Here is a 72,089-nt window from a genome sequence, read left to right on the forward strand (position 1 = left end):
TGCAATCAGGCTGGCAACAAACCTTGTTAGCACCACCTTCAAAAAATATATGTTGTGATATCCAGGCCTCTCCGTTCTCTTCAGGATAGCGGTCCAGCTGCTCGGTGTATCAGAGTTGTCTCTGAATCATGGGAGTACTGGTGATTTTAACTTTTCCTTTTCACTTGTTGCTATTTTCTTTTCTTTTTTTTTTTAAAGATTTTATTTATTTATGTGACAGAGAGACAGCCAGCGAGAGAGGGATACACAGCAGGGGGAGTGGGAGAGGAAGAAGCAGGCTCATAGCGGAGGAGCCTGATGTGGGACTCGATCCCAGTACGCCGGGATCACGCCCTGAGCCGAAGGCAGACGCTTTAACGACTGCGCTACCCAGGCGCCCCCACTTGTTGCTATTTTCTAAGATTTCCTCCACAAATATCTCCCAGCTGTCTCTCTAAATCCTCACTATTCAAAGTGCTGTCCCCATATCAGCAGCAACAGCAGCAGCACCTGGGAAATTCCAGCCTGACCCCAGGCCTACTGAATTGGCTTTTTTAAGCAGATTTCCATGTGATTGTCATGAACACTTAGTTTGAGAAGCACTGGTCTAGTTTTCTGACACTCCTGTCTCCCTCATTGTTCTCATCTACCTCCTATAATTTCCCCACGTGTCCCATGATGCTCCTCTGCCTGCCATCTCATGGCCTCTCCCCACCATCCAATCTTGCCTTGTGCCTTTGTATCTCAATTCAGGAAAATGAACGCTGAGGGGAAATATTAGGTTTATGACAGGCAAACAATTAATATCCTTAATATAGATCTTAAAATAAATAGAAAAAAACCCAACAACCTAAACATACGATTCAAAGAACATTAATTAGAGAAGGAAAATAAAATGGTCAAAAGGATTTCAAAAAAACAAACCCATAAACCTCACTAAAAAATCAAGGGAATTTAAAAAATACAGCAAAAGCGATAATATACTGCATTAGCTATCTATTGCTGCGTAACAAATTACTCCCAAACTCACCAGTTTACAGAAACAATAATTATTGATTGTCTCATAGTTTTTGTGGGTCAGGAATTTGGGAGTGGCTCACCTGGGTGTTTCTGGCTCAAGGTTTCTTTGTCAAGATGTCTGCAGGGACTACAGTCATCTTAAGGGTTATGAGACTGGAGGACCTGCTTCCAAGGTGATTCACTCACATGGCTGGCAAGTTGGTGCTGGTGGTTGGCAGGAGGCCTCAGTTCTATGCCATATGGGCCCCCATAGTTCTGCTTGTGTGGCTTCATGACACAGTGTAGGCTTTCCCCAGAACAAGTAACCCAAAAGGGCAGAGTGGCAATGTTGTTTATGACCTAGTCTCAGGAGTACACACCTTATATATACAGTGGAATATCATGCAGCCTTCAAGAGGAAGGAAATCCTGCCATTTGTAACAACATGGATGAACCTGGAGGACATTATACCAAGTGAAATAATACAGACACAGAAAGACAAGTAATGCATGATCTCGTTTACATGTAGAATCTAAAATAGTTAAATTTATAGAAGCAGACAGTAAAATGGTGGTTGCCAGGGGCTGGGGGTTGGGAGAAAGTGGAGGTGATAGTCAAAGGATACAAAATTTCAGTTTATGTAAGATGAACAGTTCTGGAGAGCTAATACACAGCAGTGTGACTAGAGTTAACAATACTTCATTGTATATTTGGAATTTGCTAACAGGGTAGATCTTAAATGACTCACCACACACACACACACACACACACACACACACAGGTGCATGCATGCACGCACACATACCCACATAGATGCACACACTATGTAAAGTGATGGAAGTGTTAATCAGCTTGATTTTGGTGATCACACAATGATACACACAATGTATACATATATCAAAGCATCCAATTGTACACCTTAAATATACAGTTTTTATTTGTTAATTATGTCTCAATACAGCTACAAGAAAGGAAAAAGATATTAAAATTTTATTTAACTTTTTAAAAAGAAGTACATACCTGTCACTTCTGCAATACCCCATTGGTCTTACAAGACGGCCCTATTTCTTATGAGAGGGGACCACACAAAGGTGTGAATGAGTATCAGGCAGCAAGGACCATTGGGGCTGTCTTGGACACTGGTTGGTATTTAGCTTCAAATGTGCATAACCTCTGACCCAGCGATTTTCATTCTAGGGATCTGTCCTAAGGAAATAATTACAGATGTGTAAAAAGATTTAAGTGTAAGGATTTCATCAGTTAATAATAGTGAAAATTTTGCAACAACTTAAATTTCCATAATAAAGAATTAAGTAAATTAGGGTACCCCATGCAATGCAATATTATGGAAAAGAATATTTAGTGACATGAAAAAATATTCATTGTGTATTGTTAGGCTTTTTTTAAAAAGGAAGTAACAAATCAGCTGCTCACTATTTGAGAACATTTTTAAAGCATTTGTGTATAAACAAAGATGATAGACTGTAAGGATATACTTGAAATATAAGCAGTGCTTATCTCTGGTGGTGCTATTACAGTGATTTTTATTGTTGTTTATGGAAGTGGTAATTGTTTCCTACAACAAATACATATCCACTGATCATAGGGAAAAAATGATATGTTTTCATTTTTATAAAAGACAGCTCAAGCATGTCCTCCCGGAAGCTTCCCCTAGTCCCTGATGGTGCTGTTCTCACTGTCCAGCCTGAGTTAGTTGCTTCCTTTTCACGGACTGAAAGCACCCTGTCCAAACCTCCTTTGGTGCACTTTCTAAATGGTATTGACCTGCCTGTCTATGCCTCCGTCGTCTCACCCCCAATTATGCTCAGGGGACATCATGTCTTACGTGTCTCCGCATTCCTGTTGTCACATACAGGGCCTGCTGAACCACACACACTCAGTGTGGTTTGCTGAATGAAAGTGAATACACTGCTCACCCACAGCCAAGTAAGCTGGTGTGTATGGGTTGGGCCCCATTAGGACTCTGTGAGGCTGTCCTGGGAGGAGCGAGGGCACTGTGGATCGTGTGGGGTGAGTCCACTGTGCTTCTGGCCCAGACCCGGGCACTTTGCTCTGGAATAAATCCAGACTTGAGGCGAGGCCATTGCACATTACCTATTCAGTGGCTCTTAGCAAGAGAACTGAACTGGAGGGATGTTATTAATCCTGACTGACCCACAAATTTAACCTGAACATCAGTTCTGTCCCAGGTTTCACCAATTAAATGACGGCAGGCCAAGCACTTGAGTTGAAGCAGAGATCAACTAAATTTGATTAATAATGTCTCAGAAATGCACTACGAATAGCACATGATCCAGTATCCAAGCCAACTCCTTTACCACTACTCATGCAAATAGATCAGATCAGGCTCTGAAATATGGCTGCCAAACTCCGCCAAAGTTTCAACATTGCAGACAGTTATGAGCAATTTAATCGAGATGACAAGCACTTGGGACAAGAACATATGACAAGGTTGAGTTATAAATGCTCTTTCCTTACTGACAAAAAGTTGGGACATTTTAATCAGTTCTTGAAATATGTTTATATTACCAAAAGGAAAAGTATATTATTAACGAGAAAGGATGTTTCAAGTCTCTAAGCTTCCTTTCTAGAATGTCGCTAAATTAATCAAGGGCAAAAGGAGCACAGATTTTTCATGCCTAGAACTCAGTTCTGACTGGATCCACATTAACATCAGAGCTAGGAAGTTTCTTAACAACTGAAATGTGGAGCTGGCTAATGATAGCAATACTCTTTAGTAGCCAGGTAAATTTTCCTCAGGCAAAGGGGCCAAGAAAAAAGGTTAGTGTTAGGAGATTTCCACAACTCAGCTCAGGCTCCCCACATGGGGTGCATAGGCCTGGCTTGTAGGACTCAGCTCTCCAATGGTTCTGGTTTGCCTGGGTGACCTCAGACCTGCCTCAGGTCCAGTTCTGAGACTCTGAGCCCTTTATCACCAGAGGAGTGTAGGATGGACTGGTCTTGTTTCCAAACTCCTCAAGGCCATGAGTTTCCTGGAAAGGTGTTTAGGGGCCACACATGGGTGCAGTGGATGTGAGAGAACATCCCTCAGCCCCCCGTCCATGTGCACGCACATACATGTGCACATGCACACATGCATGCACTTCAACCAGGACTGCTGTGCTCACAGACATTTCCCTTGATGGCCTTCCACGTTAAATTTTAGTAGGAAAAGATGTTCTGTTTTTTAAAAAGAAAAAAAACATTAAGAAACTTCTAGACTCATTGAGTTCTAAGATTCTATGATCTCTTCTGCAGCTTTGTTGGTTCCATACTCAGATAAGAAATCAATGAAAATATGGATAGCTACTAAAAATTTGGGTGGCAACTCTTCTTGGTTTTTGATTTTTGGTCTTGTTTGTCTTTGTGTTTCTTTTTGCAATTGCCAATTGCCTCCAAGGCTCCCTTGTACAGAACCAAAGCAAACTGCTCAGGTAAATGACAGCCTGACACTTTCATATTTCTGATTCAGTTGATATTAGTCACAGTTTTCCCTGTTGGGAAGATCCATATTTTTATGACAAGAGCTTCATATTAATTTTAAAAGTAGATTCAGTGATGACATAATTTCTCATTTTGTTCAGTCCTGAAGCAAATAGTCATTCCCTGTAGAGAAGGGGGATGCATTCCACCAGATAATTACTGTTGTTTGTTATAGAGACAGAAAGAGCAATAATATCTTCTTTTTTAGCATATTCCCCAATTCATAATAAGGGAGATAAATAAAAGATTAAGGAATAATGAGGGGATAGTTATTATATTATGGATAATTTTTTTATTTACAGTTTGTAGGTATGTTGGAAAGAAAGCATATTGGACTTTGAAAGATAAGGTCTTTCTGGAACTTTTGTTGCTAATCCCCAATATTTGGTAGCAGTTATATATCCTGACTTGGCCTGCAGTGGCAGTGAGTTTCACTGCTCGAGCTCTCTAGGTGAAGACCAATGCAGAGCCCCTTGGACTCAGCAGCTGTGTAGAAGGAAATATGTGCATGGCAAACAGGGAGGCGTCAGCCGGAAAACACTGATGGGGGAGGAAAGATCTGAACACTCTCTTGGGAAGAAATGTCTTCTGGAGGTATAAAAACATTGGGTTTCTTTCAGAGTCTGCTTGAGCAGTGACCAATGGAAATTATAAGAGAAAACTTTCTGCTCATCATGTGAGTACTGGGCCTGGTGAAGTGCTCTGACTTGGATTTGTCTGTCTCCAGGCTGCGGTTAATAAATGTTGTTAGCAAACAGCTCGGGAGGTCATTGTGTTGTGGTTGGAAGAGGGATGAAATGGGTGCAGACTGGAAGGTGGTTCCATTAGAGGCTCATATGTTTAAATTGCAGTTATTTTCTGTGGAATGTAGCCTTTGAGTAGAATCTGTGATTTCACAAAGCAGACCATGCTAACAATGGGAGTGGACTGTTATTTTGTTTGGGTGCTTCCTCCAGAATCAGTTTTAAAATAAGCACCATTAATCAGCAAATAGGAGTAATAATCGAAATAAGGGCACCTTGAATTCAACCGTGCAGCACACAAAACAACAGGTCTCATCTGCCTGGCCTTTGCACAAAGCCATACAATGGGCGGGTGTTGTCTCCACTCACTTATGAGAACATAAAGGTACGGACTGATTATGGGAATTAGCAAAAGCGTCCCTCAAAACTCATAATATACTTTCCCTAATGTTATTGCTTTTCCATGAGACTCATCTCTTGAGAATGGAAAACATTAAAATGGACCCAAATCATCTTCATCTAGCTTCAGTCCCTGGGCACTATCCACCCCTGTACTTATGAAAATCAAGGAGAAATACATCTCTAAGTAGTAGTTTGTTATTGCCTGTTGTTTTATAAAACAAATTGAACAACCTGTACCACCTCTATAAGCCACCTGTCCACATTCTCTGCAGGTCCTCCTTCCCTTTCTATCAGCAAAATTGCTAGCAAATTCAGTGGAGTAAGGAACAAAGTATGTCTCAACAAAAAGCAAGAAAATCAACTGGCTGCATTTCAGCTATTGGCATTAAAATCCAATCTGTGTGTTGGTGGGGGGGCCTTGAGGGTGGTGGGATAGCTAGGAGGGGAATAGCAATATATTTCAATGGACCAACTTGGCTGGCTTTCTGGAAAAACAAACAAAAAAACCCAAAAAGGCTGTTTGGACAATCTCCCACCAGAAGAACCACCAGGTGAAATGCTCATTTGGCCCATAACTCATAGAACACAGGTTTGTGGCTAAGCCACAATGTTCACACAGAATGCAGGCTCCAAGTTCCCTTTAGTTCAAAGCCAATCTTTGAAGTCCACATAAAGGCATCTCAAATCCTTCCTATTGCAGTTCCTTCCTCCATACTTGGTCATGCATGAGCCCATTCATTCAACCATTCCTACTCTTCTCAATCCCTGTAGGTGAGCATTCAGCAAATGTCCATCATATGCCTGTCATGTGCTAAGTGCTATGTTTCCAACTGCTGAAAATTTCTAATGATAAAATAAAAAGGGACTGCCAAAATAAGCATTTACTTCAAGATATGTTCCATCATCATGCCACAACACACCACTCAAATCTACCTTGCCCCAGTCTCCCATGGTTCAGATTGGCTGTTAAATAAAAACTCCTCTACCCCCACACCTCCCACCAAGCAGCCTTCTCTTCTCATATCCATGAATCAAGAAGCTCACTGCCACCCAACCCAGAAGGTACCAATGCTGGGCATCTCAGTGGATCAGAAAATGTTCCCTTATATTGGGCTAAACTCTACCTTCCCTACCCCAATTACACAACCCAGGACACGTAGCTGTCAGTTATCAATGCTGCTGTTGATAGGAATGTCTGGTACCAACAAAGTGTGGCAGCTTTTACCTATGTAACTCCACATCCAGGATAACTGATAACTTGTCAAAGAGGTAAGCAAGGGATAGTTCTGTTTGTGTTTGTTTTCCTTGTTTTTTCTTCCTCTTCCTTTCTATATAACTCACATGTAAATTACTTGCTGAAGGAGGAATATAAATGAGACTCAATCAGACCTCATGAGTCATCATTTCAGTGGGAAACAAAGCAGCCCCGCTTCAAAAGGCAATTTAATTAATTTCGTTATGTGCTGTGGAAATAAGCTTTTAGAGATGATTCAAAACACTTACATGTGATCATCTAAAAATAAGCAAACAACACAAATTACTGTCTGGTTTTTTTGTTATGAAAATGTTAAAATAATAGGAAGATATTTTAAAATACAAAATGATGTTTGTGTGTAATATTAAAGAAGGAAAGAACAGAGGGGAGTCTTAGCCAGTTGTACGTCAAAGGTAAACAAAAGCAAATATGTCACCCAGGAAAGATAAGGTCAGTTTTAACAGCTCCCTTCTGACCTAGGAAAGGACACATCTTCTATTCCAGCCTTTGGACTTCCCGTCTCTGCATCCCAGTTTTGTCTTGTGTAAAATGAGGAAGATTCCTGTCATTCGGATTTTTGGAGTTGAGGGTCAAATGAAAAAGTGGGTATAAAGGCACTTTGTAAACTTGCAACTCTCTTTATTCAGAGTAGAAAAATAACACTTTTGAGTTTTGGTCTTTTAAGCAAAAACACTGCTCTTGCTTTATTTTCTCACCTCTTACAACTTGGAAAAATGGCAAAACAGCAAGGACATTGAGACTTGACCCTCACCTATACACCAAAACCGTCTGCCCCCATCTCCTGGAATGACCGACACCCAGTTGTCCAAGCTAGAAACCTTGGAGTCCTGCTTGATTCAACTCTTTCCTCCAACAACCAGTCCATTGGCCCGTCTTTCAAAATATACCCAGAATCCAACCACCTCCACTCCATGCAATGCCCCTGATCCAAGTTCCTGTTACTTCATGTCTTTCCAAAACAGTGGTCTTCCCTCTTGTCCCTTCCAATCCAATTTTTCCGTTTTCAAGTTTATACTATCTGGGAAAGGATAGCCATTCTGTTAAAAAGTGATACACATGTGCGCACACACACACACACACACACACACAGAAAGAAAAAAAAAGGGAGAGACATGAGGCAAGTCCTCCTATCCCACAACAACCTTTGAACTTTGTCATATGATACATAATGTTTGGAGCAATGGCAGCCATAGATGTGGCAGGGATATGGCAGCCATGCACATAGAGAACGACTTGGAGTCCCAACATCATCATGCTACTGAATTAACCAATCCTGGAACCACTTAGCCTTGGGCTCTTTTGTTAAATGGCAGGAAACAGCAAACTCTTTCTTGAAAGGCCAGACAGTAGATGGTTTAAGCTTTGTGGTCCATCTTTGTCTCAACTCACCTCTCCCCTTGTGGTGCAAGAATAGCCATAGCCAATACTTAGATGAAAGGGCGTGGCTGTCTGCCAATAAAACTTTATTTACAGACACTGAAGTTGGAAATTCATATAATTTTCAAATATCCCAGAATATTCTTCTTTCTTAAAGATTTTTGATTTATTCATTTGAGACAGAGAGAGCAAGTGAGAACATGAGCAAGGGGGGAGGGCAAGGGGAGAGGGAGAAGCACTCCCTGCTGAGCAGGGAGCCTAACACAGAGTTTGATCCCAGGACCCTCAGACCAGACCCTAGCCGAAGGCAGATGCTTAACCGACTGAGCCACCCAGGCGCCCCTGGAATATTCTTGTTTTGATATTTTTCAACCACTTAAAAATGTAAAAAACACATAGTATATGTTGGCTAACTGAACATAATAATAATAATAATAATAATAATAATAATAATAATAGTAATAATAAATATTTAGTATTACATTTACAAAAAATAAAATAAAATAAATTAAATAAAAAATAAAAATGTAAAAAACATTCTCAGCTTGTGAGCTGTAACAGGCCAGATATGGCCCACAACAGACTCGAGTTTACCAACCCTTGATGGGAGAATAAAAAACCTACTTTAGGCCTCTTTTTTTTTTTTTAAAGTGATGCACAGATTAGTTTATTTTTTAAAATTTAATTCTATTCTCTTACTTGCTGCCAAGAGTACACAAATTGATACAATATCTTTTTTTTACTTAAAATTTTTTTTGAAATATTTGAAAAATACTAAAAAGTGCACAAAAGGTATAATATGCACATATGTCCCCACTACCCAGATTTAACTGGTATTAACATTTTACCATACTTGCTTCAGATAATGTTTTTTAAATAAATAAAGCCTTACAAACAGCTGGAGGTGAGCCCTTGCTCCTCCTATGGAGGCATCAAATACCCTGAGGTATGTGTGTGCTCTTCCATGCACTCTGAGTATTTTCATGTACTTGTGAATCCATAAACAATATGCCTTATTGTTTTCTGTTATTATCTACGTGTTGATACACGTAGAGCTGGTTCATTAACTTTTGCCACTGTGTAAGTCATAATCCAACCAGCTACTCCCCAGCTGGGAGGGGGAAGTTTTTTTTTTTTATGGTTTCCCTTGTACCCAAAGAGACTTGCACAAGGGTGTATCCTGTCACTTCTTCCCACTGTTGACAAGGGAACTTTCTTTTTTTTTTTTTAAGATTTTATTTATTTATTCGACAGAGATAGAGACAGCCAGCAAGAGAGGGAACACAAGCAGGGGGAGTGGGAGAGGAAGAAGCAGGCTCCTAGCAGAGGAGCCGGAGCCTGATGTGGGGCTCAATCCCATAACGCCGGGATCACACCCTGAGCCAAAGGCAGACGCTTAACCGCTGTGCCACCCAGGCGACCCGACAAGGGAACTTTCTAACAGCACGGGTTTGATCGTATCCTTCTCCTACCGAAAACCTTTTGCTAGCCCTCTGTTGCCCAATCTTCTGACCTTTAGCCCTGTGCTTCTCCTTCTACTCTCTGCCTTTGAAGCTCTACAGCTCTGCTCGGGCCCTACTGAACTCCCTTCCACCTCTGGGCCTTGACACATGCTTTTCTTTTGGCCAAGCATAGTGCTCACAAGGCCCTCTTTGTCCTGAGCCTGCCGCCTCCCCACCCCCAGATCCTCTTATCCTCTCGCACCCTGATATCACATGTGCTGCTCTGCCCAGAACCTGGCATCCCTACTCCCAACCCCAGGCCTACCCCACTGCCCCGTCAAAACCTTTGCTTTCCACACACAGTTAGGCGTCATCTCACCTGAGAAGCTTTTAGTGACCTTCTCTGACCCGGGGGTCAGGGGGGAGGTGGCTCCTGTGCACCTCCAGCATAACGCTAGCTGACATCTACTGGAGCACCTCCAAAAAGGGGGTGTCCCTACTTACTTGCTATTTCCCCTCTCCAGTCTGGGATCTATCTGTATGCAGGCACCATGCCCTTCATGCCTCTCTGTCCCCCTTGGATTTGGCACATAGAAAGGGGATCCCTCTTACACTGTTGGTGGGAATGCAAGTTGCTACAGCCACTTTGGAAAACAGTGTGGAGGTCCCTTAAAAAGCTAAAAATAGAGCTACCCTATGACCCAGCCATTGCACTACTGGGTATTTACCCCAAAGATACAGATGTAGTGAAGAGAAGGGCCATATGCACCCCAATGTTCATAGCAGCTTTGTCCACAATAGCTAAATCGTGGAAGGAGCCGAGATGCCCTTCAACAGATGACTGGATTAAGAAGTTGTGGTCCATATATACAATGGACTATTAGCCATCAGAAAGAACGATTTCTCAACATTTGCTGCAACATGGACGGCACTGGAGGAGATAATGCTAAGTGAAACAAGTCAAGCAGAGAAAGACAATTATCATATGATTTCTCTCATCTATGGAACATAAGAACTAGGAAGATCAGTAGGGGAAGAAAGGGATAAAGAAAGGGGGTAATCAGAAGGGGGAATGACGCATGAGAGACTATGGACTCTGAGAAACAAACTGAGGGATTCAGAGGGGAGAGGGGCGGGGGAATGGGATAGACCAGTGATGGGTAGTAAGGAGGGCACGTATTGCATGGTGCACTGGGTGTTATACACAACTAATGAATCATCGAACTTTGCATCAGAAACCAGGGATGTACTGTACGGTGACTAACATAACAAAATAAAAAATTATAAAAAAAAGAAAGAAAATATTCACTAAATATTTAATGGGGTAATAGCTGGATAAATGAACAAGAAGATGCTCCACATGATCCCTATAGCATTAGCCTTCAGAAAAATGAACACAAGAATTACACAGACTGGGATGTGACTGACAGAACCCAATCTTACTGGCTCTTCCCCACGGATATTTGAAACCAGTAAATATTGCTATTTATAGCCTCTGAAGCTCAACTTGAGCTTGATGATTCAGCCAATTATTGAATTGCCCTAAGTTTTCTTAAAATTCATTTAAAACTATTCCGAAACATAAACTCAGTTATTTACTTTTGGTTCAGGCAGGCTTCTTGTGAAAGTATGTAAACTTGCAGAGAGAAGAAAATCCATATCTACTAGAGAAATGAATTTATAAAAACGATGACTAAACACTAACTAGTAACCTAACCCAGAAATTAAAAAAAGCTAATATTACCTCCAGAACCTGATAATTGGCTTCTTATTCACCAGAAGGATCCAATCCAATAATTACACATTAGTAGTGCTTTTATTTCTGCTACTCTTAGTACTTTATGCCAAAACAGAAGTCCATACATGAAGATGCTAAATTTCTCCTGTCTCTTGTGGAAATCAATCTTGCTGACTTGTAAGCACAACATGAATCTAAAAGCATCTTGTCCTCTGAAGACCAAGAGGGCCCACAGAAGGAAATTTAAAAAAATATCTTAATTTACCTCCCTTTAAATCCTAGAGCTTACATACTGGTACCATTTGGGAAAGCAATGTTTCTAAATATACTGTATAGTTCTTAAGCAATTGGCACAGAATATCTTTTAACACTCTTGAACACTCAACACTATCCCCAGGAACTCTGATGATGAGGGGCTACTGAGATACCAAGGGGACCAGCCTAGAAACTGGAGAACTGAGGGTGTGTCTCAGCTTTTCCAAGACTTGCTGTGTGACCTTCAGCAAGCTACTTCCCCTTTCTGGGCCTCAAACAAACAATGACTAGTTAAACTAGACAACTGTGAGATGGTTGCTTCCAGCTTCAGGAGGTATTTATCAAGTTTTCAAGTACATGTAATTTTATGTTAGTATTTTACAGAAGGAATACAAGCAGGTACACCCAGCGTCTTCCAGAATTTGGTAGGCTAGAGAAGTGTGGATTAAACATAAGTGACATATAATTTAATAAGACCAGGATATGTTGAATTAATAAGCAAGCTGTGTCTAATTACTAGGCCTTATTCTTAATACCAAAAACTCCTGGATTTTTCTTCGCCCTGATGTGCTCATTTGGCAACTGGGAAACAATAATTTCAACACCCCTGTCACTCCAAGAATCCGCTTCTACAAGACAGTGCAGTTATACAATTAATATATATCAACAGGGGGATTTGGGTCCACAAACAATGTATGAAAACTATTCCAGACTGCAAAACAGGCCTCCTAAGCCCTTTCAAATTATAGAGGCAATGGTGATTAACAACTGATTCAGTGGAAAATTTATTTTGTGCATTCAAAGCCTGAAGTACTGCTAGAAGGGAAAAGAATCAACAAAATAACATGGTCGGGCTAGATTGAATCCACAGAGCATATTATAGAAGAGGCCCTTAACTGGCTGGGCAAAAAAATGGGCTTGCTCACCAGGTGAAGTTAATAAAAGACCCTTTGACCAAGATTTCCATGACAAAGCTCTGCTAATTTTCTCAAGAAGAATCTGCTCCAGCGGTGAGTCACTGCCCTTTTACTGGCATTATTCTAATGATATGAGTTAGAAGAAAAGGTCACAATTTAGATCAATGCCATCTTCAGATGACAGAGTGGGTGAGTCACCAAATGAAATTAATGCTGAAGCGTGGTTACCATTTTTGCTGTATACGCTCTCCTCTGATACACCCTGCGTACAACACATTCAACAAGATATTTCAGGAGAGCTGGTTGCTAGGTTTCAGCCTCGCTCAAAGCCCTTCATTTCATTACAGAAAGAAATATGGAAAATTTTCAAGATGATAATATGAAATTTACCACGAGGCAATCAAAGGGCTCAGATGTCTGTATACTGGCATGGGCCATTCTAGTGACCAACATAAAATACAAAAATAAAAGAAAGCCAGAGCTGCTAGAACTTTAGAAATCATCTTAGCCATTCCCCTTACTTTATAGAAGACACTGAGATTCAGAAAGGGAATTGACTTGCCTAAGATGACATGTTTAGTGGCAAGAAAAAACCAGAAACCAGACCTTCTGTCTCCTTGACCAATGTGCTTCCCCCAAAATGGGCATTCTTGATTTATATGATTATATGTTCTATATTTATATATAGACTTTAGATTCTATGAAACGTTTCTTATTTCTGGTAATGGGAAGCAGCAGCCAAGTGAACAAATGACTTTTAAAAACATTTGAAAAGTTTGTCAGGTTTTTTATCTTTATTAAAATATTTATTACAAATATGTGCTTTAACACGTCACCAAATAAGATATACAAATGGAAATAAATACATAAAAAGCTCAAAATCACATATCATTAGGGAACTGCAAATAAAAACAGTGAGACACACCCTACACACCTAATAGAATGGCCCAAATCCCAAACACTAACAACACCAAATGCTGGCAAGGATGTGGAGCAACAGGAACCACTGGTGGGAATGCTGATGGGAAGGCAAAATGGTGCAGCCACTTCGGAAGACAGTTTGGCAGTTTCTTACAAAGCTCAACATACTCTTACCATACCATACAGCAATCATACTCCTTGGTATTTACCCAAACGAGCTGAAAACTTATGTCAACATAAAACCTGCATTTACTCATAATTGCTAAAACTTGCAAGCAATATGTAAATGGACAAACTGGCACATCCAGACAAGGGAATGTTATTTAGCATTTTTAAAAATGAGCTATCCCTCTAAACCTACTTTGTTGAGAGTTTTTATCATGAATGGATCTTGTACTTCGTCAACATAATAAAGGCCACATATGAAAAACCCACAGCTAACATCATACCCAATGGGGAAAAACTGAGAGCTTTTCCTCTAAGATCAGGAACAAGACAGGGATGTCCACTCTCACCACTTTTATTCAACATAGTACTGGAAGTCCTAGCCTCAGCAATCAAACAACAAAAAGAATAAAAGGCATCCAAAATGGTAAGGAAGTAGTAAAATTTTCACTATTTGCAGGTAACGTGATACCGTATATAGAAAACCAAAACCTACGAGAACTGAAGAAAGAATTCACTAAAGTCGCAGGACATAAAATTAATATACAGAAATCTGTTGCACTTCTATACACTAATAATAAAGTATCAGAAAGAGAAATTAAGAAAACAATCCCATTTGTAATTATACCAAAAACAATAAAATACCTAGGAATAAATTTAAGCAAGGAGGTGAAAGACCTATACTTCAAAAACTATAAAAATACTGATGAAAGAAATTGAAGATGACACAAAGAAATGGAAAGATACTCCATGCTCATGGACTGGAAGAACCAATATTGTTAAAATGTCCATACTACCCAAAGCAATCTACAGATTCAATGCAATCCTATCAAAATACCAACAGCATTTTTCACTCAACTGAACCAAATAATACTAAAATGTGTATGTAGCCACAAAAGATCCCAATGAGCCAAAGCAATCTTGAGAAACAAGAACAATGCTGGAGGCATCACAATCTCAGATTTCAAGATATACCACAAAGCTGTAGTAATCAAAGCAATACGGTATTGGCACAAAAAGAGACACAAAGATCGATGAGAAAGAATAGATCCATGGAACAGAAATCTATCCATGGCCAATTAATCCATTACAAAGGAGGCAAGAATATACAATGGGAAAAGACAGTCTCTTCAACAAATGGTGTTGGGAAAACTGGACAGCTACATGTGAAAGAATGAAACTGGACCACTTTATTATACCATACACAAAAATAAACTCAAAATGGATTAAAGACCTAAATTTGAGACCTGAAACCATAAAAATCCTAGAAGATATCAGCTGTAGCAACATTTTCTAGATAGGTCTCCTCAGGCAAGGGAAACAAAAACAAAACGAAACTATTGGGACTTCACCAAAATACAAAGCTTTTGCACAGTGAAGGAAACCATCAACAAAACAAAAAGGCAACCTAAGGAATGGGAGAAAATATCTGCAAATGACTTATCTCATTAAGGGTTAGTGTCCAAAATATATAAAGAACTTAAACAACTCAACACCAAAAAAAAAAAAATAATAAAAGAAATAATCCAATTAAAAAATAGGCAGAGGACCTGAATAGACATTTTTTCCTAAGAGGATATACAGATGGCCAACGGACATATGAAAAGATGCTCAACATTACTAATCATCAAGGAAATGCAAATCAAAACCACAAAGAGATATCAACTCACACCTGTCAGAATGGCTAGAATCATAAACACAAGAAATAACAAGTGTTGGCAAGGCTGTAGAGAAAAAGGAACCCTCATGCACTGTGGGAATGCAAATTGGTGCAGCCACTGTGGAAAACAGTATAGGGGTTCCTTAAAATATGAAAAATAGAATTACCATATAATCCAGTAATTCCACCACTGGGTATTGACCCAAAGAAAACAAAAACATATATGCACCTTTATGTTTATTATAGCATTATTTACAATTACTTGGGAAGCAGCCCAGTGTTCACCCATAGATGAATGAATAAAGAAGATGTGGTATACACACACACACACACACACACACACACACACAATGGAATATTACTCAGTTACAAAAAAGAATGAGATCTTGCCATTTCCAACATGGATGGACCTAGAGGGTATAATGCTAAATGAAAGAAGTCAGATAGAGAAATACAAATATCATATGATTTCACTCATGTGCGCAATTTAAGAAACAAATGAACAAAGAAAAAAGAAACAAACGAAACAATACACTTAAATACAGAGAACAAACAGGTGGTTGCCAGAGGGGAGGTAGGTGGGGGATGGGTAAAATAGATGAATGGGATTAGGAGTACACTTATCGTGATGAGCACTGAGAAATGTATAGAATTGTTGAGTCACACTATATTGTACACCTGAAACTAACATAACACTGTATGTTAATTATACTTCAATAAAAATTAAATAAATAAATAACAAACACGAGGAAAAAATACAAATAAAAATTTGAAAATGAGCTATCAAGCCATGAAAGGACATGGAGGAAACTTCAATGCATATTATTAAATGAAATAAGTCAATCTGAAAATACTGTATGATTCCAACTCTGTGTCATCCTGTAAAAGGCAAAACTATGGAGACAGTAAAAAGATCAGTGGTTGCCAGGGGTTGGGGTGGAAGAAGGATGACTATGTAGAGTACAGAGGTGGTTTTAAGATAGTGAAACTATTCTGTATGATACACGTCATTACATTTTTGTCCAAACCCATAGAATGCATTCTACCAAGAGTGAAGCCTAATGTGAACTATGGACTTTGGGTGATGATGATGTGTCAGTGTTGGTTCATTGCTTATAAATGAATGTACCACTATGGTTTGAGATACTGATGGCAGGGGAGGCTGTGGGAAGAGGGAATTAAGAGGATACATGGGAACTCTCTATACTTTCCACTCAGTTTTGCTGTTTACTTAAAATTTCTCTAAAAAAATAAAGTCTATTAAAAAAATTTTAACATGCTACAGTTTTCATTTAAGAACTTTTACAACTCACAGATTTTGGAACAAGAAGTTCAACACACACATTGAGCTAGTTTACAAGGTACATACAGTCTGACAGATTCTCAGAAAACCCAGAAAAATTTTTTAAAATATGAAAAATAATGACTTTACACCAAAGAAGTTGAAGCTTGATGCAGAGAAGATCTCTTTAAGCACCAAAACCCACATTGCATATTCATAATGAAAATAATTAAATATTCAACATACTGATGCTTATTTTGTTAAAGGAATTATGTGCATTTTAACATGTGATCACAGTTCAGGAAGCTTGCTCCTTGAGTTCAATGTGACAATTAAATCATTTATTGTTTCCGGTTAGTGGTCTGTGCTAAACTTCCTGGACTGGAGATAATCATGAAGTTATCTGAAAGTTATTATAAGTAAGAAATGGATTATTTGTAGTAAAATCAAAGCTAAATGAAACAGATAACAACAACATAAAAATCATAACTTGTTATTATGGAACTGCTACAAATTAAATTTTTAAAACCCACCGTATTAACAGAAAGAACGCGTACCTTCTAGAAAGAAAACTACATCTATTTCTGATAAAGAACCATGTGTTCGAATGATATAAAGTATGAATAATGTGCATTCTGTAGAAAACATTGTGTTAAAGGCAGATATGGGGTCGAAGTCTGAAGGTTTCCCTGCCACTAGTGTGGGGTGAGCAGGGCTGCCCCTATCCCCCCAGTGGACTCCCTCTCCATTGCGGCCCAGCTGCCTCAGGGACTCAAGGAAACAGAAAGCATATGTTACTATCAAACTCAGTAGAAAGAATTCTAAAAAGGGACATAATATGGCATGACATTCATTCACTCAAAACATGCACCGGATACCTATTCTGTGGCAGGCACAGGGCAGGACCAGGTATACAGAGTGTCAGCAAAATTGGTTGACGTGATGCTTACCTGCATTGAAATGCATAGACCACTAGCGCTCACCCGGGCAGAAATCAGGGGTGGGGGTCAGGCCAGTTGAGAACCAAATCATAAAGCTTCCCCTGGAACTCTCTTAAGCACACTGTTGGGTTCTTGGTGTTTAGAGAAGCCAGTGACCTATCCAAGGAACTGCAATCATGGGGTTCCAACTGGAAGTTAGAAATCCAAAATCAAGGTGTGGGCACAGCCACACTCCCTCCATAGGCTCTCGGGGAGGATTTTCTCCTGTTTCTTCCAGTTTCTGCTGGCCCCGGGCTTCCTTGGCTTGTGGCCACATGACTCCAGTCTCTGCATCTGTTTTCACACGGCCTTCTCCTCTGTGTGGATCTGTTTCAAACTCCCTCTGCCTCCGACTTATAAGGATATATATGTGATTGCATTTAGATTATGAGGGATTATCAAAGATGACCTACCAAGACAATCCAGGTAAACTCCCCTCTCAAGATCCTTAATTTAATCACATCTTTCTCCATATAAGGTGATATCCACTCTTGACATACAAAGTAATATTCACAGGATCTAGAAATTGGTGAGTACATCTTTGGAGTGCTATTTTTTTACTCCACCCCAAAACCCCTGTGATAATATTGAGCCCATCTGGATAATACAGGATACTCTCCCCCTCTTAAAGTCAGCTAAATAGCAAACTTCAGCCTATCTGTACCTTTAATTCCTTTTTCACAGGTTCCCAGGATTAAGACGTGATCATCTTTGGGGAGTCATTATTCTGCTTAGCAGACTACATAATGTAATATTATGGGACTGAATTGTGTCACTTTCCCCTCAATCCCTATGTTGAAGTCCTAACCCCCAGTACTTCAGAACGTGAACATATTTAGAGATACAGTCTTTAAAGAGGTAATTAGTTAAAATGAGGTTATTGGGGTGAACTCCAATCCATTATGACTCATGTCCTTACAAGAAAAGATTAGGACACAGGCACACAGAGGGAAGAGCATGTGATGATACAGGGAGAAGACGGCCATCTATAAGCCAAGGTTCTTTGGTTTTGCCAAAGATCTTAGACTTAGACTTTTGCCGGATCTTAGACTTCCAGCCTCCAGAAGAGCTGTGCAACATGTTTTTGTTGTTTAAGCCACACAGTCTTGTGGTACTTGGTTATGGTGGCCTGAGCAAATTCATGGAGTAATCTAATCCAAAGAGCTACTATCCCATCACATTCACAGGTTCCATCCATAGTCAAGAGGCAGACAGGATACAAGGCATGTATACGAGGCAGTGGGACTCTTGGGGGCACCTTAGAGTTCTGCCTACCACACATGGCAATTTCCACCAGACCCTCTGCCGCATCAGTTGGAAAAACTGGTTTAACTTCTCTTGCTTATTTCATTTTACTGAGCTTTCTATTCATTTCCCATTCAACTTTCAATCCCAATTCTAGTTGGTCCAAAATGGGTCAGGAGGGAGGACTGAGCAAAGAGTGGAGGCAGAGGACTACATTTCCAAGTAGAAGTAGCAGAAATACTACTGGAGGGGCACCCGGGTGGCTCAGTTGGTTAAGTGTTGGACTCTGTATCTCAGCTCAGGTCTTGATCTCAGGGCTATGAGTTCAAGCACCACACTGGGCTCCATGCTACTACTGAGGAGAGGAGAGGAGAGGAGAGGGGAGGGGATGGGGGGGGAGGGGAGGGGAGGGGAGAGGAGAGGAGAGGAGAGGAGAGGAGAGGAGAGGAGAGGAGAGGAGAGGAGAAGGGGAGGGGGGAGGGGAAGGGAGGGGAAGGGAGGGGGGAGGGGAGGGGAGGAGAGGGCTCATTTCTCACAGGCCTCAAATATTTTCATTTTCTATTGTGAATATTTTTATTTTTTTTTAAAGATTTTATTTATTTATTCAACAGAGATAGAGACAGCCAGCGAGAGAGGGAACACAAGCAGGGGGAGTGGGAGAGGAAGAAGCAGGCTCATAGCGGAGGAGCCCGATGTGGGGCTCGATCCCATAATGCCGGGATCACGCCCTGAGCCGAAGGCAGATGCTTAACCGCTGTGCCACCCAGGTGCCCCAATTGTGAATATTTTTAAAGCAATAACATCAGGCTATGCAATATACACATTTCTTTAAAACAAGTATTTCCATAGTTACATATAGCTGAGAAAAATCAGATTATTTCTACTCTACTTTTGTTCTGTTTTCACGCACATTAACAGGCCAGAGGTAAACCCGACAACATCGCTGATAATGGCAGAAATCACACAGCTGAGCACTGGCCAGTGTTCCCAGACCCAGGTGCCAGGCTGCCTCGTGCCACTGTTGTCTGTGCGACATGTGTTAAGTGGGATCCTAGCTGAATGACTGCAATTGCTACGTTCTGTGAAACCTGGTTAAGCAGGAAAACCCCAGGTGCCATACCCCCAAAGAGCACATCCAGCTGCACTGCTGCTTTGGTTGTATGCAGTCATAAAGCATGCTGTCCCCGGGTACCTGTGTTTATAAAGAACCACAGATGCAGTGGGGAGTGGTAGGGTGGGGAGGGGTGGAGAGAAGGGATTTTTAGGGCTTCAGAGCAGACTGCGAGTCCTGGAAACAGAAAGCCACAGATACAGATGGGAGAAAGATTTTGATGACTCTCCAACTATTTCAGCTTTCTTCCTGAGGCAGAATTGACAAAATCTGGTACAGAGGGACTCTTCTGGTATCTTGCCACTTACTAGGGGGCCCAGTCTTCATGCAACCGTAAGGTCCTCCGGAGGATGGCCCCACACCAGGTCCTGCCTGTCCTGACACTGACATTGGTTCCACGCTCCAAAGTGCATGACTCCCATCCCTGTATTCATATGTCTCTATCCCTATCTACATTCATATCCATATCTACACGTGTGTATACACTGCATATTGCCATTTTCACTTAACAAATCTGTTGAGCCCTGCAGTGAACATGCTGGGAGCCTCACCAGCATCTAACCCCTTCCTCAGGGTTGGTCACTGAGTGGCCTAAGTTAACCAAGTGGTTGGTTTGGGACTGGGCACTTGTCCAGGCATAAACCCACCAATGCTTGGCACTGCCTGGCCAAAGTGATTGTTTCATGGGTGGGTATGTAACGGGGGTTTGTTGAGCGGTTGGATGACTATCTGGTGTACACATGAAGCTCCAGAATGGCTGTGGCCATTTTGTTATCAGGAGACAGGGAAGCCAGAGGTTGTCACCAACACACTGAGAAGTGCATGCAGAGAGAATCACAGACATAGAGCAGGAACTCTAAACTGTGCAAACGGATTGGCCCCATCTCTGACTTCTTCCATTGTTTAAGCCAGTTTGAACTGTGGTTTCTGTTAGTTCCAGTTGGCCAAGAACATCCTTACTAAAATAAGTGCAAGGCACTGGGGGTTCAGTGGCATACTGAAGCATACGGTATAGTGGAGGCAGGCCAACAAACAGGATAATTTCACCCAATATTATGTATTGTGAGAGGGATGGGGGAGGCCTTTCAGAAGAGGCAACATGAGAGTTGAGACCTAAATGGTGAGAAAGAGCCAGCCCTGGGAGAATCTGGGGGAGAGGGTACTGGGCAGAGTGAACAGCCAATATAAAGCTGTGAGGTGGGAGTGAGCATGAGCAAAACAGCAGGGTGTACGGAAATGAAGTGGGAAGACGTAAGCAGTGACAGGAAAAGTATTTGGGGGCAAGGGAGTCATACTATTCATAGAACAGATATGCCTAGATATGCCAGCCTTCTCCATTAGCTCCTTCACTTTTGAAACCAGATTCTCTTAAATGCCTGTGCTAGGTTTTCCCCTCTCTTCAAAGACAATGGTAAGAATTCCAAATAAGAGGAAGGCATCAGAGGAGCAGCAGTGGCCATTTCTTAATATGCCGAAGCTGTTTCTAAGAGGGCTGTCCCTGTACCAGTTTTCATAGAATTCCTTAACAGTGAAGCAAAGTCAACGTGATGGTCAGATATCCAAGAAAGCTCTCCCGATTTTAAGCTGAGCCTTCAATATATAGCATTATGCAGGACTCTACCTTTGCTTAATAAAGTACCTATTTCAAGCCTGCTTTATATAAACATCTTCAAGTCCAGCATTAAAAACACACATTAACAATTCCCAATCTCTAACAGCAGTTCTCAAACTGGCTTCCTCAGTTATAGCCTGTTACAGACATGTATTTCCAGGCCCCACCCCCAGAGGTTCTGACTCAGTAGGACTGGGCAGTAAATCCTATAAGGTGATTCCAGTGGTTTCTGCAATGCGCTTACATGTGTCCTGAGTTCCCTCGACATCTTATAACCTATACTTTTGTATATAAATATGACTCTATATAATCTGTATATTTTGATACTAAGATGTCTCAAATCGTTTTTAGAGGTGGACAGCATTTATTAAGAACTAGCCAGAGCCCTTAGAAGCACAGAAAGGAGGTGGAGTACAATCAAAAGGTGGCTAGAGGGCCATTGACAAAGGTAACTGGCACAGGGCAAGGAATTGACTTCCCCCATATTTAATTACTTAGCCACAGGTATTACTCCTTTAGCAGTATATGAAGACCATTCACTCCCAAATGAATTTTCTTTAAAAAGCCACAGGGCAAGATGCTGCTTTCTTTTCCTAGTGCCACACCACTTCTGATGGGTCCCACAGATGGGGTATACTCAGCCCTTCCTGTCTCAGTACCCCTTAGGGCCCCCCACCAGTTTGAGCATCTCTGGTCTACAATTATTGCATAAAAGCTTACCCTTGACAACTCTATATATTTTACATGGTATAAACAGAGGCAAACAAGTGTTTAAAAAAAAAGACGTAATAAACTTACTATTCACTGAATCAGGACACACCAAAGTCACATTATGAACACTTTTTTAATGACAATAGATGGTAAATCTATACAAATTACAGGTTAGAATATAATGGATACAAAATCCATCCAGGTAACAGTTAGAAAAGTGTCACTTACAAAAGTAAATCTGATTCAAGTGGCTAAAGAACTCAAGCCCCCCATTTCGATAATTACACACAGCTTTCAAAATAGTGCATCTAATCCCCACCCCTAGTCAGGGCACTATTCAGAGACTACAGCATACTCAATGACTCTACTGAGTTAAAGATTCTAACGTCTTCAGCAAGGATGTTAAGAGACATCTCGTAACAGGTTCACTATGCAAAACTCAAACAAGAATATGTGAACGTTCTTTGCAAACTGTAAGGTGCTGTGCAGATGTTGTTAGCTATTGCTATTATTACTGTTCAGTGAGATTTCACTGGAGAAAAAGGAAGACTAGTCCGTGTAACTGACAAATATGACTGTAGAACATCTTAAAAGGAATGCAGATACTACTCTTAAGAACATGTTGCAATGAAAGAAAGGAAAGGAAAGTGTGGCCAGGAGTGATGTTAAGTTGGAGAATTCCAGACTATTTTAATGAATATATAAAGGATTTGACTATTCATAAATTACATGTAATAGTTGTTGTTAGATTCCCAAAGTCCCTGAAAATAATTTATTTTCTCAGGTGACCCTTCTCCTTCTGCAGAAAGAAAAAAGAAATCTTGTCAAGTTATCAACGTTTTGCTTCAGCCCAGCTCTCGCAAAACTTATCTTAAATCTAAGAGTGGAGTCTGAACTAATAAAGTTGTACTACTCTGTTGGAGGACACAGATTGCTTGACAGCAGAGAAAATCTGCTGCTGACCTCAGACAAGTGACAAACTGTTGAACCATTTATAAAGTGGGCCCAACAATGGTCTATGACTTCACTTGATCATAAATAAAGCAATAAACATGAACTTGTCTAGAGATGAGAAATACACACTAGATATTTCTTTGTTTCGTGTACCTTTGGCTATCATCTTTCCTTGGGTACACCTTATTTAACTGTTTTTACTGGTCTCCTTGGGTACTCTAGCTGTATATATAAAATTTATATGAAAATGGCAGATAAATATCAAACAAGTCAATCAGCGGCCTCTTTTGGCAAAGGTGATGAGATTTTTATGATGAAAATAGCCTAATTATTACAATGCATATTTTAGATTTCCATGAAAACAGGAGGTCTTTTTTAAAGATGTTTAAGTTCCTTCAATAACGACTCAAAACTGAATTCTGCTGTTACACGTAACGCAGTATCTACCCACTTGAAGAGCTAATAACATCAGATGCATTCTACAACACACTTCATTTTCTAGCACAACAGGGAAGAAAAGATTATATTCTGGCAGGGCGGGGCAAAATGAGAGGTGAGGGGAGGAAGGTAATGTGTTTATCAGTAGCTCTTGCTGACACTTCAAGTTACGCTTCCTAATTGAGGTTATTCTTACAATCCATTTTCAAACAATAGTGAACATGTTCCTATCTTAAAACACATGTAACGGCTCAACTGTAGCTTTCCTTTGTATACATCCTGAAGTATGTACATTGTGCAAGAGGAAATCAGTGAGACATCTTGAAAAATAAATCTGTATGTCAAATACCGTATGCCATTTCAACAGCAGCAAAGTAAAGAGTTAACAGTTAAAACTCCAGGAAAAAATTAACTGGTTTGAAAACAAGCCTATATTTTAACAATCCTAAATATCAACCCTAGCATCCAATTCTAACTTTCAAACACTTGGTACTTTTTCCAAGAGGAAATTACAACTGCTTTTGCATGAATCCCTGGTTTAAATATTGCAGAAAAACACCCATATCGTTTTCTACTCAGCAAACATCTGAAATAAAACAAATTAATCTAACACTGGACATTCATATTTTACAAACAGCGTGAGATCCCCAAAGCACAAAACCTTAGCATTATAGAGAAGAAATTAGGTGGACAACAATTCTAAGTATATAACAAGGCATCTAAAGGACAACCATTTCGAAATCTACCACATAGTACCCCGGACTTAAACTGAGGTATTCTACAATTTTATATTAAATTTGTACAATTTTATACTAAACCTGTAGTCTTTAAGAAAACACTTCACATATAGAATAACTGCTTAAAGACATTTAAACTGTAGACAACATTTAACTATAAGCAAAAATAATAGTCCTACAAGTCATCTTTCATTTTTTCTCAACAATTAAACACAAATGCGTACTTAGCTTTTATGTCTAACCATCTCCCTATTCCTTTAGTCCAGTTGCACAACAAAAATAGGGGTGAACAGACAAATCAGTAATGGCAAAAACAGCAAGGGCCACTGTATTAGGAATTACTAGTAACAGGAAATTGTAACAATGAGATATCTATCCAGCAAAAAAGAGTAAAGGTAGAATGTGCTTTTTCAAGAAGATGTCCAATAATTATTCATCTGGAAAAAAATGCAAATAGCTGTGAGGTAACACAGGCAGGATTTGAACTTAAACCAAACATTCAGTGTATTGAACTAGCATTAGGAAATGCACATGGAATATAAACCAAAATAGTGTTTATCTCCATGTGGCAACATCACAGGGAATTTAAATTCTCTTCCTGTTTCAATATGTTTCAATATGCATTTTTCCAGGTGTGTTTTTAGACTACACACAAGTAGTATCAGGTAGCCGGAAAGAACAGACTAAGGATACTGAAGTAAAACCACAGGGTCTTTTTCTATCAAATAGGACCTCAAGATTATGTAACTATATATATCTGGGATATAACAGCTCTGATTAAAAAAGACTTGATTAGCAATCCCGAGAATACTTCCTGGATGATAAAAATAGTCTACTTTCAGGAAGTATGTGAAAATGGACACATGTAAATGTAAATTCCTATCATATACCCTATTAAAAAGTAGGAAAAACAAACTGAAAGGGAGTTTACACAAACCCTGTAATGAAAGCATTACTTCATTGTTGAATGACAGAGCGAAGCAGATCGTTAAAAAGTCAGCCTAAAAGCACAGGATAGCCTGCAAAGGCTGAGTGCCCAGGTAGCTACCTCTCTGCTTTGCTACCTAGATCCTTCAATAAACCAGTCCTTTTACACGAATGGGTGTGATTCAGCCTAATCTTCCCATGAAATAATATGATGAAAAAGATTCCTATTGACTAGGGATTACAATGTATGCAAAATTTCTCAGGGACATTCAGATGAAGTCTAAAACCCACAATTCAAGCAATTTTGCATAGGAATTTACAACCTAAAATCCAATGACCCAGGACTTCCATGATAGTAAGGGAAAGCATTCTAGTGAAAAATAGTTTAGATTTCCTTCACTGTGTACATCTTAAAATATCCAGAGAAGTAAACCTTAAAACCAACCAAAAGACAAAATGCTGTAAAACATTTCTGGTTGTGAGATAATCAAATTCTTCCCAGAATGTATAACTAAGTTCACATACTTATTTGCAACCAACTTAACTTTTCCAAATTCTCATTTGCAAATGAGAGGCTCATACAGTTAAAACTGATGATACAAATCTTTGTATTAGAAGGATCGAAATTTACACTAGTCAAATGTGACTCTTTCACATTGATTTTAACATGTTCTCGACTTTATTGAAATCATCAATATCCCAGACACATTCACCATTTTAAAAAATCAATTTAATGCTATCAAAAGGTGATGTTCAATTTAATCCTGTTTGCCTTCACGCCACTGTCGTGAGCCTTCATTCCAGGCCACATAAACAAAGAGGGCCAACACCACGTGGACGGCGACCACCGCAACAATAGCAGCATAAAAATAGCTGTCCCTATTGGACATCCCAAAGGCGCCTATCAAGAGAAAAAAGTTTCCATTTTATTCCAAAATTTATCAAAGAGCAAAAAACAAATCATACTACTTTTTATTAGCTATATATTTATTTAACTAGTCAGGCAATTAAAAAGTAATACTTTGGGTGGTGATAAATCATGTATTCATTTAAAGATCTGAATACCTTCTATACACAAAGAACATTATTCTGAGTGAAAACTCACTTCACTTATGGACTTCAACATAAGAACGGGGACTTTATTTTCTTTTTCTACTAATGTCTGCCACCAAAGGTACATTGCCCCAAATTCCTCCTCCCATGTCAGCCAACTCTTGCTGTCAGAGGTATAGTAAAAGGACGGACCTGCAAGCTATTTCACAGAAAACAATCAACAAATACACTGTCACGCTAAAATAACTCAATGATGAACAAATTAATTTCATGAAGGAAGATTCATTTGAACAACGTGATTTTTGAAAAGCGAAACAGAAATAGACGGAAGAAGCAAATTAAGAATACCCAGCTTACAGATATAAAGAGATCATAAACACACAGAATCTTAAGTATACTAAGGGGAAAATGTCTTGTTTTATCATCTAGGATTACCTTCAAAAACATAAGATTTAGTCGTGAAATATAACCCAATAGGTACTGTGATCATTAAAGCTGTGAAGAACAGGAGCGTCTTCAGGGTAGATGCTAATGAACTTTCATTTCTGGAAGAAAGTAAACAAAGAGAAAATCAGAACCTGTACAGCCATTTCCAACTGGTTTTGTGTCCACAAAGAAGACGCTGGAAACCCTGCCCCTGCCTTGGAAGTAGTGGCCAGAGAAAGAAGAGTAGAGTCAAGGACGCAAAACTAGAAGATCCTAAAGACCCAGAAAACACCCAAGAGATATCATTCAGATCCAGTGTGAGAGGAAGTGTCAAAGTATGAGAGTGGTTTATAGTCTCCAAAGTGTTACGCGAGTGTACCCTAATTACAGAATATATAATGGAGGTAGTAAAGGAGAAGATGGAAAGCAACTAATGATGTTCCTTCACAAAGCATCCTATCAAGCTGGATACAGTAAAAACAAGGTATAAGACTCTCCAGAGAAAAAGCAGTCCACAACTTGGATGCAGCTGAAGGAAACTTAAATTTCTTTGTAATTAAATAGCTATAGTACAACTCAGATGGTCTTCATGTAATATGGATGCATTAAAAATTTAATGTCAAGGGGCGCCTGGGTGGCTCAGTCGTTAAGCGCCTGCCTTCGGCTCAGGGTGTGGTCTCAGCGTTCTGGGATCGAGCCCCGCATCGGGCTCCCTGCTCCGCTGGGAGCCTGCTTCTTCCTCTCCCACTCCCCCTGCTTGTGTTCCCTCTCTCACTGGCTGTCTCTCTCTGTCAAATAAATAAATTAAAAAAAATCTTTAAAAAAAATTTAATGTCAAAACACCTTCTATTCAGTGAATTCTATTTGTCCAGAGGTTATTTTAAAATCAAGGGAATATTCCAATGGCAAAAGTTTTATTCCAGAATACAATAAAACCATTCTGAAGAATGCAATCAAGCTTTTCAAATTACATACTGAGGAAAAACAAGTCTGATAATCTGCTACTTAAAAACATTAATACATGTTGCTGACTGGAGGAGATTATGCTAAGTGAAGTAAGTCAAGCAGAGAAAAACAATTATCACATGGTTTCACTCATTTATGGAACATAAGAAATAGGAAGATCGGTAGGAGAAGGAAGGGAAGAATGAAGGGGGTAAACAGAAGGGGGCATGAACCATGACAGACTATGGACTCTAGGAAACAAACTGAGGGCTTCAGAGGGGAGGGGGATGGGGGATTGGGATAGGCCGGTGATGGGTATTAAGAAGGGCATGTATTACATGGAGCACTGGGTGTTATATACAAACAGTGAATCATGGAACATTGCGTCAAAAAAATAAATAAAATAAAGCGCTGAAAGAAAAAAAATAAAAAATAAAAATAAATTTGATGGCAAACCTAAAAAAATAAAAAATAAAAACATTAATACAAAGATTAACATAAAAAAGAGAAAAGAGATTAACATAAAAGCACAAACAAAACTGAATTCAATAAAAATGTCCATAATAAGAAAATGATTTCACAATTGATGTACATCAATATATGGACCCATTAAAAAGAATTTTGACCATTACTCAGAAAGTCCTCATGTGACAAATGAACAAGGCAAACCACATTATATTATGTATATTAGGGGTCAGCAAAATAAGGCCTAATGGCCCAATGCCTATTTCTATAAATAAAGTTTAACTGGAACACAGACACATCCATTTGTTTATGTATCATCTGAGGTGGCTTTGGAACTATAAAGGACAAGCTGAGTAGCGGTGCCAAACTATATGGTCCTCAAAGCCTAAAATATTTACTATCTGGTCCTTCACAGAAAAACTTCACCAACCCCTGACATATACTATTCCAATTGTTTTTAAAATGTAGGCACATAAAAAAGGACTCCAGATTAATATACAAAAATTATTTCCCCATTTTCAAAATGTTCCTTAATGTTGTTTCACTGACTTTTCAAGAAGTAGATATATGTCAGCATTTGTCCTATATATTGCTACAAATGAGCAGTACTACTGGAGGTGAAGCCACAGGTTTCCAGGAACCCTGGACACATCTGTACCTCATACATACCACCACCTACACTGTAAACGCAGTAAACCCTACAGCTTTAATCATTTAGCTTAAGGTCCTTTTTTGACACACTTTACACTTTATGCTTACTGTCAACACTTGAACTTAATTCTCTTTCTGGTAATCCTCAGAGGCTCCAGTTCTCGTATCTTTAGGAAGGAGACAGCCCAGCCTTCAAGGTCCCCCTCAAAAGAGCCTCTCCTTCCAGGCACCTTTCCTGATCACTCTGGCTAAAATGATTCATTGCTCTGGGATGCAATCACACTTAGCTCATACCTGTTATTACAGCACTTAACGTGCCGGCTTGCTTCCTATATAGTCCTGCACATTTCTCTGAGCCCCAGAAAATCCAGGCAAAGGGGTTCTGATAACCGTGTAAATGATTAGCGAGGAGCTTTCTAGCAGTCCAGAAAGGGAACATCTCAAGTTTGTGGTTTATAAACAACGGTCTACAAACTTTGACTATTAATCCATCTTAAATATAAGTTTTGAGCAGAAACCCCACATAAAGGCATACTGATTTTTTTAAACAGATCTACACACATATTATCAATTCATTCCTTAAAATATAAAACATATGCAAAACCAGACACTAAAAAGGATAAAGTTAAAATAAATTAATGTATACGTTCTAACATTTTCTTTCACTACTTCAGTGGATCATCTTTTAACACATCCTCCTACAGTGATCACTGAGGTACACAGTCCTCATCTAATATAGTTATGCTCCTTTAAACTGTTTCCTAGTAGTAAACTTTTAGGGAAATTTACTGTGTAATCTTCATGAAGAATGAGTACTTCTACAGTAGGTCTATAAAAATTCAATGTCAGTATCTGACTACTTCTTTCATGAATCCCAACAAAAAACATGACTTTCTGGGTGTTTCTGTGGTGAGTTCAAGCATTCATTTCAGGCATGCAAAGTTAAGATATCTAACCTGATAAAGAAACAAAGCTTGACAATCTAGAGAAAGGGAGTGTTAACTGGTTCTTTTGTTCTTCAGATCATCTCTCTTGAATATCTAATATCTGACCTGGCTTTCAGAAAACATTATTATTGATAAGATGACATAATACCATATAAAAATGTGTTAAGGAAAACAAAAGCATTTACAATCCCATCACTCAAACATAATCTTTTCTTTTCTACACGTTAATTTCTAGACCACACACTCTATGTAAGGGATGCGCTCACCTTAACAATTCATAGTTAATTTTCAACTTTTTCACTTCTTTTACCTTAAGCTCCAAAAATTTGACTTTTATTCTGGGCTATGACCTCACAAATATGGGACTAAGTATAAAGTTAAGCACACAAACTTTTGAAAACTAGCAAACTTCCTCTAGTGTTTACAGGACATTTTCTCTTTGGCTTCCAGCCACACCCCCACTGCAGCTGGCAGTTCTGCTGGCACAAGCCAGCTTGCGTGTAACAGTTGAATTATTCTAAAACAAAGCAACTGATGTAATTCAATTAATTTCTTCTACGCATCTTTCATTGGGTGTTACAGAGACTTGTTAGAAATAAAGAATGGGAAAGTCCAGATTTAAAGTGGGCCTCACACAAAGAAATAACTCAGGATGAACCCTACTGCTCCCCCATTCATAAAACCACCTGGAGTTTACCCACTTGATATGAACTTCCAAAGCAAGCACTAGACAGATACAGCTTACCGCGTTCCCTTCCGTGGCAAGCAATCTTCCACTGCAAGTAGATTTCACTGCAAATTCCATTAGATAACACTAGAATCAATCTAGAACAGCTACACTATATTCTAAGTGTACTTGACAAAATTATCTGTTGGTATCCTCACTAGTAAACAATAATTTAAAAACAACTACATTGACATCATAAGAGAGGGAAAAAGGTCACGGGCTCCAAAGATCACAGGCTTTGGAATCAGTGGGATTGGTCAAACATCAGCTTCAACACATAATTGTGTGGCCTGTGTGATCTTGGGCAAGTCACTTATCCTGAGTAACTTCATCTTCTTTAAAAAAAAGGGGGGAGACAATACTTTAATTTTGATAACGTATATAATAAAGAGCCTAAGTTGAGTCTGGCAAAAAGTAGGTCATCATCGAATGGCAGCTAAATCCCTCCCCACCCTCTTGCCTACCGAGGTATCATTGGCTAGGCTAAGGCCCCAGAGTGGGCCAGAACAACCGTTCTACTCAGCTACCAATCCCCATTCTACTAACTCCCCCAAGTAAAGCAGTCTCAAACCAGGGGCAGCCCCTACTCTCTTTCCTTCATTCATTCATACAGCAAACATTTAAGCCCCAACGATGCAGGCCCCGTAGGGGACACGTAGATGGAGAAGGCCGAGTTCCTGTCCTCAGGGAGCTCACCCTGCAGTGGGGAGAGATTGCAGAGAGCAAGATCGCAAAACAGACGACAGCGAGAGGAAGTGCCAGAACAGAAGCATGAGCTGAAGGCCCGCCGACCTCTCCCCTATGACCCCAGGTCCCTGCTCCCGTGCGTGTAGACGCTGCAGGCCCCAACCTGCCTCCCTTCTCCCCCACCCCGCAGCCTAGCCCCGAGGGTCCAGACCTCATGCCCACCGCAGGCCAGCCCGCTCGGCTCGGGCCTTCTTTTATACCCCACTCCAGGCCAGGGCCAGGTCGCCTTGCGGTCAGGGCCCCTCCCGGCCTGGACCCCGCTCGGGACTACCTGAAGTCGGGCGGCTGCAACGCATTCAGCGCCGCTTTATCAAGGCGCTCCATGGTGTAGCCGCGCCCGCAGCAGGTGCGAAGAGGCGGGCTGGGCTCTGGGACTGCACTCAGTCCGCTCGGCAGGCTACCGGTAGAGGCGTGCCGTGCCGGAAGTGCCGGCCAGTGCCGGACGGCGGGACGCAATACGCAAGTGCGGCGCGCCGTGGTGACGTTGGGCTGCGCCGGCGCGGCGCGGGCGCGGGCCCTCACGTGACTTACCGGCCAGGGTTCCGAGGCGTGCGCCCTGTCAAGAGATGTCTGCGCTCGAGGAGCAGGCCCGGCGAGTAGCCCAGCCACTCCACGTTGAGCCGGGACTTGCCTCGCAGCATGGTCCTCCGAGGTGGGCGGCGGTGCGGCCGCCCTCTGAGCGCGCGTGAGCCCCTCTGGTCCCCCTGGGGACACCCGTCGCGGAGCTGCGGTTTCGAGGCTAGACCGGAGCAGATGAGCCGCAAAGAAGGACGACCAGGCAGAGGACTGTGGTCCTAGTAACCGAGCAGTTTCCGAAGACAACACAAAAAAAGCAGTGCATATTATTCCCCAGACCTTGAGAAATGCCTCATTATTACCAACAGTGAAAGCCAGCCGTGGGAAAGTGGGAGGAGTTAGTTTAACACTCACCCGAGTCCGTAAGCTAGTCAATGTCAGAGCTGAAAGAGCCCTTGCTGAGAGTGACTGTTCAGGCCTGACGATGCCGGTGACCCCAACTTCCACTTAAAGTTAAAAACATTTTGCAGCTGCTCAGAAAGCTGCCAATGAGACAACAGGGACTCAAATAGTAAGGGACAGATGGGCCTCCCGGGCCACGCAACCCGAGAGAGGTATAAACGAAAACAGTGCCGTAAGCCTGGGGTCAGGCTTGACAAAATAAGGTTGCCACTGGCTGCTAATAAGAGGACAACCCTTACATGGTCAACGCCTGGAAAGGGCCGCTGACCACACATCTATTTTCTGCACCACATGGATACAAAACCACATGTGAAATCATGACTAAACACGGCAGCGTAAAAGTGTTAAGCGCTGTGGACTGGGCTGCAGGAAGCTCGGTTTTGAGTTCAAACTTAATTCCTCTCTGGCCCTCATCTAGACCCTTAAGGGTACAAGAATCACCTAATTCCAGAACTAGGGCAAAATCAGAATTTAACTGTGGGGTTGGCAAACTGTGGCCAGCTGAGTGAATACATACAGCCTGCCTGCCACCTGTTTTCCTATAGCTGGTGAGTTAAGAAAGGGTTTTCCATTTTTAATCGTTGAAAAAAATCAAAGAAGAGTAATATTTTGCCACACATGAAAATTATATGAAATTCAAATTTCAGTGTCCATAAATAAAATGTTATTGGAACTCAGCCATGCTCATTACTTTGTATTATCTATAGCCGCTTTTACAATACAATGGCAATGTTGGATAGTTGTGACAGAGACTGTATAGTCCGCAAAGCCTAAAATGTTTACTATCTAGCCCTTTACAGGAAAAGTTTGCCACCTCTGCTCTAGCTAATCACCTTATAATGAAGTCCTTGAACCCCTAGGGATCCATAATTGTAGTAACAGAGTTTCTGAGAATAATTTTCAACATTTTTTTAAAAACCTAACAAATTCAATGTATTTACTTGCTATAAGGGATCAACAGCTACTTAGAATATGACCTTTCTTTGATTTTAGGCACTAATTATATCACATTGATGAGATAATCCTGGTTATCTCGTGAGAAAATGTACAAATTATTACTAAAATAAAATAAGCCATAATACACTTGGCCAACTAAATATTTTAAAACATACGGAATGAACACAAGAGGAGGGAACTTTGCTTTGTGTCTTTGTGTATCTCTAATGCCTAGATTAAGTGCCTGGTATATAGTAGGTGCTCAATAAAAAATTGTTAAATAAATGAATTGGGTCCACAGGAGGACAAAGAGCAAAAGGGTTCTTGGTAGGGAAAAGATTGGGAATCACTGATATAGTAGTATTAGCTTGCTGGGGCTACCTTAACAATGAACTGCAAATTGAATCGTTACTAGTGGGAGAGAGTCTGCATTGTGTGAATGGAGGTCTCTTGGATCCACCACAAAAGATTTACATGAGGATCTGCGCTCAAATAAAGACAGGCAGAAGGAAAGTAGCTAGCACAAAGCAGTTTTTTAAGGACAGTACACTCTCAAGGTGGGAGAGCAGGCAGGCCCAGAGGTGGCAACTGCACTGGGGCTAGGGGTCTCTTTTTTTTTTGTTTGCATAGGTTATGGGTCATAGCTAGCAGGAAGTCTGATTGAAGTTGTTTCTGAACACCCAAGGAACTCCTCCTACCAGTTGGGAGAGGGAATTTTTTGGCCCCACAAGGTTCTTGCTGGAACTGTCATGGCCATTTTCCTCTATGGGGGTGGGGGTTGAAATCACAGTGTAAATATATTATAATGAAGCTATAGGTTACCCTGGGGGTCAAAGTTGAAGAGGAGAGCACAAGTTCTGTACCTGTGGCTCTTGGTCTGTCAGCCCCAGAAAGGCTTAAGACCAGGATGTTAAAAGCCACAAAGTCAGAATGTTGTGCCCTCAGGCTTGTAATGGATCATGTATTTGTCACCACCTTTGCCTCCAGCTCCTGTCTAACTTACCCTATCAGAATGGTTAAACAACAGAAATTTGTTAGAGGCTAGAAGTCTGCAATTGAGGTGTTGACAGAGTTGGTTTCTTCTGAGGATGGTGAGGGAGAATTTGTTACATGCCTCTCACTTCGTTTCTGGTAGTTTGCGGGCAATCTTTGGTGACCCTTGATATGTAGAAACATCCCCCAGATCTCTGCATTTCTCTTTACATGGCATTCTCCCTGTATCTGTATCTTTATCCAAATATCTTCTTTTTATCAAAATGCCAGTCATATTAGATTAGGGGCATACCATATTCCAGCATGACTCAACTAATCACATCTACAACCCAATTCCTAAATAAGGTCCCATTCTGAGATACTGCCGGTTAGGAGCTCAACATAGGAATTGGGCTACGGGCAGGGGAGACAAAATTCAGCCCATACCAGTAGTCTAAACTCCTTCTTGTACAAATGAGGAAACTGTGTTCTGGAGAGGGAAGGGACTTAACAGAAGTCACACATTTATCTTGTGGGGCCTAGCTCAAATCCTGCCTCCAGACCAGCACTTTTACACTCTCACATTAGCAGTCTGTGTGGCAGTTGTGCGATAACTCAGACAAGAACCATTCATAAATAAGATCTGATGTGGGACAAAATGCATAGTTAATCTCATTTACATATTAGTGTTTGGGATTTTTTAGTAAACTAAAGCTGTCATACCTCTTTTTGTTGCTGACTTCACACTCCACCAGCATTTACTGTGAGCTCACTGAGGTGAAGATAGAACTTTTAGAATAAATTCAATCTGTAAGAGAAAAAAAAAAGAAATTAGCGCTCTGGCCCCTAAACAAAGTCCTGCAACGTCCTACCTGCAGCAGCTGCTAAAGAACTGGAGGTCACTGAAGCCCAAACAGCCGTTGCCATGGGAATGAAATGGCATGTTGGGGGCGTGGTCACGATGCAGGCAACCCTAAGGGGCGCCTCCTTTATTCCCTAAGAATAAGAAAATGATTCTTAAACAGCAAAAGCCCTGGTGTGGCCCTTTCAGTTCAGTTGAGAAAACAGAGCCAAATATGGGTAGTGACTTGCCCCACACTCACTGGATTAGTGACAGGATTTGAGAATCCATAGTTCCTAACTCTCAGTCCAGTGTTCCGTCCATTGTACATGTCTTAAACCTCTGTACTGTAAACCCAGTGACATGGATAGTGTACACCCAAAGTTGAGTTTGGCAGTATCGCCCAATTTGCTTTACTGACTCACACAGCAACCCACGCCCCACCCACCGCAGTCCTCCTTTGGGTAGCTGGTGGTGGGGTTGGGTGGGAACGGCCGTATTCGAAACACCAGCTGGCACTCTCTGAAGCCAATCCTTGCACAGTGTGGCATTTTAAAAACTAAGCCATGAGAAAAATAGAAATAAGCTCCACCATACAATCAATAAAAGTTATCCTGAGAGAAGGGGGGGATAAAGAGACAGAGAGAGGGAGGGAGAGAAAGAGAGATAAACCCTGGCTTCTTTATAATGTGGGGTGCGATTTTTTTTCTAATACAAATTGGTAAAATATGCCCCCTGGTGAAAAAACTTACTTCCACTCTAGAAAGAATAAATAAGCGGTTTTGGCTTGGAGTTATTTTAGTAAAAACCTCTTCTTTCAGGAACCCCTGGGCAATAAAATGCAAGTTTTGTTGTTGTTTATTTGTTGATGTCTCTTGCAACAGAAAATTAACTAATTTAACACTTATTAATGAAATGCAAGTTTTACTGAAGGATGACAATTTTTCTTTGAATCCAGCTTCTTTCCATTATCTCATCTGCATTGGGCTCCAGTCACCACCACTGCCCAAAACAGTGTGCCCTGAGCTTCAGTTTACAGAGTCTATTCACAATCTCTACAATTTATATACCATCTCTATTTCATAGGTGGAAAAACTGAGGCTGAGGGAAATTTTGAAGCTGTGTGAAGGCCTCACACCACCCCTTGTTTCCCACCTCTCAATCATTTTCCTAAAATTTACATCAGGATTCCTCTCCCAACTCTATCATCTGCGGGACAGCTAAACTGGGATCTTAAAGCTAATGAAGGGACTTGCCAATGGAATCAGGGAATACTTGAGGTCCACGGAAGACTATTGTCACCCACCTGGCCTCACAGGATCTGAAGCCCGGGAGTTGACAACTGTAGAGCACTAAATGGAGCCCTGGGGTACCTTCTGGCAAAGAGAAAGTAGACACTGGGGAACAGTGAAACAGGCCCCACCCCTTGCCAAGGGTGGTACAAGGTCAGCCTAGGGGCTTGCAGCCCCGGGCACATAACAGGGTTTGTTACTATGAAGGGAACCGCGGCCCATAAGGAGCAGCAGGGAACCAGTTGCCAGTGCCAAGCTGAAAGATCCTGGTCCAAGAGCTTTCCAGATAGGCCTGCCACCGCAAAGGCACCCTGAGGACTGACGGGACAGGCCCACACCCCAAGACAGACATACATTGTATTCAACAAGGGCCAGGTTTGGAGGAGGTACTTGTGATCCGTTGGTTGAACACCGGAAACACCGCACACAGGGAGATTGCGGGCCAGGAGCCTGAAACCTCGGAGTCGGGTTTCCACGTGGTCCTCCCAAATGCCAAGTGCCCGAGGGGAGGGTGGTGGGCCACCACCCGCCTCAATTTTCCTGGGCTCTGATTGGTCCAAAGGCTCCCCCACTACTGCGCAGGAGCAGCACCACATTCCCGCTAGCCGGGAGGCGGGGCCTGGACAGGAGGGAAATCCCACCCACCAGCAGCCGGGAGTAGCAAGGCGGAGTGAGAGCCTGAGGCCCTCGAGGTGTTAGCGCTATGCCACCAAGTGGGGTGTCTGGGGTGAGATCTGGGCCTCCGAGCACTTTCATGCCCCAAAGCTGACACACCCAGCCCAGCTGCACTCCTAATATCCATTGAATAAAATTAATACATAATTGATGAATGAGTGAGCGAGCGAGAGAATAAGTTCCAGTGAAACCCAAAGTTCTAGCAGGTTCACAATGCGAAAGGGCAGTTAAGTTTTGTTTGGAGTTATTTTTGTTTTCCTGTTGTCCATATTTTGTTTTACGGAGGTGTAATTGGCATACATAACATTATGTTAATTTCAGGTGTACAGGGGCGCCTGGGTGGCTGGGTAGGTTACGTGTCTGCCTTCGGCTCAGGGCGTGATCCCGGAGTCCTGGGCTCGAGACCCGAGCCCCACGTCAGGCTCCTCCGCTGAGAGCCTGCTTCTTCCTCTCCCACTCCCCCTGCCTGTGTTCCCTTTCGCTGGCTGTCTCTCTCTCTGTCAAATAAATAAATAAAATCTTTAAAAAAAATTTCAGGTGTACAACGTAATGATTTGTGTTCTCCGTTTTTACTTTTTCATTTTCCATGAATGAGTTGAAAAAAGAAACACTGGTGAAAGGAAAAACGCAGTAGCTGCAGGTAAATGAAATCCAGAAGAAGCCAGACTCAAAGGAGCTGGTGGTTTGGGTACCATGTGAAAAACATAGAAAAGACAATAAAAGACAAAGAAAGCATGCCAGCCCAGCCATGCATAGCCAAGGCCTCCCTGGGAAGAAGACATCAACCACCTGCCAGGAGGGGAGCAGTGAGAGGGTGTGGACACGCTCAAGCATGTGACTGTGCATGAGTGTGGGTGTTGCACATGTGTGTTTGTGTGAGATGCTGGAGAAATAGTTTCCTCCTAGCCCAGGAAACCTCTCCACAAAGGTTTAAGAGAAAGCAAACAACTAGAATGAAACTAGAATGCGCTGATTGTCACAGGCAACCCACTGAAGGGATTGCAAAGACAGAAATCTCATATAGCTAAGTGGATACAAGCTATGATATCGGATAGGTTGAATAATTTGCAGTCAGGTAACAGCCAAAGATAGGCTCATCTTTTCCCAGGAAACTGAGAGACAGGACCTTATTTTCCTTGATGATTACATTGCAAGAGTTTGGCTCCCAGGCCCCTGAGGGAACTTTCTTGAGTTGTGAGATGGGCAAGAGGCTTAGCCCTTAAAAAAATTTACATACATTTGAAAAGGACAGAGAAGGAGGAGAGTCTGAAAGAAAAGAAAAAGAGGGAATCTCTTCCATTATTTTTCCACAGGGAGAATTTAACCTCTTATTTTTAATTTGCATTTGCCCTTACTATATCAAATTGCTAAAGGCCAAGAAGTGTATGTGCGTGTCTGCCTGTGTACATGCATATGCACCCATACACACACGTGTGAGAACCTGCCACCAAGACAGCTCTTTGCTGGCTCCTTTGGTTCCCAGGTCAGGGCCTGCCCCACGTAGTTCTGCCATACCCACCCCTCCAGAGGGCTCCCCCTCTCCCTAATCCCTCTCATCATACCCTTCAAACTCCCTCCTTCCTCCTCCCCCCAGCCTCACACAAACACCCTGGATGACTTTGTAGAACATGGAAAACATGCTGATTATGAAGCAGCTCCTCTGCTGTCCCCACCTGAAGTGCCATTGCCCCCATTTCTGCTACCTGACAAGTGTCATCTGTCCTCTCAATGTCTCCTATGGCATTTCGGGCCTACATGAAAGTTTGTGATCTCTTCTATATCTTATGAATGTACTTGGGGCTTCTGGTCTTACCCAGTAGACCATAGACTGGGAGAGGGGACATGGCTGGTGCCTTGAACATGCACCCTCAGTCAACTGCACTGAGAACTCTGTTAGGGCCACTTCCCTGGCTTTCCCCCTCCCACCCTCTTTCTGTTTCTCAGCTCCCTAAATTCTGCTGTGAGAATATTAAGCCAGAAGAATAAGGATTTACAAGATCTGTTCCCAGAGTGATTCCCCTAAGAGGGAGTATGGAGCTGACCAAGTTCACTTTAAATGTGTAAGGGCCAAGCCTGGTACTTTCCCACCTTGCCTCCCACCCTCCAGGCTCTGAGCACCCCACTGTGTAAAGCCCTAGGAAATCTAGGTTTTCTTGCTAGGAACTATGTCCAACACTCCGCTGTGGTGGACAGGTGGGTACTTTAGGCCTGAGGAAGCCAGGGTGGGTGAAAGAGGAGCCAGCTTCTTGGAGAGGCCCATCCAGGCAGGCCTGTCCATAGGCCTTTGTCAACTGAGAAGGCCAAAGTTTACACCACAAAATAGCTGCTTTTTCAGAAATCTTGATTTGGAGAAGTTGTGCACTCAGTCCTCTGATTCCAGGTCAGGCTGAGATCTGACTACAAGAAAATAGTAGTTAAAAGATTTCCCCTAGAAAGTTCTGTACCAAAAATAGCTGCCCATCACCCACTTTACCTTAACATCAGTGCCTTGTGCTTTATCTAGACACATGAAATGGCATCTGCCTTTCCACATGTCTCGGGTCCCAGTCAAGAAAGCCACCATTCTCTACCTCTCCTCGCAAAAAGGCCCTCAAACCCCACTAGACAAGGCGGAGCAAATGTTGCCCCAGGGAATGTGTGGGCCAGTGGAGGCTCACAGTATCACAAAAGGATCACAAAAATACTTCTTAGAATCACAAACTGCCAAGTAGTTATCCAACCTTTATTCCCCAGCTCCAGAAACAAGAAACTCAGTACCTCCCAAGACAGCCAACTTGCTTTTCCCGTCTCTGTAGTAGCAGAGGTCAGCCTAACTATCCCCTCTGCTCTGTGGATGCTGGCCTCTATTAACCATGTCAACACTTTTTGGTGACCACGTTTTACTGCTGGAACATGTTCATCTGTCAACAAGCCCCTCAAATCTTCTTTATGCAAGTGCTGCCAGATCTTCTCTGTACTGTCCTGAGTGAATTTTTAGAGCCAAATGTGTGTCCCCACATTGGTCAATGTGGCATCTCACCTATGCATCCACAGAGCAGGCACACAGGGCCAGTGGGGAAACAGTTGGGTTATCACTGGAAAGAACTAAACTTGGAGCCAAAGCCTGGATATGAATCTGGGTTCCTCCACCACTTCCCAGCTGTGGGACCACACACAGGTCAGTGCCCCTTTCTGGGCATTAGTTTACCTTATCTGGAAATGGTTTGTTAGGAGAAGATGATGACCTGTTAAACTGCAAGGTCATGATGTGGCACAGGAGAAAGAGAGCTGGACTGGGGTGACTCTGTCTGGGGCTCCTATGTGTCCTTGAGCAAGCCTCTTACTTCCCCAACTATCCGTGTCAGAACTAGATGCGGCAGAGACTAAACGGACCTCTCTGGCCCTTCTGGGATATGCGAAGAAAAGCGGCCATTGGAGAACTGTTTTTTGAGAGCATACCTTCTTTCCGAAGAACCAAGTCATTTCTTTCTTCATTTTACAATCTCAGCACAACCCTTGGGTCGTCTTTGTTCCACTGGCAGCTTTGTGATCTGCTGCAAGAGAAAGATTTCGAGGATGAAATAGAGGAAGCCACGTCAAAGAAGCGAGAGCAGAGAGTCAGTATGGTGGACAGCAAGCCTGAGGACCGGCTTCAGAAACAGGTTATGTAGCCTGAGGAAGAGAAGAGCAGGGAGAACTCTGCCTTCAGGTGTTCGAAGGGCTTTCACAGAGAAGGAAGATAAAATTAGTAGTGAGTACAAAGCAGAAGGGGGTGGAGAACCAGGATCCAAGGACAGAAGCCACAGGGAGTTAGCTTCTTTTCATTCGAAAGAATCACTTCCAACCTGTTGGCCCATTAGAGCTGCGGTACAAAGGCATCTGCCCCCTTGGTAGGCTTTCACCCTGGGGTGGGGGATGGTTGCTCTTAGATGACTAGTGCCTTCCTCCCCAAATCAGATGATTTTGTTTTTTTCTGAGCCCATGGTGAGATCAGCCATATTTTTTATAGCACCTAGTACAGATTTGTGTACATGGTTGGGCTTAGCTGAATGAGTGAATGAATCTTTCTTTCTTCATGTAACAGGGCAGGTCTGTGATGGGGTGTTATCCTTGGCCCTTGACACTGGGATAATGATGATATCCCACAGTAAAACATTTTTGCATGTAAATATTACTTAAGTCTGCACAGTGGTTGTCAAACAGTGAGGCCCTGAGAGAAGCCAGTGCACCAACCTGGAAACATTTTTATGATAATCATTTTCCTACAGAACTTGGAGCTTCAAAAGGAGGGCATTCAAATACCCCCCTAGAATGTTGCAGCTGGAAGGAACTTTCAAGATCACAGAATCCAACCCTTTCATTTCCCACATGGCAAAGCCAAGGCACCGGCTGTGGGGGTGGGGGGAGGAGAATGCCTTTCCTGGCCTAAGGCCTGGCACATGGAAAGAACCTACCAGAGCCTTGCTGCCTGCCTGCTTGACAGTAGGCCAAGCAAGGCAATGGCAGAGTGGAGCAAGAAATCAGCCTTCTCGGGGGCGCCTGGGTGGCACAGCGGTTAAGCGTCTGCCTTCGGCTCAGGGCATGATCCCGGCGTTCTGGGATCGAGCCCCACATCAGGCTCTTCCACTATGAGCCTGCTTCTTCCTCTCCCACTCCCCCTGCTTGTGTTCCCTCTCTCGCTGGCTGTCTCTCTCTCTGTCGAATAAATAAATAAAATCTTTAAAAAAAAAAAAAGAAATCAGCCTTCTCCTTCACCCAGGTGACACAACAATATAGATAGGAGCTAGAAATGAGACCGGGACATGAGATGACTAAGAACACCAGCCCATGTCTCCTTCAGAGGTGACTTGGAAGCCCAAGGAAAGACCATCCCTGTAGAGGAGGTGTCCACAAACAAGCAGGGCCCACAAAGCCCAGCCTAGTCTCCACTCCACATGGGAAGCACACCTTCTGGGAATGCTGTGTCCCAAATTTACAAATCCAACAGCCTTCAGGGCTCCCTGAGTTTCCCTTCTCTTGGAATGCACTTGTCACTGATATCTTTCGAAATCCTGCCCATCCTTAATATTAAGTTCAGCTAAAATACTACCTCTTCTGAGAAGCATTTTTAAATGCTCAAGTCCTAGTTCTTTTTTTTAAAGACTTTATTTATTTATTTGACAGAAAGAGAGACAGCCAACGAGAGAGGGAACACAGGCAGGGGGAGTGGGAGAGGAAGAAGCAGGCTCCTAGTGGAGGAGCCCAATGCGGGGCTCGATCCCAGAATGCTGGGATCACGCCCTGAGCTAAAGGCAGACACTTAACGACTGAGCCACCCAGGTGCCCCCAAGTCCTAGTTCTTTATCCTCTAGTCATCTTCCTTCTTTGGCTCGCCTCAATCAGCTTTGTATCAATCTGCTTTGGACCAGTGTTGGTGTGCTGGGTCTCTCTCCCTCACCCAGATCGCCCTTCCCACTGTTCACTTACCAAGCTCAGAGAACTTGCTTCATGCATACTTGCTGCTCCTCTAGTTCCAGGCACTGTAGGTGCTAAAAGAGCCCAGCCAAACACCCAGAGGAAAGGATGGCTGAAGAACAGGCTTGTTGCCTGCCTGCACCCCCTTCACAAAGCAGCGCTCTGCCTCTGACAAGGCCCAGAGGAAGGAGGGAGCAAGGAGGGAAGGGAGGGACAAGAAATGAAGAGAGGGAGGAGGGAAGAGAGGAGGAAGGATGTTGAGAACTGAAAAATACATAGACTTTTATTATCCTGAGAGCCTCCTAGGGAGAGAGACACACACAGGATAGTGGAGTGGTGGTGGAATAGTAGACCAGATTCTCCACATGAGGGGGAACACTTCACAGTTCCATTCATTGATTCAGTCATTTGTTCACTTATGGAGGGCCTACTATGGGAAGGTACTGTTTTGTTTTGTTTTTTGGTAGTATGCCCTAGTGGTTAAGGATACACATGGGTTCAAATACCAACTCTGCCATTTACTAGCTATGTGATATTGGATGGGTTACTTAACTTCTCTGTGCCTCAGTTTCTTTATCTGTGAAATTTAAACAGTGCTCTGCACAGAGCAGACTCTATGTAAACCTTGGCAACTGTTTTAAGAACTGCAAATATGTACATCAGTGAACAAAACTGACAGAAATCTTTGCTCCTATTGAGCTTAAATCCTAACGGAGGGAGATGGACAATGGACAGCAACAACAAAGGAAATCAATCACGTCAGGAGGTAATAAATGATGTGTGGAAACAGAGAGCAGGTCAGGGAAGCTGGGAGTAGGCAGGTGGGGGGTTGCAATTTTAGGTGCTATGGTCACTGGGGGCCTCACAGAGAGACCTGTTTGTCAACTGCATCAACTTGAACCCGCAGCTTGGGGTGGGCCATCTCACAGTCTTTCCAACTCTCACTAAGGCACCCAAGGTTGCTTGTGCTCAGGAATGTCTTTTGGAAACAGGAAAAGATCTTTCGAGAGAATTCTCCGAGACCAGGTGCCTTGAGGGTGAGAAGCTGTTTTCTGTTGAATTGGAGGAGGTGCAGAAGTCTGCAGGGAACCGGGGCTCTGGCTAGTACAGCAAGATAAACACTTGTGGCCGAGTTGGGCAGGGACTGGGCCTCTGCGGGGCACACTCGACCCTCGCAGCTGGCACAGAGGAGGCCGAGGGAGCCAAAGCCCTTCAGCAAGCTTAGTTAATGAGGGCCTGCAGTGCGAAGCTTAGCTCAGCCTTGCCGCTCCCTGGACCGCATCACTTTTTTCCTAAGCTTGGCTTCCTCTTACCTGGGAAGCCTGGTGGAACAGACTGGGAGTGCCCTGAATTTTTAATGATGCATGAAGTACAGAAGGTTTTGCTGTGGTGATTCACAGAGAGTCCTTTCTGGTTTTCTTGGAGGCAATGACTCCAGAAAGAGCTATAAGATTAAGGTGTCTTCCGAGGGCAAGGTTTCTTGTGAGAAGAGAAGCCTCTTAGTCTGCACCCCTGCAACCCTAGTCACACAAAGGCCATCCTCAAAAGCCACTTTGCCAACCCTAAGCACCCTTTTCACTTCCTGACTCCACAACTCCCCCTCATTCTGTCCCAATGCTGCTTGCAAAGGCTCAGGGGGTAGCTGTTTCACTTTTGGGTTGTGTCCCTGCAGTTGGATTATAAATTTCTCAAGGTCTTGAATGTTTTTGAGGAGGTAACAAATTCTAGAAGCATCACACTGTAGGATGTATTCAACCATTTATTCAATAAATATTTATTGGGTACCTACCAAGTGCCATGCATTGTTCTCAGTGCTTGGAAAACAGCAGTGAAGAAAACAACCAAAGTTCTTTCCTCACAGAGCTCATATTCTAGTGGGACAAACAAGCAATAAACATAATACATGCATAAGACAATGTCAGCACAGTGAACACTGTCATTAAGAGGAAATAAAGCAGAGTAAAGGGACCAAGATTGGTGGGGGCCTTTCCAGTTGTGGTGGACAGAGAAGGTTTCTGAGGTGGTGACATTTAAGCCCAATCTGAATGAAGCTATGGCCCAAGCCACGTCCCAGGCAAAGCAACAGGGAGGGAACAACAAGTACAAAGGCACTGAGAAAAAACAAATATGCTAGTACAGTGCTATCAATTCACTAACACAGAAATTAAGGTCAAAAGAGAGAACATGTCTTTTTCAAAGTATACATCAAGGAAGGAAGGAAGGAATGAGAGATCTTCACACCCACGGATGACCACTATTAATGTTTTTATGTATTTTCTTTCAGATATATTAACATATGTACACATGGACATACACACTGTTTTTAATTGTTGCTCTGCAAACTTTGTTTTTTCATTAACTGGATGCAAGGACATTTCCCAATGTCCATAAACACTGATCTACATTGTCATTTTTTTTCAACTTCAGGTTTGTGCCAATTTGAAGTATCTTTTTATTGAGGTATAATTCACTTACAGTAAAATTGATCCTTTTTACGTAGACAGTTCTATGAATTTTTATGAACTTACACAGTTGTGTAATAGTCACCATCAAGAGAGTGAATTTCCCTATTATCCCAGATAGTCCTTTCCTGTGCCTTTGTAGTCAAATTGCCTTCTCCTTGGCAAGCAGTGGTCTGACTTCTGTCTCAATAGTTTTGATTTTTTCAGATTGTCATATAAATGGAATTATATAGTATGGAGACTTTTGTGTCTAGCCTAGTTCACTTAGAATAATGCTTTTGGATGTTCATCCACATTGCTGTATATCAGTAATTTATCATTTTTATTGTCTTCATTTCTCTTAAGTATATACTTAGAAGTGGGATTGCTAGGTTGTATGGTAAAACTGTGTTTAACTTTATAGGAAACTGCCAAACTTTTGTGCGAAGTGTCTGTACCATTTTGCATTTCCACCAGCACAGTATGAGAGGTCTATTTGCTCCACATGGTTATTTCTTTTTAAATTTTTAGCCACTCTAAAAGCAGTGTAGTGGTATCTCATTGTTGGTTTTTAAAATTTTTTTAAATTTTATTTTATTGTTTTTTTACTGAAGGATAATTAACATACAATGTTATGTTCGTTTCATATGATACAATATAATGATTCAACATTTCTATGCATTACTCAGTGGTCATTATGATAAGTCTACTCTTAACCCCCTTCCCCTATGTTACCCATCCCCCACCACCCACTTCCCCTCTGGCAACCACCAGTTTGTCTGTTGTTTTAATTCACTTTTTCTCTAATGACTAATGATGTTGAGCGTCTTTCATGTGCTTATCTGCCATTCTTATTTCCTCTTTGGTGAAGTGTCCGTTCAAATCTTTGCCCGTGTTGTAATTAGACCGTTTGCTTACTGCCGAGCTACATTAATTTCCTAGGGCCACTATAACAAATTACCACACACTTAACAGCTCAAAACAAGCGAAATAAATTCTCCTACAGTTCCGGAAGCCAGAAGTGCAACCGGAGTCTTACGTGTGTCAGTCAAAGTATCAGCAGAGTTGGTTCCTTCTGGAAGCTCCAGGGGACAATCTGTTCTTGCCTCTTCCAGCTTTCGGTGGCTGCTGATATTCCATGACTTGTGGCCTTGTTGCTCCAATCTGTGCCTTTTCGTTTTCTGCAATCAAATCTCCTCCTGCCTCCCTCTTATCAGGACACTTGTGATGGTATTTAGGGTCCATCCAGATAGTCCAGGATAATCTCTCATCTCATGATCCTTAACTTCTTCACATTCACAAAGTCCTTTTTTGTTGTCTAAGGTAACATTCATAGGCTCCAGGGCTTAGGACCTGAATAACTTTGGGGGACAGTGTTTAGCCTACCATACAAGCTTAGAGAGTTCTTCAGATTTTGAATCATTGTCCTTTATCAGATAGGTGCTTTGCAAATATTTTTTCCCTGCCTGTGACTCATCTTTACATTTTCTTAACAGATCTAATTTTATAATTTTTATTTTGATGAAGTCCAATTTATAAATGTTATCAAATTTCTTCCTCTCGAAATAATCTTTGCATAAGCCAAGGTCACAAAGATTTTCTCCTATGTTTACTTTCAGAAATTTTATAGTTTTAGGTTTTACATTTAAGCCTTTGAACAATTTTGAGTTAGTTTTTGTAAGTGGTGCAAGCCACAGGTCCAAATTCATTACTTGGCATGTGAATGGTCAATTGTTCCAGCACCATTTGGTAAAAAAGACAATTCTTTATCCTTTGAATTGCCTTTGTACCTTGTCAAAAACCAGTTGGCTATGTTTATTTCTGAACTTTGTTACATTCAGTTGGTCTACGTGTCGAGCCTTTCACCATTCCACATTGTCTTGATTACCATAGTTTTATAATAAATCTTGAAATTAATAGTATGAATACTCCAACTCCGTTCTTTTTTTAAAATCATACTTCTGATATTTTTTTGCTACTAAATAGAAAAACAATTGACTTTCTGTATATTGGACTTGTATCCTGTTCTGGTAGCTTTTCTGTAGATTTCTTGGGATTGTCTACATACACATTTATGTTGCCTGTGAATGTAAACAGCTTTGTTTTCTCCATTTCAATCTGGAGTTTCCTATATCTTGTCCTTGCCTTACTGCATAAGATGTTAGGAATGTACTGTTCGGGTTTTGTTGTTGTTGTTGTAGATGTTCTTTTTCAAGAAGAGAAAGTTCCCTTTATTCCTAGTTTGCTGAGAGTTTTATTACAAATGGATGTGTAATCCTGTGATTTTATTTCTTTAGACTGTTAATAGGATGGATTACATTGATTTCTTTTTGAATGTTGAACCAACTTTGCATTGCCAGAGTAAACATCACTTGTTTTTTTATATATTATTTGATCCATTTGCTAATGTTTGTTGAAGATTTTCATATTCTGTTCAGGAGGCATATTGGCTTTTAGTTTACTTTAGTTTTTTTCTTATACCGTGTTGTCTGGATTTGGTGTCAGAGTAATGCTGGCATCATATAATAATTTAAGAAGTATCCTCTTATCTTCTCTTTTCTGAAATAGTTTTTGTAGAACTGGTATTACATATTCCTTAAATGTTTGGTAGAAGGTGAAAGTGAGTTCATGTGGCTTTAATTTGTGGAAAGATTTGAACTCAATTCCCTTCGATTGATTTAGTAGATGTAGGGTTTCCAGTTTGTGTCTTTTCAACTTCTATTTCACGAAGTTGTGAAATTTATGGGCACAGTCCGTGGTTTGTAGTCTCTTATTATCTTGTTAATATCTGTGGTATATTGTCATTGTTAATGGTTGCCCGATATCACATTATATAAAGTAACATAATTCATTTAACCATTCTGTTGTTGTTGAACTTTTAGGTTACATTTGTGTTTTCACCATTATGAATATGGTCTATATATACGTATATACATCTTTCTAGAGATGTCTGATTTCTTTAGATAAACCCTGCAAGCCGACTTTATATTTGTGTGTATTGCTTTATAAAAATTATCCCGAAACTCAGTGGTTTAAAGCAACATTTATTTATTTTAAAGATTTATTTCTTTGAGAGAGAGAGAGAGAGAGAGAGCATGCACAAGCAAGGGGAGGGGCTGAGGGAGAGGGAGAAGTAGACTCCCCTCTGAGCGTGGAACCTGACAGATGAGGGGCTGGATGCCAGGACCCTGGGATCATGACCTGAGCTGAAGGCAGATGCTTAACTGACTGAGCCACCCCGGCACCCAAACAACAAACATTTATTGTGTCATAGCTTGTGTAATTCTGGAATCTGGGTGTGGCTTGACTAGATCCTCTGCCTCAGGATCTCTCACAGGGCTACAGTCAAGATTTGGCTGCAGGTACAGTCATCTCAAGGCTTGACTGGGGGGGGGGGAAGATCTGCTTCCCAGCTCACTTACATGATTGTAGGCAGGATTTCATTCCTTCCAGGCCATTGGACAGAGGGCCTCAGCTCCTCACTGGCCAGCTATTGACCAGAGGCTGTCTTCAGTTCCTTGCCACGTGAGCCTCCCTGTGGGGCAGCTCACAACATAGCAAATGACTTCCTTCAAAGAAACAAGGGACTGAGACACCAGGAGACAGCCAGCAAGGCAGAAGCCACAGGCCTTGTATACCTACCCTTGGAAGTGGCATCCCATCACTCGTGCCATATTCTATTTATTAGAAATGAGTCACTAAGTCTGGCCCACACTCAAGGAGAGGGGATTACACAAGGCCACAAATACAAGGAGGTGAAGGTGTTTAGGGGACATTTTAGAGCCTGCCTAGCAAGGAGTATTGGTTGCAAGAGTATGTAGAATCTTTTCATTGTTTCTTATAAAGAATTGTGATTATGGGTTCAATTCCAGCTTTTTTCCCTGTTCTTCAAATGACTAGTTTTTACAGATATTTTAAAAATAAAATAATGAGTAAATAAAAATATTTATAATGTATGTGTAGATAAAAAGAATAGTAATTCAGGGAACACCCACATAACTACCACTCAGTTTTTTTCTTATTTTTTTATTTTTTTAAGATTTTTAAAATTTATTTGAGAGAGAGACAGAGATAGCGAGGGAGAGCACAAAAGTGGGGAGGAGAGGGAAGAGCAGACTCCCCACTGAGCAGGGAGCCGGACGCGGGGCTCAATCCCAGGACCCTGGGATCATGACCCGAGCCGAAGGCAGAGGCTTAACCAACTGAGCCATCCAGGTATCCCTCAGTTTATTTTAAAAAGGTATATCTCTTTCCTTTCCCTCTCAGGACTAACCAATATTTTTTTTTAATGAGTTTGTTTATTTATTTGACAGAGAGACAGAGAGCGAGAGAGGGAACACAAGCAGGGGGAGTGGCAGGCAGAGGGAGAAGCAGGCTTCCCACCGAGCAGGGAGCCCAATGCCAGGCTCGATCCCAGGACCCTGGGATCATGACCTGAGCTGAAGGCAGATGCTTAACGACTGAGCCACCCAGGCGGCCCTAACCAATATTCTGTTTTTTGGTTTTTGTTTATTATTCCCTTGATTTTATTTAAATAAACACCTATATTTATTTTAAAATAACATATTGTTTAGTTATGTTTGTTTTGAAACTTTGTACTGTACTGTGTGTATTATTGTGACTTTGCTTTTTTTGCCGAAAGGGATGCTCCTGAGATTCATCTATTTTTTGTATCTAACTGCATTTATTGTATCTACTATGTAGGATCCCATTGTTATGCATCTACTGTAATTTACTAATGCTTCCTACTGATGAGGACATGGACTACTCCTGAGGTTCAGTGGGGTGGAGTCTGGAGCCCACAACCAAGATAGAATTCTTGACGACCAAGAAAGAATTCTTGAGGCGTCTTTGGTGCAAAATTGTTGAGTTATTAAAGCACGGGGACAGGACCCGTGGGCAGAAAGAGCTGCTGCACTGGGGTTGTGAGGGGTGGCTGATTATATACCATGGGGTTCAGGGAGGTGAGGAAAAAGGGAGGTTAAGGAAATACTTTCATATGTTAAAGACTCACAAGATACCAGAGGCCTTGCGGTTGTCAAGTTAAGGTGGTTTTGCCCTCTAGCAAGGCATTAACATAAAGATGGTTGGGAACTTCCTGGAGCCTGCAGATTACAAGGACATTTAATTGTATCTACATTCCCTTCCGGAAGCTAGGTTAGTGATAGAAATGCTTTGTTCTTACAGACTGCTGAGACATTTGTAAACTGAGGGAGACTCAAGTCTTGCAGGATTGTGGTATCCATAGGTTTACTATTTCTTTGTCCTTTAGGGCAGCCAGGAGTGCCTGAGGAATGTCACATACATCCCATGGGGGGGGGGGGTTGCGGGGTGTCAGTTTCTGCTTTGTCCTCAGCTGGGCTTCTGTTCCCTCATCACTACCAGTAGTGGGTATTTGCTATAACCAACGTGGTTATGAATATTTCTGTACGTGTGTGTCTCCAGGTGCACATGTGCTTGGGCTTCTCTTGAAGAAAAACATTGCCATTCTGATGGGTGTGTGTTATGGACTGAATTGTGTTCCCCCCGCGCCATTCCTATGTTGATATCCTAATACCCAATATTCACAATGTGACTATTTGGAGATCGGGTCTTTAAAGAGGTAATTAAGATAAAATGAGGTCATTAGTGTAGACCATAATTCAATATGACTGGTGACCTTAAAGTAGAGGAGATTACAACACAGACAACATTTAGGGGCAACCATGGAGAACACAGTGAGAAAGTGGTCATCTGCAAGCCAAGGAGAGAGGCCTCAGGAGAATCTGCCCCTTCCAGAACCTGGATCTTAACCTTTCAGCTTCCAGGACTGTGAAACAACAGATTTCTGTTGTTGAAGCCACCAAGTCTGTGGTGTTTTGTTATGGCGGCCCTAGGGAGCCAGTGAAGTGTGGGTCTTGCGCTGTGATTGTAATTTGACTTTATTGAGTTTGAGCATCTTTTCGTCTTCCTTCCCCTTGTAGTGCCTACTAATGTCATTTGCCCATTTGTTGTTGTTATTATTGTTGGGTTATTTGTCTTTTCCTTGTTAGTTTATCGACCACCTTTCTTTCCGTATTCCAAACTTGAACCATTCGACGATGTATGTATTACACCCTATGCCTTCTCCAGTGTGTGGCTTCTCTTTTTACTCTCTTGATATTTTTACCATCCTCAGTGGTCTATGCTGGAATATCTTGTGTTTTATTTTTTTTATTTTAATACTATAGTGAATACTTGTGAACCCACTGCCAATCCCAAACTAGAACATGAGCGATAACTTACATTCTCTTACGGCCTCATCATCTATTCCATCCCTCTGCCATTCATTTCCTCAAAAGAATAGCAAACACTAAGTGCCAAGGTTTGTTTTATGCACGTTATAGGTATTCACTCTTTCAAACCTGACCATAACCCTGTGAATTAACACATGAAGTCACTGAAACATAATATTAAGTTACTTGGCAAGGCACTCCAGCATTTGATGACAAAGCCAGAATTTGAATCTAGGCAGTCTGTTCCTAAATCATTTTGCTATATTGCTCATTTTTAATCCCTATACATAATTTGGTGTACTCATTTAACTGCCTTTTAAAATTTGTGTTACCTTTTTATGCTTGTCTAAATAGCATACTCTTTAGTTTTGTTGTTTTATTAACTTTATTAAGAAGGCAGCATACCATATGCTGTTCCAGGAGACAACATATGGGTTATTTTGTTGAACAGAAGTTTTTGTCACATATTTTAAATTATCAGTCACTTCCCTTATGGTTTGTACCTTTTTGTATTTTATTCAAGAATTCTTTCCCTACTCCAAGGTTTTAAAGATCTGGCCTTGTATTACCTTCTAAAAATCTATAAGCTTCATTCAGCTTTCCCAAATGATAACAGTTACCTAACCATAGTACAATTATTAAAACAAGGAAACTGACATTGTGTGTATCATACACAGTATCATATCACAGTGTGATACTATTAACTCAACTACAGATCTTATTTAGATTTCACCACTTTTTCTGTGCAAGCTTTTTAAATTTGGGGGTACAGTTCTATGAAATTTTTTAAAATTTTTATTTATTTATTTGAGAGAGAGGGAGCATGAGCGGGGTGAGGGGCAGAAGGAAAAGCAGACTCCCTGACAAGCAGGGAGCCTGATGTGGGACTCGATTCCGGGACTCCGAAATCATGACCTGAGCTGAAGGCAGATGCTTAATGGACTGAGCTACCCAGGTGCCCCAGTTCTATGAAATTTTTACTCCATGTTTACATTTGTGTAACCACCATCACAATCACTATACTCTCTTGAGCCACCTTCCCCTCACCTCTACCCCTTGCAACCAACCATTGCTCTTCATCATGACAGTTCAGTCATTTTGAGAATGTGATATAAATGCAATAATACAGTACGTAACCTTTTAAAACTGGGTTTTTTAAAATTCATCATAATGCCTTTGAGATCCACCCAAGTAGGTACGTGTATCAATAATGTGCTCATCTTTATCCATTCACCCACTGAGTGACATTTGCTTGTTACAAACAAAGCTGCCGTGTACATTCATGTGCAGGTTTATGTGTGAACATAAGGTTTCATTTCTCTGGAATAAATGTACAAAAGTGGGATTGCTGGGTCGTATGGTAAGTGTGTGTTTAACTTTATAAGAAACTGTCAAAATGTTTTACATTCCCACCAGCAGTGTAGGAGTGTTCTCACAATATTTTATTGATTTATTATTTGTTATTTTTATTTTAGCCATTCTAGTGAGTGTGTACTGATGTTTCATTGTGGTTTTTGCCTTGTGTTCTCCTAGTGACTAATGATAGTAAGCATCTTTTCATGTGCTTATTTGCCATCTGTATTTCCTCTTTGGTCAAGTGTCAGTTTGAGTCCCTTACCCACCTTAATTCCTTGCTTTCTTACTGCTGAGTTTAGAGAATTCTTTATATATTCTGTATACGAGTCCTTTTTCAGGTTGGTATTAATGTGCAAATATTTTCTACTAGTCTGTGGCTTGTCTTTTTTATTTTCTTGTCAGCGTCTCTCACAGAGCAAACTTTTTTTTAGTTTTGAAGAAGTCTAATTTATCAATTTTTAATGGTTATGCTTTTGATGTCATGTCTAAAAATCCTAAGACAAAACAAATTTCTCCTATGTTTTCTTCTAAACGTTGTAGAGTTTTATGCTTTACATTTAAACTTATGATTCATTTTGAGTTAATTTTTTAATAAAGTGGGGCCTGGTAGGGAGGAAAAGGGGCATCTCCTTATTCAGATTGGTCAGGATGGCCAATAGGGGTCCACCTCACAGTGTCTGCAGCACCTGCTAGGGGAGGAGTCATGCCCATTCAAGTTTCTGGGTTGTGGACTGTTCTAGCACCTAGGTTTTGAGGCAAAAAACAAACAAACAAAACAAAACAAAAACAACAACATCCAGAGGATTTACTGTTAGGCCATCCATTCAGTCTTGAGGTCCCTATTCTGTCCTTCTCTTCCTCTCAGTCTTTTGATAATTATGTATTTTGTCCTGGTTTTCAACTATAATTAGTGGGAGGAATAAGATGAAATGCATTTACTTCATCTGGTGTAGACCTGGAGACCTACATTTAAGTCACATGAAATTTATTTTTGTGTATGGTAAGAGGTAGGTATCCAATCTCATGTTTTCAATATACATGATCAGTTTTTCATCACCATGTTGCAAATAGTCCACTCCTTCCCTTTCTTTTTTTTTTAAAGGTTTTATTTCTTTATTTGACAGAGAGAGAGACAGCCAGTGAGAGAGGAAACACAAGCAGGGGGAGTAGGAGAGGAAGAGGCAGGCTCCCAGCGTAGGAGCCTGATGTGGGGCTCGATCCCAGAACGCCAGGATCACGCCCTGAGCTGAAGGCAGACACTTAACTACTAAGCCACCCAGGCGCCCCCACTCCTTCCCTTTCAATGATCTATAAAGACAGCTCTGGTACCTGGTAAAGTCAGGCCCCTCACCTGTTCTCCTGCTTTGGAAATGTTTCAATTTTTCTTAGCATTTGTTCTCTCATATAAAGTTTTGAATCCACTTGTCAAGTACCATGAAAAAAACGTGTTATGATTTTTGTTAGAAATGCATTGAGGGGCGCCTGGGTGCTTCAGTTAGTTAAGTGTCCCACTCTTGATTTCAGCTCAGGTTTTGATCTCAGAGTTGTGAGTTCAAGCCCCGTGTTGGGCTCTGTGCCCAACTTAAAAAAAGAAAAAAAAAGAAATGCATTGAATGTGTAGATTAATTTGGAACTGAATGGACATCTTTACATGGTTGAGACTTCCAAACCATGAACATGGTGTATTTCTTAATGTATTTAGACCTTCTTTAATACCCTTGCATATCTCCTGTTAAAGTTATCCCTACTTACTTTACATTTTTGATGCTAGGAAACTCTGAAGAGCCCACTGAAAAATTACTGGTACCAATGAAAGAGTTTAGTAAAGTGACTGGGCACAGACAAAATATGCAAAAAGCCAAACCTGGCAATATTTAGTTGAACACATAATAGAAAAAGCTCCCATTCACAATTCCAATATGAAATATATAAAATATCCAGGAATGAACCTAACCTGAGAGATATAGTTGGCAGTAAACAATTGCAGCAAACATTATAGACCGTGTTATAATAGTCTTAAGATAAAATATTATCCCTAGGCAACAAGAAAAATATCGGCCTCCCAGGAGGAAAGTGATTAAAAGACTTGAATGGAATAATCACACAAGAAGTTATGTAAATGAATAGTAAATATTTTTAAAAATTCACCTCACTAGCAAAGAAAGAGATTACAACAATGAGACATGTCCCACCCTTAAGTTTGGGCAGTATTTCAAAGATTACTTCTTTGTGCGGTGACAAGGGAAACATCTGCCTCCCATGGCACTGGTGGGGGTATAAATGCATGTTTCTGTACATAGACTCTTCTACTTGTAGACATTTGTTCTAAGGAAAGCATCAGACTAGCATGCTTTACTTTCCTCACCTGCAAAATGGGGATAATAGTGTTTTCCTCATAGAATTGTTATGAACATTAATGAGGAAATCCCCTTAGGGATGCTAACCTGTGATTCTTTGGGGAAACTGGGAAAAGGTATCCCCACTCTGGACAAACTGTGCCTTTTTCCAGGCAGATGTCCAGGACTTGGCAAGTGGATAGGACCTCTGTGCAAAAGGAAAAGGTGCCCCTTCCTCCAAGTGGATGCAGTCACATGCTAGGGTACTTCTTTTTCAGAGTAGAGAGCGAGCTTTGATTTAAGCACCTACTTGCCCCCTGGCTGGCACCTATGTTCACACACCTATATGGTGGCCTTGGGTCCATGCGGTTTTCAGCAAAGTGCCTAGTATTAAATGGTGATTACATATCTTCTATTACTATGTTCAAGGGCACTCATAGAGTGAATTTGTAGTGTTGAGAAATTGAAATCCAAATGTCCAATATAGAAATAATTATATTAATTTGGCACCTTCATATAATGGAGCTGTTTTAATCCATGTTTTTGAAGACTATTGAATAATGTCAGAAAATTCTCAATAAATATTAAGGGAAAAAAAGTCAAGATCCAAACTGGAGAGCGTGATCCCAATTTTATAAAAATTCCAATATATTTACATATACATACCAGCACTTTTACAATGGTTTATACTGGTTGGGAGGCTAAGGGCTAAGTTTTATTTTATATTTTACCCTTTCTCATGGTTTTACAACTTGTCTGGAATGTGTACATTACTCTTATAAGCAGAAAAATATCATTTCAGAAGCCTCTTCCCTCCCTGACATGTCTTCTTGGTCCTGCAGTTGTTGCCTGGGAGCAGTGTGGGGGCTGGTTTGTCACCAAGCTCTGAGCTCTTCTGAACCTCACCAAGTTTAAGCAAGTTGCCTGTGAACCACCTGGGCCACTTTGCACTTCCCCACATCAGGAGAAGTACTGTGGTTTTCTCTCAGCCCAAGGGAGAAGTTGGCTGGGACTACTGAACAACCAGGGAAGAGAAGACTGGGTGGAGCATTATCATCCGCCTGGGTGTGGGAACCCCCACAGAAGGTGGCCAGGGGCAGGCTACTCTGCAGGGCCATAAGGAGAAAGAAAAATGGAATCAATTGTCTTATGTATTAGGGAACAAGACATCTATGTCTTGCTCTTGGCCTGCTTTGCAAAGCTTGCTGAGAAAAAAAGTAGGTAAGATCCATTCATGGAACAATCTATCCCCAAGTGTCTGAACAAAAGTGGAACATCCTGCCTAGGAAATGAGGGGAGACATGTCCTGGGAAGAACAGATGACTGGACTGGGGAAGAGGATTGAAAACAGTTAAGGAGGAGACCATGCCATTTACAACAACACGAACGGGCCTAAAGAGGGCATTATGCTAAGTGAAATAAGTCAGACTGAGAAAGACAACCACCATATGATTTGGAATCCAAAAAAACAACAACAACAACAACAACAACAAAACAAAACAGAACCACCCCACAAATGAATAAACAAGCAGAAGATTCAGACCTATCAATACAGAGCATGAACTGATGGTCGCCAGAGGGGGGGAATGGGCAAAATGGGAGAAGGGGAGTGGGAGATGCAGACTTCCAGTTATGAAATGAGTAGTCCTGGGAATAAAAGGCACAGCATAAGGAATATACTGAATGATATTCTAATAGCCACGTATAGGGACAGACGGTAGCTACTATACTTGTGAGCATAGCGTAAGGTATAAACTTGTTGAATGTCTATGCTATACACCTGAAACTAATATAACACAGTGTGTCAACTATACTCAAATAAAAAAGAAGAAAACGGAAACAGCTTCTCTATGGATTCAAACAAAAAAGGTCTAGCCATCAGGCAATAGAACAATGAGTTTCAGAGAAGACATTCTGGAGTCAGACCAGCTGGTTTCAAATTGCCTCAGACTTGCTAGCTGTGTGATCTTGGGCAAGATACTTAACTTCTCTGTGCCTCTGCATTCTCATTTGTGAATTGAGCAGAATAATAGAGCCCACCTACCCCTAGAGTAGATGTGAAAATGATATGCACTCTTGTTTATGGTAGTCTGTCCTGGGTTGGGGGGCAATGGGTGAGGTCGGCTCATACTGGGGTGAAGTATACCCTTCCTCCCCACAACCCATGGCCAATTCCCAAAGCCTTGATCCCAATGCTTCCCATTGGAAGCCAAGAATGGGTTTCTCATCCCACATCTGAACTCTGGTGGTTCACAGGCAGACTCCTGGGTGTGCCAGAAAACCCAGTGGTCTGGAGATCCAAGCCCCGGGTTCCAGGTCCAACTCCACCACACACTTGATGTTGCTTTGGTAGTGACAGCTTCAATCTGCTCATCCCCCAAATGAGGATAATCATCCTGCCCTTCATCCCTCACAGGGCTACTGTGAGGATCGGATGAGATAATGGAAGGGAAATAATTTTGTAAAGGAGGGGTGATTCGTCTATGAAAGGCCCAGTGGATATTTTTGCATAAGAACTGCCTTGATTTTGTACTCAAAAGGTGTTCTTTTCTGTATCATCTCTCCTAGAGTGCTTATCTGGGTCTGAATCATTGTGATACCTAGTCACATGGATTTGCAATTATCTCCAGTTGGTTTGCTTTCTTTCTTTAATTGAAAGAGGTGGGTTTTTTTTTCTAGAACTACAGCTTTGTAGCATTTAGCCTTTATTTCTACCCTAAATCTCTCTGTACATAAAATTACTCAGGGTAGGGGCCTACATTTTCCGTCCTACCTTCTTTTCTACCAGGAACCCACCTGGTAAAAGAGGTGGAGGGTCTACTCCACATCTGCAATGGAGACACTAATACCTGCCCTGTGGGCCCACGGGTAAAGCTGATGCTCTGCCTAGGCTGCCATAAGAACGAACTAAGGTGCTGGGGAGGAGTCAGGAAGACAGAAACCGGCAGAAGCGGGCGTTGCAGCTCCTCAGCCAGAGTGTGGCGCTCTATGCACTTTCTTAAACTTGATTGCGTTGTTTTTGGGCCAATAGTTTCGTTTTGTCCTTTATGTTCTACAGTTTAACTGTCATCTCCTTTTTAAAAAATTACTATGGGGCACCTGGGTGGCTCAGTTGGTTAAGCTTCAGACTCTTGGTTTCAGCTCAGGTCATGAACTCAGGATCCTAATCTCAGAGTCGTAAGATCGAGCCCCACCTAGGGCTCTGCATTCACCAGTCTGCTTAGGGATTCTCTCCCTCTCTCTCTGCCCCTCCCACTCATATTCTCTCTCTCTCTCCCTCTCTCTCTCACATAAATAAATAAATAAATAATAAATAAATAAATAAATAAAATACCTTTTAAAAAAATTAGTATGGGCAGCTTCCTTTGAAGACATTTTTCTTTAGTGAAATCCTGGGGCCAATAGTGTACACTTTCTTTCTGGGCTTTCTGTTCCCAAAGGGGTACTTACTTTCATGGAGAATTATGTCTGGCATCTTTCCCATGTAAGTAAACTGGTTTTAAAAAACAGGAAGGTGGGGGCGCCTGGGTGGTACAGCGGTTAAGTGTCTGCCTTCGGCTCAGGGCGTGATCCCAGCGTTATGGGATCGAGCCCCACACCAGGCTCCTCCGCTATGAGCCTGCTTCTTCCTCTCCCACTCCCCCTGCTTGTGTTCCCTCTCTCGCTAGCTATCTCTTTTTTTTTTTTTTAAAGATTTTATTTATTTATTTGACAGAGATAGAGACAGCCAGCGAGAGAGGGAACACAAGCAGGGGGAGTGGGAGAGGAAGAAGCAGGCTCATAGTGGAGAGCCTGACGTGGGGCTCGATCCCGTAACGCCGGGATCACACCCTGAGCCGAAGGCAGACGCTCAACCGCTGTGCCACCCAGGCGCCCCTCGCTAGCTATCTCTATCTCTGTCAAATAAATAAATAAAATCTTAAAAAAAAAAACAAAACAAAACAGGAAGGTGACCCACTTCCAGGGATCACCTGAATGACATATGGCATGGCAAATATTCTTTGGGTGGGAATTTCCAACAATCTTCACAGTCCTGACCTATGTGGGCACCTCTCCACAACAGGGGTGATGGCACATGGGAGACAGAACTGCTTCTGGGTGGGGCTGTCACAAGCACAGAGCCTGTCCCCAAGCCATCACCTTCGGCTGCTACTAGTCATCTGCAACTGTTTTAACAAACCTCAGGCATATTGAGTGGTGGCACCTGTTTGATGTAGCAACTTAGATATTTAACAAACACTTAGAGCACTTACTTTGAGCAAGGACTGTTCTGGATGCTTTATAGCCATGAGACTCCCATTGAATCTGAGTAACACTAATTGATGAGAGGTGAGTGCCTGCCCTGTCCACTGGGGAGCCTGGTTATCCTTGTTTGGGCAATTTCAGCAACCTTATGAGAAAGCCTGAGGGTCAGGGTAGGGAAGTCATCAGTGGTAGAACGTCTGACTCCAGACTCAGTGGAGCATCTGCTGTCCTGGGAGGTGCCGGGAGATCAGGCAGAAGAGCTGCCGCAGGGAAGCCTCACCTTGACATCCACCGAGATTTGCAGATGGTAGACACATCTACGTCCCACAGAGCCTGCCTACGGGAGGTGTCCAGTAAGTGCTTGTGACAGGTGTGGGGGCATTAGCCATTTTCCTAGGTATGGAAGAATTATAAAGGATAGAAATTTCAAGCTGGAAGGGTCTGTGGAGACCATTTAATCCACTCCTGCTGTTTACAAATAGGAAGACTGAGGCCTGGCACAGAAAGACACCTGCCCCTGGATGCCCTGCAAGTTAGGGAAAGAACTCAAGGTGTCTTTACTCATGCTCAATCCAGGACTCATTGTGGGTGCATGTGATCTCGGTCCTCTGGGCACAGACAGAGGATAACAGAGGACAGCAATGACAAGTGTGAAAAAGAGTTCAAGACCCAGCCCACTTGTAATTACAGTGAACATGCCATTTATCTTCCAAACTCATATACTTTTTAGAACAGAAGGAAAAGCTCTTAATAATTACTGGGACAACAGCATAAACAGGTCTGTCCCTAGCAACCAGGACATATGTTCACCCTAATTAAAATTAATAAGATGATAGTAAAAAGACCAACAAGCACTGTAAAGATGTTCACCAAATTCAACATTGGCTGAATGCTTTGCCTCCACTAGCTCATTTAATCTTCTCCACAGACCTGCCAGGCAGGTCTGCTCTGCACTTTGAGGAAACTGAGGCTTCAAGAGGTCAAGTCACTTGCTTGTGGTCACATAGTCGGTTAGGGCTGAGTGTGGACTGGAATCCAGGTCTGGCCTGAGTCCAAAGCTCTCGTTGTTCATACCACCCTGAACTGCCTCACCTTCTGCTCATCCTTTTCACTCTTGAAACATTTCCACATGGCTTTGCATGGTGGAGAAGGGATCTGGAGATCTGATGGGTGGTGGAAATTCACTACCATGGGAGTCAGGTGTACAACTTTGTGCAAGTCCCTTTATCGCCGTGCCACCCACTCCTACCCCTAGGCTTCAATTTCCTTATCTAGGCCTCTCATTCAAGACCTCCTCCAGGCTGGCCCCTAGGGATTGGTCCAGCTTTATTCCTGCTTGCTCCCTGATCTTCAGCTCAACTGGCCCCGTGCTGTTCCCCATGCATACTTTGGGCTCCCCTGATGCCATGCCTGGACTCATGTGTTAGCATGCCCTCTCCCATCTAACCCAGTGCAGAGCTCCCTCAAATTGGCCTTGCTGTGCCCACCCTTGGTCTGCCCAGTAAAGATAAGCTACCCCAAGGGCATCTGCCACCACTCCTAAAGCGCAGCTTTATGAGGTCCCAGAGGGACACTCACAGTAGTGAGTAGCTGTCTTTTCACTGAAGATCCTGAAGCACAGCGCTCCGGATGTGGTTATGCGTCCTCCACATGAGGATTCCCTGCTCTGGAGCTTGTGGAGGTAGAATCAAGTTCAGACATTAAGCAGGTCTTGAACAATAAAGCTGAAATGTCCAATGTTTCAATGTCACACTTGGGGCCAAAGCCGAAACGCAAACCTCTTGGTAACAAAGTGTGCCTGCTGTCCTGGAACCCAAGACAGGCACTGGCTTCAAGACAGTGAGCCGCACAGCAGTGTGCTCCTCCTGTACTAAATCCAGCCAGGCAAGAGAACAGAAAGAAAAATATGTACACACATCCATAGGAAATAAGAAGGGAAACTCAGGAACATTCTGCCACAGAAAGGTAGTGAAATTGTGTCTTTTTCTTACTTCTGCTTTTATGTTTGCTGTCCACGTTTTATGTGATTAGTGTGTATATGTTTTATGATGGAAAAGTAAGTTCTATTCTTAAAATAGTCTTGGCAAGTGGAAAAAGAAAAGGAAAAAAGGAAGGACAGGAAAGATACTGGTGAATCAGGATCAGATTTGCTGAGTCTTCAGCTCACTTCTGTCACCTACTCCCTGCTGGCCTTGGACTTGACCCTTCCCTTCTCTGGACCTCCTCTTCCTCTCTGTAAAAGAAGGCAGGCAAACTGGGCCATCTTAAAGCAAACGTCCAGTGCTCATACCCAGAGGCAGACTGTTTGGGTGTGGGTGGTGGGAGAGTTCTAGGGGGCTTTTGTCTGCCTCCAGACCAGAGATTAAAAGGTAGTTTGTTTTGGGGAATCTGGGTGGCTCTGTCGGTTAAGTGTCTGCCTTCGGCTCAGGTCATGGTCCTGGGGTCCTGGGATCGAGCCCCGCAGGGGAGCCTGCTTCTCCCTCTGCCACTCCCCCTCCCCTGCTAGTGCTCTCTCTCTCTCAAATAAATAAACAAAATCTTTTTAAAAAGTTTAAAAGGTGGTTTGTTTTGCTCCTCTAACTGTTGTTTTTATGCTGGGTTTTGTTTCTAGTTTTATTGTTGCTTTCTTCTATCAGCGTCACTGTAGTCCCAGCTCAAACCTCTGCTCTAACACAGGCCTCCTCTCTAAGCCTGGGGCCCTGAACTGAGCAAGGCCACCAGAAAACCCAGAGTCCCTGGACCTCTTTTCTTTCATCATGGAACAAGTGGCTCTTTTCATCTGGACCTAATCAAGCCCTGAAAGCTCTCCAGAATCAAAGGTAGCCCCCAAGTAGAAGAGGCCCCCAATCCACAGGAATGTGAACAAACAAGATCTCTTCCCACGTTCCCTCCTTTGTCCCTCTTTTATTTTCTGTTGTTTCAAGAAAGCGTTTTATTATATTTCCATCATATAAGTAATACATAATCATTGTAGAGCTATCAGGAAAAAAAGATTTGAGTATATCTGTCCATGGTAACAATATGCAGCTGTTGAAAGGCAGGTATGCTTTCGTTTTGAGTATAAGGGTATATCTGTATGTGTTGACATGGAACGATGTCCAGGGCATATTATTGAGTGAAAAAAAAACCCAACAAGTTACAGCACAGTGTATATAGTGTGATCCCCTTTGTATTCAAATATACATGTATACGTTTACATGTGCATGCAAATGTGCGGGAAAATCTATACCAATCAGTCCACTATGGTCTTCTCTGGGGGATGGAGTGGTAAAAGGGAAAGCCTCTATATACGTCTGTCTGGTTTGAACTTTTTAAAAAGCCTGTATTACTCTTGTCATTTTTTAAAAATCTAAGATTGTAAAAAAAATAAGGGCAACAAAAGAGCTACTACAGATATTTCTATGTTGAAATAAAAAGAAAATATCACCTACTGTGGGGAGCATTGAGTGATGTATAGAATTGTTGAATCAATATGTTGTACACCTGAAACTAACACAACATTGTATGTTAATTATACTTCGACAAAAAAATTAAATGGAAAAAATGTGGAAAAGCCAAAAGAAACAGTAGTCATGTGTAATTCTTATTCTTCCTTCCTTGCCTTAAGGAAATCACTGTTAGTATTTTGTTGCATAGCCCAATCTATTTTTTAAACATGTGATGCATATGTTACTTTTATTTACATAAAAGGGAATAAATTATGCATACTATTTCCATTTAACAGCTTTTCTCACCTAATATTGTAGCATGAACGTCTTTCCAGGTTGATGAAAATGCATCTCTCTTATCATTTTAAATGGTTATACACATATTTAGATTATTTCCTTTTTATGCCCTTATTTTTTGAAGAAGCTGCTGTCAACATCCCTGGGCAGTGAAATCTTTGCATATATCCAGTATTATGTCCTCAGGATAAATTCCTGAAACTGCTTAGTATAAGGATGTGCAATGTTTGTTGAGGACTTTAACCTATGACACCACATTGCCTTCCAGAAAGGCCTTGCCAATCCTCCCTCCGCCAGCAGCGTGTGGGTCCATTTGATCTCCACATCATTCAACCCCTCCACAAGTTAGTCCCACTCTTTGAAATATTTGTTCATTTGATAGCTGAAAAATATGTAATCTCTGTGTCTTTTTAATGATCATTCCCTTGATTACTACTAGGGCTTGGCATTTCTTTTTTTTTCTTTAGATTTATTTATCTATTTGAGAGAGAGGAAGAGAGAGCATGCACAGGAGAGAGCACTTTGGAGGGGGGAAGGGCAGAGGGAGAGAATCTTCAAGCTCAGCAGGGAGCCCCAGGCAGGGCTTGATCTCAAGACCCATGAGATCATGACCTGAGCCAAAACCAAGAATCAGAGGCTTAACCAACTGAGCCACCCAGGTGCCCCAAGGGCTGGGCATTTCTTAATGGTTCTCAGTCCTCTGTCTTTTGATGAGTTGCTTGTTCATGCAGTGTTCCAGTTTTCCTACTGGGGTGTTTGTCTTTTTCCTATTGATTTGTAAAATTTCCCTATATATTAAAGATATTACTCACTGTTTTTCATATATGTCATTCTTCCAAGTATGTTATTTTGGCTTTTAACTTTATCTATGGTGTTTGTTAATCCAAAGAATTTTTTCCCTTTTTTTGAAATTTAAATTCAATTAATGTATAATGTATTATTTGTTTTAGAAGTAGAGGTCAGTGATTCATAAGTCTTATATAATACCCAGTGCTCATTAACATCACATGCCCACAGAAGCTTTTAATTTTTGAATTAAATTCATCAGTATTTTCCTTTATAGTTTTTGTTTGGTATTATATCTAAGATACCCTCCCACTCCAAGGGTATAAAAATATTTACCAGGACTTTTTTCCAGTATGACATTAAATTCTTTGACCTGTATAGTCTTATGGGAATGCAGGGTGTGAGGAAGAGATTTATATGTCCTTTCTTGAAATGGATAGCTATCTGTCCCAACACCCATGCTGGTGGTCTCTCCACTTGAGTTTATTTGGAGTGCTCTCTTTATCTCATGTACCGAACAACTTTTGCACATGGGTATATTGCAGGACTTGATCTTCTGTTTCTTCTTTTTAGTCAAGACCAGAGGTTTGGAAGCAGCTCTTGGGTTTCTCTGGAGCTTTCCATGTCACAATAGCCATAAGTGTGTGCACCAGGAGTGGGGAGGCGGCTGCAGGAGACAGGCTCTGAGGGAACTGAATGTACAGCCATACACTAAGAAACGACCTTCTCCAAATATAGCTCAGCCCGGCACACTTCCAAACCTCCAAAATATCAACCACTGTCCAGCAATCCCCCAAAGCCCAAAAACTCTCTCTGCTGGCTGGTGCTGTTGGCCTCTGGGTGGCACTGCGGAGCTGTTCTGTGCCTCCTGGAGGGCTTATGATGGAAGAAGCCACTCCTGGGGCTCTGGGGTACCCTGGTCCCATTGGGGCTCCAGAAGCCTGGGCAGCGGGATGCAGGGAAAGGCTGCTGCTCTCCAAGGCCACCAGCGTGGCTTCACTGCTGTCTTTGGTATGGAACCACATGCTGCTTCCATGTGGTTCAGCAGGCATGGCTGAGGCTCCAGGGGCAAGACCATTACAACCAAGGAAGGCTCTTTGTAAATCACCCAGTTTTGTGTTACTTTACAAGGTCTTTCACAGCCAGGGTGTCCTTTACGGAAGGCAGCTCCAGGCACAATCATCTCTGCTTTCTGAATATCTAAGGAACCAGTGGAAAAAACCCTTGTGGGAACTTGAGCAAGTTCTTATCCCTCTCTGATGGACCCTTTTCTTCAGTGTAGCTAGCAGTCTACGGAGGAGAAGGCTACAGCCTGACTGTCATGCCAGATGAGAAGGGTTCATAGTGGGCAAGAAAGCAGATTAGTGTTCACTTTGAAAGTGCTCTGGAAAGTTCTTGAGCAGTAGCAGGGAGCTCTCATTGGGAGACACAGGACTGGATAACTTGGGAGTTGCTAGGGGGCTGTTGCAGTTGTCCAGGTAGGAGCAAGACAGCCTTGCTGGTATTTGAGATATACTTCGGAGGTTGTCCTAGGACTTATTGATGGATGGAACTTGTAACATGAGGAAAAGAGGACATTCAAGGATGTGATTTAGGTTTTGTCTTAAATATGGCCAAGGAATGACTAGGGAAGAGTGGATTTGGGGGTAGGAATGGGAAAACTTATGGTACTTCCTCTGTGCCAGGCATTGTTTCATGTACAATAGTAGGTTTTATCCTCCTAACAATGTCATGAAGTAAGTACCATTATTATCATGTCTGCTGTACAGATAAGAAATTAAGGCACAAAGAATGCTTTGGCAAGGTCATATGGTAAGTTAGCAGAGAGGGGACACAAACTCAAGTGATCTACTCCAGAGTCATTCTTCTTAACTACCATGCAATACTACCTCTCCAGACTAATGTGCTTCAGGATAAGGACTTAGGTTTGGGCCACGTTAAATCTGAGATGGCTGTTAGACATCCAAATGGAGAGTTCCAGAACACAGATGGATAATAGGTTTACCTGAGTTGGTGGCTTCAATGGGTATGTATGCCTCTTGGAGCCACAAGCAGCCTCAGTAAATGTCCATGATGATGATGATGATGATGATGATGATGATATGTAAAGGGCACAGGACATACATAATAAGCCTAAAGATAACAGCTATCATCATTACTGGGACATTCTACAGATACCTCAAGCACAACTTGTCTAAATGGAATACATTACCCTCCTCAAAAATAGACTCCGTCTACTCGTCCTCCTTTAGTCGATCAAACTGGAAATGTGGAGTCAGCCTCTATTCTTCCATCTCTCTCAGCTGCCACATCTAATTATCACCAAGTCCTGTCCATGTGGACTTGAAAATCAATCCTGAATTCTTTTTCTCCTCCTCTCTGCTCCCACTACTATTTGACCCAACAGATCCTTATTTCTTCTTGCCTACATGATGGCCACAGCCTGCTGACTGGTCTGTTACCTCTCATCTTGGGTCCCACTGGTCCTTTTTCCACACATGGGTCCAAGATCTATATCTGAAACAGAGATTCAATCATGTCACTGCTCTTCTGAAAATACTCCAAGGCCTTCTCCAGCTCATGCAACTCCTGCCTTCCTAGAGATCACAGCCCAGTTGGGAGGCCAATTCCAGATGATGAGTTCTGTGATCAGGGAAGCCCAGGAAGTTGTGAACAGAGAGGATGGTTACTTCCCCCAGCCATGTGTGAGAATGGAGAGGACTTGGGGAAGGCCTTCTGGAATAGGTGACATATAAGCTGAGCCTTGAGGAATCAGTGGGAGGCCAGCAAATAAAATGGAAGAAAGGAATCCCAGCATGTGAAAAAGCACAAGGGAGGGAGAAAACAAGGTAAGTTCAGAGGGCCTGGTGCACAAGGATTAGCGGTGTGGGGCTGGGGAGGTCCATGGGGCCAAGTTGTGTTATCCTATAGCTCTTGGGGAGGAGTTTGGGTTTTATCTTCAGGGACACAGAAAGCCCACAGAAGTTTCAGACAGTGGGGAGACCTGGTCATATTTGTGCTCTGGAAGTTTCATTCTAAAATGGCATAACCTCTAGGGAGGAGAATTTGGCAATGTTTAGCAGAATTGCATATTAATTTATCCTTTGAGCCAATAATCCTACATTTATGAGTGTATCCCAAAGATATACCAGCAAAAATATGAAATTGTATATGCATAGGATATTTATCACAGCTGTATTTGTAATAGCAAATGTTTGCCAACAGCCTAATGTCCATCAGTAGGGGATTGGTTGTTGAGTAAACTGAAGTCCATCTAAATAAAGCTACACTAAAAAAACAAAAAACAAAAAAAACTGAGGATATACTGCTATAGAATATATATAACTAAGTAAAGAAAGCAAGGTACACAAGAATGTACATAGTATGTAATCATTTGTGTAAAGAAAATAGGAATCTGGGGCGCCTGGGTGGCTCAGTTGTTAAGCGTCTGCCTTTGGCTCAGGGCGTGATCCCGGCGTTCTGGGATCGAGCCCCGCATCGGGCTCCTCCTCTGGGAGCCTGCGTCTTCCTCTCCCACTCCCCCTGCTTGTGTTCCCTCTCTCGCTGGCTGTCTCTCTCTCTGTCAAATAAATACATAAAATCTTTTTAAAAAAATAAAAGAAAATAGGAATCTGGAGACATAGATGTATATATTAGTGAAAGAATAAGTAAAAAAGCCACAAAAGTGGTTGCTTGTAGGGAGAGAATGGGGAGAGGAGACAGTGATGGAAGTTAAATCTCTCTAACTTGTTTTATAGGTTTGAATTTAGAAGGATTTAATATTTCATATAACTTAAAAGCAAAATTAAATCAAAGAGAAAAAAATCAATCCCTTAAAGTTGAAAACAAATTCAAATAAATAAAGTTATCTGTATATCAAGTTGATGGCATAATCATACAAGGCAGAATATTTTGAAGATTTTGAAACACAGTATTTTGACTGCAAATCCCTGGTGGAATATATACTGAAGACAAATAAAGAGAAAGAAGTACCAAATTGCATTCAGTCTTTTGTTAGTAGTTATGATGGTGGTGTTATTTTAACACACACATATTAGAATAAAATAAATTGTGTGTATGTATATGTATATACATTTTAGAAAAAGCCAAATAAGTAATAATGTTAATGTTACTAAGAACCATGATTTTTCAGCATAGAAGAAATATTATAAAATCAAAGAAGTTAAGTAAAATGTACTATAATCTTTCTCATGAATTGAAATCATCAGTATGAACTCTTCAGTTTTGCTTTCTAAGAGGTGCATATTTCCTAACCCTATCCGGTGAAAAGGCTAAGTAAGAGTGCAACCCAGTAGTGAAGAACATTCATGCCTAGCTGAAACCTGACAGGGCTCCTTGGAAAAATGGTTGATTGCAGGTCTCTGGCAGAAAATATACAACATGAGCTGAAAACCTCTGATGGTTTTATCAAAGGTTACTGTAGTCAAATCAAAAAGACATATGAGGATGGATATTCCCTTCTGATAATGCCAGAACCACTTGTTGCAGACCAACCTTTCTGCTAAGAACTAGAATAGTTGAACAAAATATGGGGGAAAATTTTTTGAGGCAATGGGGAACTACCAGTGCAGCGAGGATGTGGGAAACTAAGATGTCAAAAAGAGGGGAGACGTACAGAGATAAGCCTGACACTGGGCACCACTTTTCCCCTCAAGGCATTTGCTAATTCCAAGCAGTGGCTAAGAGACCGAGACTTTGAGCAAGATTCCCATAACATTTTGGGGTTGAAGGGTCGAACACAGGCAGTCAGGGCCCACCAAGGAGGATGACTCTGGTAAACAAGCTCTAAACTGGTATCCCCGAAGGGATATTGGATGAGGAAGTTTGGCCTGTGAGGTGGCAAGGGTGACTTCAGGACACTCACACCTTTCTTAAAGCCAATGGGCTCCTCCCCCTGTTTTTCTGCCTCTCGACTTTCTGGCCCTTGGGCTATGTCTCCTTTGATAGTGCTGTCCAGAGCTGCAGTGGCTCTTCTTCTCCACAGATCTTTTAGACCCATTTGCTTACTTGGCACTTGTGTCCCAGGGCAAGCCCCCTGGGAACAACCGCTGCACCATGTCAGCAGAGGTTCTGCTGTTACGCCCCATCTCACCCACAATTCCTTGAGCAATTGGCTCTTTGGAAGCAGTTTTCCTTGTCCCTGACAAATTTCCTATTAATCGATTCAAACAGCACTTCTGTCCATCAATAATTTTTGAGATTCTGATTATATTAGACCATGTAGTCACACATCAGATCAGGAGGTTTTTGTAACTTAATCCTGGTGATTAGCATGCTGATCAGACAAATCACCTGCAGCACACTACAAGGACCTTTCTTCTAAATTTTTGTTGGTCCATTATTAGGTTCTCTTTGGGTACCAGTTAATTAATGTGCTTAATTGTTCTGGCATAAAATAATTTATTTCCCTTTTATCCACATGGCTATTATGAGACACCTTGTTAAAATCTTACTGAAATCTGGATTCAATACATTTTCCTGCTGTACTAGCCTAGTAATCTTGCCAGAGAAGGAAATGGGACACTTGGGGAATGATTTGCTATTGGCAGATCCGTTCTGTGTCCTGCAGACAATTTCTTCCTGTTCTAGCAGTTCTCAAACAAGTCAAAAATAGTGCCCTTCGGACCTGGCCCTCAGCTTGGATGGTAAGCTACTTGATCTGTGGTTTAGAATCAGAAGACTGGGGAGGGGTAAAAGGTATGACAGTTTGTACAATCTGTTCTCCACATGTCCTCATTTATAAGTCTCTCAATATTCTGGGGTAGAGTCTTTTAAGACCAGAGAACTGAACCCATTTAGAGAGCCCACAATACCCTCTGAACATGTCATTTGCTTCTGACTGCTCAGTCCTTTGGAGTCAGTCCTGCAGCCATGTTTGACTCCCCAGCTCCTGTCTTCCCTCATCCCATGTTTCTGTATTTCCCCACCAGTCCTCCATTCATGTCAGAGCATGATCAAGCTAAGACTGGCTAAAGGTCATGTTCATTATAATGATTTATTTAGGTCACTTACTATCTGTGTTTATAAGTGGCTTCAGTAACTGTTCATCAATCATTGACTATAGGCCACATTAATTTGTATCATGTAATTGCAGTAGGAAAATCTACATATGAATGGTCAGTCTTCAGAGTTGGTGATAGTTTGAGATTTATGCATAAAGTGAATGACTGTACAACTCAGGTTCTTAAACTTTTTTGACCCCAGTTGTGGTAGCCACCTCCAAGATGGCCTCTGATAAGCCTTGTCTGCTGGTGTATAGTCTCTTCCAACATTATATCAGTGTTAGTCTGTATTACCAGCCAAATATGGCCAAAGTGATGGTATGTGGTTTCTGAGGCTAGGTCATAAAAGACGTTGCCATTTCTGCCTTGCTCTCTAGGGTTGCTTCCTCTGGGGGAAGCCAGCACCACATTTCAAGAGCACTCAAGCAACCTAACAGAGAGATTCACACACGGGGAACCTGAGGCCTCAACCAATAACCAGGACCAGTTTTCTAGCCACGTGACTGAGCCATCTTGGAAGTAAACCCTGCAGTTCCTGACTGACATCTTAACTGCAACCTTATGAAGGACTCTGACTGAGAACCATCTAGCTACATTTCTCCTGAATTCCTGACCCTCAGAAATGGTAAGAGAACGAGTTCTTACTGTCTTAAGCAAGTAAGTTTTGAAGTAATTGTTATGCAGCAATATATACTGATAACGCAACTCACAGTAAGAAATAAATTGTATATCATGACCAAATATGCACATACATATGTATGTAAAAATATAATAAATTTTATGAGACCAAGATCAATCTGATATTTTCACTTTATTTTAGTTTTCTTAAATTGCTATTCATGGCCCACTAAATCAATTTTATGATCTGCTAATGGGTCATCATGTAAAGTTTGAAAAACACTGCAGTAGAGGACATTATCCCTCTACTTCTGAAATCATATGGTTTCATGTGGTATGGTATATGCTTATAATATGAACAAAATAGAACATTGGCTCCAATGAGTAAAACACATAGGCATTTCAGTAAGAGTCAGTGGGAAGAGAGGGTAGGTAGAGAGGGTGCTTGCCACTCACAGAGGTTGTTGTAATTCTCCTTTGTGCTTCCCATTGTCTCAATCCTTTGGACCTAAATCTCTCTCTGGTGGTTTTAGATCCTTTCTTATGGAATAACTTGGACTTCTCATATAGATGCGTCTTTCCTACTTGGATGTGTAATTCCCCATCTGCATCACTGGGAGCAATGTCAGTCATCTCCTGTTTATTGTCTTGTCCTTGGCTTCCTGACATATGTCAGGAAATGACAGCCTGCATTCACACACCCCTGCAATCAATTTGGGGGAATTCCTTGAATGATTCAAGACTCTCCTTTCCCTGCACTACCTTAAAAGAAAACATTGTCAATGAACTGAGATAATTTCCTCACACTATGGTAAAAGGGGACTGCAGCCTGCATACACGGAATTATAATAGGGAAGCAACTGTTGACATCCAATGGAAATACTGATTTAATGAGAGGTGGGGGTGGGGAACAGACAGATGGAGTGGGGAGGGAGGGAAGGTAAGGAGGGAGGAAGAAAGCAGGGGGAAAAGGAGGAAGGGAAGGAAGAAGGGAAAGAAGGAATAAGGGGAAGGAGGGAAGGAGGGAAGAAACAAGCAATTTGCTACAGTATAGCATCCACCAGCTGGGACATAAGAACAGGCATGTTTTAAGATTTGTACTATAACCAGGCAGAACCATACAGCTGCTGGGAACCACAGAGTGACAAAGCTGGAGGAAATGTGCCCAGTATACAGATGGAAAACCTGTGGTACAACTCCCTAGTTTTCACTAACAGTTATGTGTTCCCTCTGGAAGAACTTGTGGGCGGGAGGCTAGCTGCATGTGCAGGAGATTGATGATGGGATGGGGAGCCTGGGCCTCAAGGGACAGTTAATCCTAAAGCCAATACCCAGTCTTCTAATTTCCTGCTCCTGGAGGATGAACTGCCTGTTTGATCCCCACTTGCTCCCATCCCTTTAAGCACCTCAAGCCCGTGGTTGAACATGAGGCTTCCCATGATGTCCATAGACCATAATTTACAGCTGGGAAGGAGCTGGTTCATTTCAGTCTGGCCCCAGACATCCCAGTACCATTCTATGATTTTCTGCAGTTTTTGTATGTCCAGATATGGAGAAAGTTATTAGGAGCTAGGTATTTACTAAGGAATGAAATAGAACATTAAGAAGGAAGATTTGAAGATGCATAACCAAACCTGGGTCCTCACTGTACACTGTGAAGCTTTCCTGCTTCCATGTACTTGTCTCTAACTTGAATGGTTTCTCTTTCCTTTCACTGAGTCTAAATTAAATCACACCATTATTTTAAGATTCAACTAATAAGCCACTTCCTCTTTGAAGTCTCTCTTAATTGTCTTAGTAAAAAGGTTTAATAAAAGGTTTCCCCTAGTGACTGAAAACTCC

General features: G+C 41.8%; 1 protein-coding gene across 2 annotated transcripts; it reads right to left on the reverse strand.

Annotated features, from left to right (window-relative positions):
• Nucleotides 1-22,433: 22,433 nt before the first annotated feature.
• VMA21 (vacuolar ATPase assembly factor VMA21) lies at nucleotides 22,434-32,507 on the reverse strand. 2 transcript variants are annotated; one of them, XM_045790493.2, is made up of 4 exons: nucleotides 32,267-32,507; nucleotides 31,868-32,130; nucleotides 26,864-26,973; nucleotides 22,434-26,276 (listed from the first exon to the last, which is right to left on the reverse strand). In XM_045790493.2, the coding sequence occupies exons 2-4, from the start codon at nucleotides 31,975-31,977 to the stop codon at nucleotides 26,134-26,136; spliced, it is 363 nt and encodes a 120-aa protein (XP_045646449.1). In that variant the 5' UTR covers nucleotides 31,978-32,130; nucleotides 32,267-32,507; the 3' UTR covers nucleotides 22,434-26,133. The 2 variants fall into 2 exon arrangements, with proteins under 2 accessions (XP_045646449.1, XP_045646451.1); XM_045790495.2 differs by lacking the exons at nucleotides 31,868-32,130; nucleotides 32,267-32,507 and adding an exon at nucleotides 31,608-31,785.
• Nucleotides 32,508-72,089: the final 39,582 nt, after the last annotated feature.

This window comes from Ursus americanus, chromosome X, assembly GCF_024610735.1.
Source record: "Ursus americanus isolate L20-20 chromosome X, mUrsAme1.1.p, whole genome shotgun sequence".
In the NCBI taxonomy this organism is placed as follows: domain Eukaryota; kingdom Metazoa; phylum Chordata; class Mammalia; order Carnivora; family Ursidae; genus Ursus; species Ursus americanus.

Bases quoted from the DNA above. Each gene is read 5' to 3' on its own strand.
- VMA21 (XM_045790493.2), bottom strand. From the start codon at position 31,977: ATGCTGCGAGGCAAGTCCCGGCTCAACGTGGAGTGGCTGGGCTACTCG. The intron at 26,974-31,867 runs GTAAGTCACGTG...ACTTTCTTCCAG, and splicing joins ACGCCTCGGAACCCTGGCCG to AAATGAAAGTTCATTAGCAT. The intron at 26,277-26,863 runs GTAATCCTAGAT...TTCTCTTGATAG, and splicing joins TAAATCTTATGTTTTTGAAG to GCGCCTTTGGGATGTCCAAT.